The sequence below is a fragment of the Aulostomus chinensis genome, chromosome 1 (genome assembly GCF_037954235.1).
Source record: "Aulostomus chinensis isolate RoL2024-O1b breed Wild chromosome 1, RoL_Achi_v1.0, whole genome shotgun sequence".
NCBI lineage: Eukaryota > Metazoa > Chordata > Actinopteri > Syngnathiformes > Aulostomidae > Aulostomus > Aulostomus chinensis.
Genome location: NC_141320.1, coordinates 46689327 through 46761415, shown reverse-complemented (window position 1 = coordinate 46761415; position 72089 = coordinate 46689327). Strand labels below are relative to the sequence as shown.

The 72089-nt window shown below is 40.2% G+C and overlaps 4 non-coding genes across 4 annotated transcripts; 1 reads left to right on the top strand and 3 right to left on the bottom strand.

The window, feature by feature from the left end:
• Positions 1-38624: 38624 nt before the first annotated feature.
• Positions 38625-38696, bottom strand: trnah-gug (transfer RNA histidin (anticodon GUG)). The gene has a single exon. It is a non-coding gene; the product is annotated as a tRNA-His (tRNA).
• An 8886-nt stretch (positions 38697-47582) lies between these two features.
• On the top strand, positions 47583-47655 carry trnak-cuu (transfer RNA lysine (anticodon CUU)). The gene has a single exon. It is a non-coding gene; the product is annotated as a tRNA-Lys (tRNA).
• An 11484-nt stretch (positions 47656-59139) lies between these two features.
• Positions 59140-59303, bottom strand: LOC147271916 (U1 spliceosomal RNA). Its single transcript, XR_015116641.1, has one exon. It is a non-coding gene; the product is annotated as a U1 spliceosomal RNA (small nuclear RNA).
• A 775-nt stretch (positions 59304-60078) lies between these two features.
• Positions 60079-60269, bottom strand: LOC147271915 (U2 spliceosomal RNA). The gene has a single exon (XR_015117048.1). It is a non-coding gene; the product is annotated as a U2 spliceosomal RNA (small nuclear RNA).
• Positions 60270-72089: the final 11820 nt, after the last annotated feature.

Here is a 72089-nt window from a genome sequence, read left to right as displayed (position 1 = left end):
TTTGAGGTTCGTAGCAACTCTCACTACATCACTGTCGGATCATTTTGAGGTTTTAAGCAACTCTCAATACATCACTGTAGTTTCATTATGAGCTTCATCGCAATTATCACATCAGTGTAGCATCATTTCTTCGGTTAGTAGCAACTCTCATTACATCACTGTAGCATCATTTTGAGGTTTGTAGCAACTCTCACTACATTACTGGAAGCATCAGTTTGAGCATCGTAGCAACTCTGCCTACATCACTGTAGCATCATTTCTTCGGTTTGAAGCAACTCTCATGACATCACTTCAGCATCATTTTGAGGATAGTCGCAACTCTCGCGACATTACTGCGGCATCATTTTGAGATTCGTAGGAACTCTCATTACATCACTGTAGCATCATTTTGAGGTTCGTAGCAACTCTCACCACATCACTGTCGCATCATTTCTCAGGTAAGTAGCAACTCTCATTACATCACTTTAGCATGATTTTGAAATTACTGTCAACTCTCAGCACATGTCTGTAGCATCATTTCTTAGGTTTGTAGCCACTCTCATTACATCACTTAAGCATCATTTGGACATTTGTAGCAACTCTCATTACATCACTTAAGCATCATTTTGAGATTCCTAGCAACTGTCATTACATCACTGCACCATCATTTTGAGGTTCGTAGCAACTCTCACCACATCACTGTAGCATCACTTCTTAGGTTTGTCGCAACTCTCATTACATCACTTAACATCATTTTGAGGAGCGTAGCAACTCTCACTACATCACTGTCGCATCATTTTGAGGATAGTCGCAACTCTCACGACATGACTGTAGCATTATTTTGAGGTTTTAAGCAACTCTCACAACATTACTGGAAGCATCATTTTGAGCATCGTAGCAACTCTCACTACATCACTGTCGCATCATTTCTTAGGTTAGTAGCAACTCTCACTACATCACTGTCGCATGATTTCTTAGGTTAGTAGCAACGCTCACCACATCACTGTAGCATCATTTCTTAGGTAAATAGCAACCCTCATTACATCACTGTAGCATCATTTCTTAGGTAAATAGCAATCCTCATTACATCACTGTAGCATCATTTCTTAGGTAAATAGCAATCCTCACCACATCACTGTAGCATCATTTCTTAGGTACGTAGCAACTCTCATTACATCACTGTAGCATCATTTTGCGGTTCGTAGCAACTCTCACGACATGACTGTAGCATTATTTTGAAATTAGTATCAACTCTCACCACATCACTGTAGCATCACTTCTTAGGTTTGTCGCAACTCTCATTACATCACTTAACATCATTTTGAGGAGCGTTGCAACTCTCACTACATCACTGTCGCATCATTTTGAGGATAGTCGCAACTCTCACGACATGACTGTAGCATTATTTTGAGGTTTTAAGCAACTCTCACAACATTACTGTAGCATCATTTTGAGGTTCGTAGCAACTCTCACTACATCACTGTCGCATCATTTCTTAGGTTAGTAGCAACTCTCACTACATCACTGTCGCATCATTTCTTAGGTTAGTAGCAACGCTCACCACATCACTGTAGCATCATTTCTTAGGTAAATAGCAATCCTCATTACATCACTGTAGCATCATTTCTTAGGTAAATAGCAATCCTCACCACATCACTGTAGCATCATTTCTTAGGTAAATAGCAATCCTCACTACATCACTGTAGCATCATTTCTTAGGGAAGAATCAACTCTCATTACACCGCTTTAGCTTTATTTTGAAATTACTATCAACTCTCACTGCATCACTGTAGCTTCATTTCTTAGGTTAGTAGCATCTCCCATGACATCACTGTAGCATCATTTTGAGGTTAGTAGCAACTCTCACAACATTACTGGAAGCATCAGTTTGAGCATCGTACCAACTCTGCCTACATCACTGTAGCATCATTTCTTCGGTTATAAGCAACTCTCATGACATCACTTTAGCATGATTTTGAAATTACTATCAACTCTCACCACAACACTGTCAGTATAATTTCTTAGGTTAGTAGCAACTGTCATAACATCACTGTAGCATCATTTTGAGGATTGTAGCAACTCTCACCACATCACTGTAGCATCATTTTGAGGATCGTAGCAACTCTCAATACATCATTGTCGCATCATTTTCAGGATAGTCGCAACTCTCATTACATCACTGTAGCATCATTTTGAGGATCGTAGCAACTCTCAATACATCATTGTCGCATCATTTTGAGGATAGTCGCAACTCTCATTACATCACTGTAGCATCATTTCTTAGGTTTGCAGCAAATCTCGTTACATCACTCTAGCATCATTTTGAGATTCGTAGCAACTCTCATTACATCACTGTAGCATCATTTTGCGGTTCGTAGCAAACCTCACTACATCACTGTAGCATAATTTCTTAGGGAAGTAGCAACTCTCATTACACCGCTTTAGCATTATTTTGAAATTACTATCAACTCTCACCACATCACTGTAGCATCACTTCTTAGGTTTGTAGCTACTCTCATTACATCATTTTAGCATCATTTTGAGATTAGTGTCAATTGTCACTACATCACTGCCACCTCATTTTGAGGATCGTAGCAGCTCTCACCACATCACTGTCGCATCATTTTGAGGATCGTAGCAACTCTCACTACATCACTGTCGTATCATTTTGAGGATAGTCGCAACTCTCGGGACATAATTGTAGCATCATTTTGAGATTCGTGGCAATTCTCATTACATCACTGTAGCATCATTTTGAGGTTCGTAGCAACTCTCACCACATCACTGTACCATCATTTCCAAGGTAAGTAGCAACTCTCATTACATCACTTTAGCATGATTTTGAAATTACTATCAACTCTCACCACATCACTGTAGCATCATTTCTTAGGTTTGTAGCAACTCTCATTACATCACTCTAGCATCATTTGGACATTTGTAGCAACTCTCATTACATCACTGTAGCATCATTTTGAGGTTCGTAGCAACTCTCACCACATCACTGTAGCATCATTTCTTAGGTAAGTAGCAACTCTCATTACATCACTGTAGCATCATTTTGAGGTTCGTAGCAACTCTCACCACATCACTGTCGCATCATTTCTCAGGTAAGTAGCAACTCTCATTACATCACTTTAGCATGATTTTGAAATTACTATCAACTCTCACCACATCACTGTAGCATAATTTCTTAGGTTTGTAGCAACTCTCATTACATCACTCTAGCATCATTTGGTCATTTGTAGCAACTCTCATTACATCACTGTCGCATCATTTCTTAGGTTTGTAGCCACTCTCATGACATCACTTAAGCATCATTTGGACATTTGTAGCAACTCTCATTACATCATTGTCGCATCATTTTGAGGATAGTCGCAACTCTCAAGACATCACTGTAGCATCATTTTGCAGTTCGTAGCAACTCTCACTACACCACTTTGGCATTATTTTGAAATTAGTATGAACTCTCACCACATCACTGTAGCATCACTTCTTAGGTTATTCGCAACTGTCATTACATCACTGTAGCATCATTTTGAGGATCGTAGCAACTCTCACCACATCACTGTAGCATCATTTTGAGGATCGTAGCAACTCTCATTATATCACTGTAGCATCATTTTGAGGATAGTCGCAACTCTCGCGACATTACTGCGGCATCATTTTGAGATTCGTAGGAACTCTCATTACATCACTGTAGCATCATTTTGAGGTTCGTAGCAACTCTCACCACATCACTGTCGCATCAATTCTCAGGTAAGTAGCAACTCTCATTACATCACTTTAGCATGATTTTGAAATTACTGTCAACTCTCAGCACATGTCTGTAGCATCATTTCTTAGGTTTGTAGCCACTCTCATTACATCACTTAAGCATCATTTGGACATTTGTAGCAACTCTCATTACATCAATGTCGCATCATTTTGAGGATAGTCGCAACTCTCACGACATTACTGGAGCATCATTTTGAGATTCCTAGCAACTGTCATTACATCACTGTACCATCATTTTGAGGTTCGTAGCAACTCTCACCACATCACTGTAGCATCATTTCTTAGGTAAGTAGCAACTCTCATTACATCACTGTAGCATCATTTTGCGGTTCGTAGCAACTCTCACGACACCACTTTAGCATTATTTTGAAATTAGTATCAACTCTCACCACATCACTGTAGCATCACTTCTTAGGTATGTAGTAACTCTTATTACATCACTTTAGCGTGATTTTGAGGATTGTAGCAACTCTCACCACATCACTGTAGCATCATTTTGAGGATCGTAGCAACTCTCAATACATCATTGTCGCATCATTTTGAGGATAGTTGCAACTCTCATTTCATCACTGTAGCATCAGTAAGTAGCAATTCTTACTACATCACTGTCGCATCCTTTTGAGATCATTAGCAATTCTTCCGACACCACTGTCGAAACTTTCACTCCATTACTATTAGCATCATTTTGAGATCATTACCAATTCTTCTGACATCACTGTCGCATCATTTTGACATCTTTAGCAATTCTTCTGACATCACTGTCGCATTATTTTGAGGTTCGTAGCAACTCTTACTACATGACTGTCAGCATCACTTTGAGGCTATTCGAAACACTTACTACATTACTGTAAGCATCACTGACTTGATTAGCAACTATCACTACATTACTGTTAGCATCATTTTGAGTTCATTAGCAATTCTTCCGACATCACTGTCGCAATATTTTGAGGTTCGTAGCAACTTTTACTACATTACCGTCGCATTATTTTGAGGTTCGTAGCAACACTTACGACATGACTGTAAGCATCACTTTGAGGTTATTCGAAAGTTTCACTCCATTACTGTTAGAATCATTTTGAGTTCATTAGCAATTCTTACTACATCACTGTCGCATCATTTTGAGATCATTAGCAATTCTTCCAACATCACTGTCGCAATGTTTTTAGGTTCGTAGCAACTCTTACTACATAACTGTCAGCATCACTTTGAGTTTATTAGCAACTATCACTACATTACTGTAAGCATCATTTTGAGTTGTTGAGCAATTCTCACAACATCACTGTAGCATTAAATTGAGTTCATTCGCAACTCTTACTAAATGACTGTCAGCATCACTTTGAGGTTGTTCGAAACTCTTTCTACATTACTTTAAGCATCACTGAATTTCTTAGCAACTATCACACCATTACTGTTAGCATCATCTTGAGATCATTAGCAATTCTTCCGACATCACTGTCGCAATATTTTGAGGTTCGTAGCAACTTTTACTACATTACTGTCGCATTATTTTGAGGTTCGTAGCAACTCTTACTAAATGACTGTCAGCATCACTTTGAGGTTGTTCGAATCTCTTACTACATTACTGTAAGCATCACTGAGTTTATTAGCAACTATCACTACATTACTGTTAGCATCATCTTGAGTTCATTAGCAATTCTTCCGACCTCACTGTCGCAATATTTTGAGGTTCGTCGCAACTTTTACTACATTACTGTCGCCTTGTTTTGAGGTTCGTAGCAACTCTTACTACATGACTGTCAGCATCACTTTGAGGTTATTGGAAACTTTCACTCCATTACTGTTAGCATCATTTTGAGTTCATTAGCAATTCTAACTACATCACTGTCGCATAATTTTGAGATCATGAGCAATTCTTCCGACATCACTGTCGCAATATTTTGAGGTTCGTAGCAACTCTTACTACATTACTGTCAGCATCACTTTGAGTTTATTAGCAGCTATCACTACATTACTGTTAGCATCATTTTGAGTTGTTGAGATATTCCCATGACATCACTGTAGCATTAAATTCAGTTCATTAGCAACTCTAACTACGTGACTGTCAGCATCACTTTGAGGTTTTTCGAAACTCTTACTACATTACTGTAAGCATTACTGAGATTCTTAGCAACTATCACTACATTACTGTTAGCATCATTTTAAGTTCATTAGCAATTCTTCCGACATCACTGTCGCAATATTTTGAGGTTCGTAGCAACTTTTACTACATTACTGTCGCATTATTTTGAGGTTCGTAGCAACTCTCACTACATGACTGTCAGCATCACTTTGAGGTTATTGGAAACTTTCACTCCATTACTATTAGCATCATTTTGAGTTCATTAGCAATTCTTACTACATCACTGTCGCATCATTTTGAGATCATTAGCAATTCTTACTAAATCACTGTCGCATCATTTTAAGATCTTTAGCAATTCTTCTGACATCACTGTCGCATTATTTTGAGGTTCGTAGCAACTCTTACTACATGAATGTCAGCATCACTTTGAGGTTATTCGAAACACTTACTACATTACTGTAAGCATCACTGACTTGATTAGCAACTATCACTACATTACTGTTAGCATCATTTTGAGTTCATTCGCAATTCTTACGACATCACTGTCGCATTATTTTGAGGTTCGTAGCAACTCTTAGTACAAGACTGTCAGCATCACTTTGAGGTTATTCGAAACATTCACTCCATTACTGTTAGCATCATTTTGAGTTCATGAGCAATTCTTACTAAATCACTGTCGCATCATTTTAAGATCTTTCGCAATTCTTCTGACATCACTGTCGCATTATTTTGAGGTTCGTAGCAACTCTTACTACATGACTGTCAGCATCACTTTGAGGTTATTCGAAACACTTACTACATTACTGTAAGCATCACTGAGTTGAATAGCAACTGTAACTACATTACTGTTGCTTTTTTTAAAGGTTCGTAGCAACTCTTACTACATGACTGTCAGCATCACTTTGAGGTTATTGGAAACTTTCACTCCATTACTATTAGCATCATTTTGAGTTCATTAGCAATTCTTACTACATCACTGTCGCATCATTTTGAGATCATTAGCAATTCTTACAACATCACTGTCGCATCATTTTGAGATCATTACCAATTCTTCTGACATCACTGTCGCATCATTTTGACATCTTTAGCAATTCTTCTGACATCACTGTCGCATTGTTTTGAGGTTCGTAGCAACTCTTACTACATGACTGTCAGCATCACTTTGAGGCTATTCGAAACACTTACTACATTACTGTAAGCATCACTGACTTGATTAGCAACTATCACTACATTACTGTTAGCATCATTTTGATTTCATTAGCAATTCTTCCGACATCACTGTCGCAATATTTTGAGGTTCGTAGCAACTTTTACTACATTACCGTCGCATTATTTTGAGGTTCGTAGCAACACTTACTACATGACTGTTAGCATCACTTTGAGGTTATTCGAAAGTTTCACTCCATTACTGTTAGAATCATTTTGAGTTCATTAGCAATTCTTACTACATCACTGTCGCATCATTTGGAGATCATTAGCAATTCTTCCGACATCACTGTCGCAATGTTTTTAGGTTCGTAGCAACTCTTACTACATGATTGTCAGAATCACTTTGAGTTTATTAGCAACTATCACTACATTACTGTTAGCATCATTTTGAGTTGTTGAGCAACTCTCACGACATCATTGTTGCATTAAATTGAGTTCATTCGCAACTCTTACTAAATGACTGTCAGCATCACTTTGAGGTTGTTCGAAACTCTTTCTACATTACTTTAAGCATCACTGAATTTCTTAGCAACTATCACTCCATTATTGTTAGCATCATCTTGAGATCATTAGCAATTCTTCCGACATCACTGTCGCAATATTTTGAGGTTCGTAGCAACTTTTACTACATTACTGTCGCATTATTTTGAGGTTCGTAGCAACTCTTATTACATGACTGTCAGCATCACTTTGAGGTTATTGGAAACTTTCACTCCATTACTGTTAGCATCATTTTGAGTTCATTAGCAATTCTTACTACATCACTGTCGCATCATTTTGAGATCATTAGCAATTCTTACGACATCACTGTCGCATCATTTTGAGATCATTACCAATTCTTCTGACATCACTGTCGCATCATTTTTACATCTTTAGCAATTCTTCTGACATCACTGTCGCATTATTTTGAGATTCGTAGCAACTCTTACTACATGACTGTCAGCATCACTTTGAGGCTATTCGAAACACTTACTACATTACTGTAAGCATCACTGAGTTGATTAGCAACTATCACTACATTACTGTTAGCATCATTTTGAGTTCATGAGCAATTCTTACCACATCACTGTCGCATCATTTTGAGATCATTAGCAATTCTTCTTACATCACTGTCACATTATTTTGAGGTTCGTAGCAACTCTTACTACATTATTGTTGCATTATTTTAAAGTTCATAGCAACTCTTACTACATTACTTTCAGCATCACTTTGAGTTTTTAGCATCTATCACTACATTACTTTTAGCATCATTTTGAGTTTATGAGCAATTCTCACGACATCACTGTAGTATTAAATATAGTTTATTCGCAACTCTTACTAAATGACTGTCAGCATCACTTTGAGGTTGTTCGAAACACTTACGACATTACTGTTAGCATCATTTTTAGTTCATTAGCATTTCTTACTACATCACTGTCGCATCATTTTGAGATCATTTGCAATTCTTCTGACATCACTTTCACATTATTTTGAGGTTCGAAGCAATTCTTACTCCATTACTGTCAGCATCACTGAGTTGATTAGCAACTATCACTACGTTACTTTTAGCATCATTTTGAGTGTATTAGCAACTATCACTACATTACTGTTAGCGTCATTTTGAGTTTATTAGCAATTCATAGACATCACTGTAGCATTAAATTGAGGTTAGTAGCAACTCTTACTACATGACTGTCAGCATCACTTTGAGGTTGTTTGTAACACTTACTACATTACTGTAAGCATCACTGAGTTTATTAGCAACTATCACTACATTACTGTTAGCATCATTTTGAGGTTAGAAGCAACTGTTACTACATGACTGAAAGCATCACTTTTTGGTTTTTTCGAAACACTTACTACATTACTGTAAGCATCACTGAGTTAATTAGCAACTATCACTACATTGCTGTTAGCATCATTTTGAGTTCTTTAGCAATTCTTCCGACATCACTGTCGCATCATTTTGAGGTTCGTAGCAACACTTACTACATGACTGTCAGCATCACTTTGAGGTTATTCTAAACTTTCACTCCATTACTGTTAGCATAATTTTGAGTTCATTCGCAATTCTTCTAACATCACTGTCGCATCAGTTTGAGATCATTAACAATTCTTTTGACATCACTGTCGCATTACTTTGAGGATCGAAGCAACTCTTACTGCATTATTGTCAGCATCACTTTGAGTTCATTAGCAACTATCACTACATTACTTTTAGCATCATTTTGAGGTTAGAAGCAACTCTTACTACATGACTGTCAGCGTCACTTTGAGGTTGTTTGAAACACTTACTACATTACTGTAAGCATCACTGAGTTGATTAGCAACTATCACTACATTACTTTTAACATTATTTTGAGTTTATTAGCAACTATCACTACATTACTGTTAGCTTCATTTTGAGTTCATTAGCAATTCATGGACATCACTGTAGCATTAAATTGAGGTTAGTAGCAACTGTTACGACATGACTGTCAGCATCACTTTGTGGTTGTTTGAAACACTTACTACATTACTGTAAGCATCACTTAGTTTATTAGCAACTATCACTACATTACTGTTAGCATCATTTTGAGGTTAGAAGCAACTGTTACTACATGACTGACAGCATCACTTTTAGGTTGTGCGAAACACTTACTACATTACTGTAAGCATCACTGAGTTAATTAGCAACTATCACTACATTACTGTTAGCATCATTTTGAGTTCATTAGCAATTCTTACTACATCACTGTCGCATCATTTTGAGATCATTAGCAATTCTTCCTAAATGACCTTAAGCATCACTTTGAGGTTGTTCGAAACACTTACTACATTACTGTAAGCATCACTGAGTTGATTAGCAACTATCACTACATTAATGTTAGCATCATCTTGAGTTCATTAGCAATTCTTCCGACATCACTGTCGCAATATTTTGAGGTTCATAGCAACTTTTACATTACTGTCGCATTGTTTTGAGGTTTGTAGCAACCCTTCCTACATGACTGTCAGCATCACTTTGAGGTTATTCGATACTTTCACTCCATTACTGTGAGCATCATTTTGAGTTCATTAGCAATTCTTCTGACATCACTTTCACATTATTTTGATGTTCGAAGCAACTCTTACTACATTACTGTAAGCATCACTGAGTTGATTAGCAACTATCACTACATTACTTTTAGCATCATTTTGAGTGAATTAGCAACTATCACTACATTACTGTTAGCGTCATTTTGAGTTTATTAGCAATTCATAGACATCACTGTAGCATTAAATTGAGGTTAGTAGCAACTCTTACTACATGACTGTCAGCATCACTTTGAGGTTGTTTGAAACACTTACTACATTACTGTAAGCCTCACTGAGTTTATTAGCAACTATCACTACATTACTGTTAGCATCATTTTGAGGTTAGAAGCAACTGTTACTACATGACTGACAGCATCACTTTTTGGTTTTTTCGAAACACTTACTACATTACTGTAAGCATCACTGAGTTAATTAGCAACTATCACTACATTACTGTTAGCATCATTTTGAGTTCATTAGCAATTCTTCCGACATCACTGTCGCAATATTTTGAGGTTCGTAGCAACACTTACTACATGACTGTCAGCATCACTTTGAGGTTATTCTAAACTTTCACTCCATTACTGTTAGCATCATTTTGAGTTCATTAGCAATTCTTCCGACATCACTGTCGCAATATTTTGAGGTTCGTAGCAACACTTACTTCATGACTGACAGCATCACTTTGAGGTTGTTTGAAACGTTTACTACAATACTGTAAGCATCTCTGACATGATTAGCAACTATCACTACATTACTGTGGCATCATTTTGAGATCATTAGCAATTCTTCTGACATCACTGTCGCAATATTTTGAGGTTTGTAGCAACTCTTACTACATTATTGTTGCATTATTTTAAGGTTCGTAGCAAGTCTTACTACATTACTGTCAGCATCACTTTGAGTTTAGTAGCAACTATCACTACATTACTGTTCGCATCATTTTGAGTTCATGAGCAATTCTCACGACATCACTGTAGCATTAAATTGAGTTCATTAGCAACTCTTACAACATGACTGCCAGCATCACTTTGAGGTTATTCGAAAGTTTCACTCCATTACTGTGAGCATCATCTTGAGTTCATTAGCAATTCTTCCGACATCACTGTCGCAATATTTTGAGGTTCGTAGCAACTCTTAGTACATGACTGTCAGCATCACTTTGAGGTTATTCGAAACATTCACTCCATTACTTTTAGCATCACTTTGAGTTCATTAACAATTCTTACTACATCACTGTCGCATCATTTTGAGATCATTAGCAATACTTCCGACATCACTGTCGCATTATTTTGAGGTTCGTAACAACTCTTACTACATGACTGTCAGCATCACTTTGAGGTTATTCGAAACACTCACTACATTACTGTAAGCATCACTGAGTTCATTAGCAACTATCACTACATTACTGTTAGCATCATTTTGAGTTCATTAGCAATTCTTACTACATCACTGTCTCATCATTTTGAGATCATTAGCAATTCTTCCGACATCACTGTCGCAATATTTTGAGGTTCGTTGCAACTCTTACTACATTATTGTTGCATTATTTTAAGGTTCGTAGCAACTCTTACTACATTACTGTCAGCATCACTTTGAGTTTATTAGCAACTATCACTACATTACTGTTAGCATCATTTTGAGTTCATTAGCAATTCTTCAGAAATCACTGTCGCAATATTTTGACGTTCATAGCAACTTTTACATTACTGTCGCATTATTTTGAGGTTTGTAGCAACTCTGTCAGCATCACTTTGAGGTTATTCGAAACACTCACTACATTACTGTAAGCATCACTGAGTTGATTAGCAACTATCACTACATTACTTTTAGCATCATTTTGAGTGTATTAGCAACTATCACTACATTACTGTTAGCGTCATTTTGAGTTTATTAGCAATTCATTGACATCACTGGAGCATTAAATTGAGGTTAGTAGCAACTCTTCCTACATGAAAGTCAGCATCACTTTGAGGTTGTTTGAAACACTTTCTACATTACTGTAAGCATCACTGAGTTAATTAGCAACTATCACTACATTACTGTTAGCATCATTTTGAGTTCATTAGCAATTCTTCCGACATCACTGTCGCAATATTTTTAGGTTCGTAGCAACACTTACTACATGAAAGTCAGCATCACTTTGAGGTTGTTTGAAACACTTTCTACATTACTGTAAGCATCACTGAGTTAATTAGCAACTATCACTACATTACTGTTAGCATCATTTTGAGTTCATTAGCAATTCTTCCGACATCACTGTCGCAATATTTTGAGGTTCGTAGCAACACTTACTACATGACTGTCAGCATCACTTTGAGGTTGTTTGAAACGTTTACTACAATACTGTAAGCATCACTGACATGATTAGCAACTATCACTACATTACTGTGGCATCATTTTGAGATCATTAGCAATTCTTCTGACATCACTGTCTCAATATTTTGAGGTTTGTAGCAACTCTTACGACATTATTGTTGCATTTTTTTAAGGTTCGTAGCAACTCTTACTACATTACTGTCAGTATCACTTTGAGTTTAGCAGCAACTATCACTACATTACTGTTCGCATCATTTTGAGTTCATGAGCAATTCTCACGACATCACTGTAGCATTAAATTGAGTGCATTGGCAACTCTTCCTACATGAAAGTCAGCATCACTTTGAGGTTGTTTGAAACACTTTCTACATTACTGTAAGCATCACTGAGTTAATTAGCAACTATCACTACATTACTGTTAGCATCATTTTGAGTTCATTAGCAATTCTTCCGACATCACTGTCGCAATATTTTTAGGTTCGTAGCAACACTTACTACATGACTGTCAGCATCACTTTGAGGTTATTCTAAACTTTCACTCCATTACTGTTAGCATCATTTTGAGTTCATTAGCAATTCTTCCGACATCACTGTCGCAATATTTTGAGGTTCGTAGCAACACTTACTACATGACTGTCAGCATCACTTTGAGGTTGTTTGAAACGTTTACTACAATACTGTAAGCATCACTGACATGATTAGCAACTATCACTACATTACTGTGGCATCATTTTGAGATCATTGGCAATTCTTCTGACATCACTGTCTCAATATTTTGAGGTTTGTAGCAACTCTTACGACATTATTGTTGCATTATTTTAAGGTTCGTAGCAACTCTTACTACATTACTGTCAGTATCACTTTGAGTTTAGCAGCAACTATCACTACATTACTGTTCGCATCATTTTGAGTTCATGAGCAATTCTCACGACATCACTGTAGCATTAAATTGAGTGCATTGGCAACTCTTACTACATGACTGCCAGCATCACTTTGAGGTTATTCGAAACACTTACTACATTACTGTATGCATCACTGAGTTGATTCGCAACTATCACTACATTACTGTTAGCATCATTTTGAGTTCATGAGCAATTCTTCCGACATCACTGTCGCAATATTTTGAGGTTCGTAGCAATTTTTACTACATTACTGTCGCATTATTTTGAGGTTCGTGGCAACTCTTACTACATTACTGTTGCATTATTTTAAGGTTCGTAGCAACTCTTACTACATTACTGTCAGCATCACTTTGATTTTATTAGCAACTATCACTACATTACTGTAAGCATCATTTTGAGTTGTTGAGCAATTCTCACGACATCACTGTAGCATTAAATTGAGTTCATTAGCAACTCTTACTAAATGACTGTCAGCATCACTTTGAGGTTATTCGAAAGTTTCACTCCATTACTGTGAGCATCATCTTGAGTTCATTAGCAATTCTTCCGACATCACTGTGGCAATATTTTGAGGTTCGTAGCAACTCTTAGTACATGACTGTCAGCATCACTTTGAGGTTATTCGAAACATTCACTCCATTACTTTTAGCATCATTTTGAGTTCATTAGCAATTCTTACTACATCACTGTCGCATCATTTTGAGATCATTAGCAATTCTTCCGACATCACTGTCGCAATATTTTGAGGTTCGTTGCAACTCTTACTACATTATTGTTGCATTATTTTAAGGTTCGTAGCAACTCTTCCTACATTACTGTCAGCATCACTTTGAGTTTATTTGCAACTATCACTACATTACTGTTAGCATCATTTTGAGTTGTTGAGCAATTCTTACTAAATCACTGTCGCATCTTTTTGAGATCTTTAGCAATTCTACTGACATCACTGTCGCATTATTTTGAGGTTCGTAGCAACTCTTACTATATGACTATCAACATCACTTTGAGGTTGTTTGAAACATTTACTACATTACTGTAAGCATCACTGAGTTGATTAGCAACTATCACTACATTACTTTTAGCATCATTTTGAGTTCATTAGCAGTTCTTCAGAAATCACTGTCGCAATATTTTGAGGTTCATAGCAACTTTTACATTACTGTCGCATTATTTTGAGGTTTGTAGCAACTCTTACAACATGACTGTCAGCATCACTTTGAGGTTATTCGATACTTTCACTCCATTACTGTGAGCATCACTTTGAGGTTGTTCGAAACACTTACTACATTACTGTAAGCATCACTGAGTTGATTAGCAACTATCACTACATTACTTTTAGCATCATTTTGAGTGTATTAGCAACTATCACTACATTACTGTTAGCGTCATTTTGAGTTTATTAGCAATTCATAGACATCACTGGAGCATTAAATTGAGGTTAGTAGCAACTCTTACTACATGACTGTCAGCATCACTTTGAGGTTGTTTGAAACACTTACTACATTACTGTAAGCATCACTGAGTTTATTAGCAACTATCACGACATTACTGTTAGCATCATTTTAAGGTTAGAAGCAACTGTTACTACATGACTGACAGCATCACTTTGAGGTTGTTCGAAACGTTTACTACATTACTGTAAGCATCACTGACTTGATTAGCAACTATCACTACATTACTGTGGCATCATTTTGAGATCATTTGCAATTCTTCTGACATCACTGTCGCAATATTTCTAGGTTTGTAGCAACTTTTACTACATTACTGTCGCATTATTTTGAGGTTCGTAGCAACACTTACTACATGACTGTTCGCATCACTTTGAGGTTATTCGAAAGTTTCACTCCATTACTGTTATCATCATTTTGAGTTCATTAGCAATCCTTACTACATCACTGTCGCATCATTTTTACATCATTAGCAATTCTTCCGACATCACTGTCACATTATTTTGAGGTTCGTAGCAACTCTTTCTACATTACTGTCAGCATCACTTTGAGTTTATTAGCAACTATCACTACATTACTGTTAGCATCATCTTGAGTTCATTAGCAATTCTTCCGACATCACTGTCGCAATATTTTGAGGTTCGTAGCAACTTTTACTACATTACTGTCGCATTATTTTGAGGTTCGTGGCAAAACTTACTACATGACTGTCAGCATCACTTTGAGGTTATTCGAAAGTTTCACTCCATTACTGTTAGCATCATCTTGAGTTCATTAGCAATTCTTCTGACATCACTATCGCAATATTTTGGGGTTCGTAGCAACTCTTACTAAATTATTGTTGCATTATTTTAAGGTTCGTAGCAACTCTTACTACATTACTGTCAGCATCACTTTGAGTTTATTAGCAATTATCACTGCATTACTGTTAGCATCATTTTGAGTTGTTGAGCAATTCCCACGACATCACTGTAGCATTAAATTGAGTTCATTAGCAACTCTTACTAAATGACTTTCAGCATCACTTTGAGGTTGTTCGAAACTCTTACTACATTACTGTAAGCATCACTGAGTTTCTGAGCAACTATCACTACATTACTGTTAACATCATCTTGAGTTCATTAGCAATTCTTCCGACATCACTGTCGCAATATTTTGAGGTTCGTAGCAACACTTACTACATGACTGTAAGCATCACTTTGAGGTGATTCGAAACACTTACTACATTGCTGTAAGCATCACTGAGTTGATTAGCAACTATCATTACATTACTGTTAGCATCATTTTGAGTTCATTAGCATTTCTTCCGACATCACAGTCGCAATATTTTGAGGTTCGTAGCAACTTTTACTACATTACTGTCGCATTATTTTGAGGTTCGTAGCAACTTTTACTACATTACTGTCGCATTATTTTGAGGTTCGTAGCAACACTTACTACATGACTGTTAGCATCACTTTGAGGTTATTCGAAAGTTTCACTCCATTACTGTTATCATCATTTTGAGTTCATTAGCAATTCTTTCTACATCACTGTCGCATCATTTTGACATCATTAGCAATTCTTCAGACATCACTGTCACATTATTTTGAGGTTCGTAGCAACTCTTACTACATTATTGTTGCATTATTTTAAGGTTCCTAGCAACTCTTACGACATTACTGTCAGCATCACTTTGAGTTTATTAGCAACTATCACAACATTACTGTTTGCATCATTTTGAGTTGTTGAGCAATTCTCAGGAAATCACTGTCGCATTGAACTGAGTTCATTAGCAACTCTTACTAAATGACTGTCAGCATCACTTTGAGGTTGTTCAAAACTCTTACGACATTACTGTAAGCATCACTGAGTTTCTTAGCAACTATCACTACATTACTGTTAGCATCATCTTGAGTTCATTAGCAATTCTTCCGACATCACTGTCGCAATATTTTGAGGTTCGTAGCAACTCTTAGTACATGACTGTCAGCATCACTTTGAGGTTATTCGAAACGTTCACTCCATTACTGTTAGCATCATTTTGAGTTCATGACAATTCGTACTAATTCACTGTCGAATCATTTTGAGATCTTGAGCAATTCTTCTGACATCACTGTCGCATTATTTTGAGGTTCGTAGCAACTCTTCCTAATGACTGTCACCATCACTTTGAGGTTATTCAAAACACTTACTACATTACTGTAAGCATCACTGAGTTGTTTAGCAACTATCACTACATTACCATTAGCATCATTTTAAGTTCATTAGCAATTCTTCCTACATCACTGTCGCAATATTTTGAGGTTCGGAGCAACTCTTACTACATTACTTTCAGCATCACTTTGAGTTTATTAGCAACTATCACTACATTACTGTTAGCATCATTTTGAGTTGTTGAGCAATTCTCACGACATCACTGTAGCATTAAATTGAGTTCATTTGCAACTCTTACTAAATGACTGTCAGCATCACTTTGAGGTTGTTCGAAACTCTTACTACATTACTGTAAGCATCACTGAGTTTCTTAGCAACTATCACTACATTACTGTTAGCATCATCTTGAGTTCATTTGCAATTCTTCCGACATCACTGTCGCAATATTTTTAGGTTCGTAGCAACTTTTACTACATCACTGTCGCATTATTTTGAGGTTCGTAGCAACTCTTACTACATTATTGTTGCATTATTTTAAGGTACGTAGCAACTCTTACGACATTACTGTCAGCTTCACTTTGAGTTTATTAGCAACTATCACTACATTACTGTTAGCATCATTTTGAGTTGTTGGGCAATTCTCACGACATCACTGTAGCATTGAACTGAGTTCATTAGCAACTCTTACTAAATGACTGCCAGCATCACTTTGAGGTTATTCGAAACTCTTACTACATTACTGTAAGCATCACTGAGTTTCTTAGCAACTATCACTACATTGCTGTTAGCATCATCTTGAGTTCATTAGCAATTCTTCGACATCACTGTCGCAATATTTTCAGGTTTGTAGCAACCTTTACTACATTACTTTCGCATTATTTTGAGGTTTGTAGCAACACGTACTACATGACTGTCAGCATCACTTTGAGGTTATTCGAAAGTTTCACTCCATTACTTTTAGCATCATTTTGAGTTCATTAGCAATTCTTACTACATCACTGTCGCATCATTTTGAGATCATTGGCAATTCTTCCGACATCACTGTCGCAATATTTTGAGGTTCGTAGCAACTCTTACTACATTATTGTTGCATTATTTTAAGGTTCGTAGCAACTCTTACTACATTACTGTCAGCATCACTTTTAGTTTATTAGCAACTATAACTACATTACTGTTTGCATCCATTGTAGTTTATCAGCAATTCTCACGACATCACTGTAGCATTGAATTGAGTTCATTCGCAACTCTTACTAAATGACTGTCAGCATCACTTTGAGATTGTTCGAAACACTTACTACATTACTGTAAGCATCACTGAGTTTCTTAGCAACTATCACTACATTACTGTTAGCATCATCTTGAGTTCATTAGCAATTCTTCTGACATCACTGTCGCAATATTTTGAGGTTCGTATCAACTTTTACTACATTACTGTCGCATTATTTTGAGGTTCGTAGCAACTCTTACTACATGACTGTCAGCATCACTTTGAGGTTATTCGAAACGTTCACTCCATTACTGTTAGCATCATTTTGAGTTAATTAGCAATTCTTACTAAATCACTGTCGCATCATTTTGAGATCATTAGCAATTCTTGTGACATCACTGTCAAATTATTTTGAGGTTCGTAGCAACTCTTTGGACATTTTTGTTGCATTATTTTAAGGTTCGTAGCAACTCTTACGACATTACTGTCAGCATCACTTTATTTTTTATAGCAACTATCACTACATTACTGTTAGCATCATTTTGAGTTTATCAGCAATTCTCACGACATCACTGTAGCATTGAATTGAGTTCATTAGCAACTCTTACTAAATGACTGTCAGCATCACTTTGAGGTTGTTCGAAACTCTTACTACATTACTGTAAGCATCACTGAGTTTCTTAGCAACTATCACTACATTACTGTTGGCATCATCTTGAGTTCATTAGCAATTCTTCCGACATCACTGTCGCAATATTTTGAGGTTCGTAGCAACTTTTACTACATTACTGTGGCATTATTTTGAGGTTCGTAGCAACTCTTAGTACATGACTGTCAGCATCACTTTGAGGTTATTCGAAACGTTCACTCCATTACTGTTAGCATCATTTTGAGTTCATGACAATTCGTACTAATTCACTGTCGAATCATTTTGAGATCTTGAGCAATTCTTCGGACATCACTGTCGCATTATTTTGAGGTTCGTAGCAACTCTTCCGAATGACTGTCACCATCACTTTGAGGTTATTCAAAACACTTACTACATTACTGTAAGCATCACTGAGTTGATTAGCAACTATCACTACATTACCATTAGCATCATTTTAAGTTCATTAGCAATTCTTCCTACATCACTGTCGCAATATTTTGAGGTTCGTAGCAACTCTTACTACATTACTTTCAGCATCACTTTGAGTTTATTAGCAACTATCACTACATTACTGTTAGCATCATTTTGAGTTGTTGAGCAGTTCTCACGACATCACTTTAGCATTAAATTGAGTTCATTTGCAACTCTTAATAAATGACTGTCAGCATCACTTTGAGGTTGTTCGAAACTCTTACTACGTTACTGTAAGCATCCCTGAGTTTCTTAGCAACTATCACTACATTACTGTTAGCATCATCTTGAGTTCATTAGCAATTCTTCCGACATCACTGTCGCAATATTTTTAGGTTCGTAGCAACTTTTACTACATTACTGTCGCATTATTTTGAGGTTCGTAGCAACACTTAATACATGACTGTCAGCATCACTTTGAGGTTATTCGAAAGTTTCACTCCATTACTGTTAACATCATGTTGTGTTCATTAGCAATTCTTCCGACATCACTGTCGCAATATTTTGAGGTTCGTAGCAACTCTTACTACATTGTTGTTGCATTATTTTAAGGTTCGTAGCAACTCTTACTACATTACTGTCAGCATCACTTTGAGTTTATTAGCAACTATCACTACATTACTGTTAGCATCATTTTGAGTTGTTGAGCAATTCTCACGACATCACTGTAGCATTAAATTGAGTTCATTAGCAACTCTTACTACATGACTGTCAGCATCACTTTTAGGTTGTTCGAAACTCTTACTACATTACTTTAAGCATCACTGAGTTTCTTAGCAACTATCACTACATTACTGTTAGCATCATCTTGAGTTCATTAGCAATTCTTACTACATCACTGTCGCATCATTTTTAGATCATTAGCAATTCTTCCGACATCACTGTCGCATTATTTTGAGGTTCGTAGCAACACTTACTACATGACTGTCAGCATCACTTTGAGGTTATTCGAAAGTTTCACTCCATTACTGTTAGCATCATCTTGAGTTCATTAGCAATTCTTCCGACATCACTGTCGCATTATATTGAGGTTCGTAGCAACTCTTACTACATGACTTTCGCATTATTTTGAGGTTCGTAGCAACACTTACTACATGACTGTCAGCATCACTCTGAGGTTATTCGAAAGTTTCACTCCATTACTGTTAGCATCATTTTGAGTTCATTAGCAATTCTTCCGACATCATTGTCGCAATATTTTGAGGTTCGTAGCAACTCTTACTACATTACTGTCGCATTATATAGAGGTTCGTAGCAACTCTTACTACATGACTGTCAGCATCACTTTGAGGTTATTCGAAAGTTTCACTCCATTACTGTTAGCATCATTTTGAGTTCATTAGCAATTCTGACTACATCACTATCGCATCGTTTTGAGATCATTAGCAAATCTTCCGACATCACTGTCGCAATATTTTGAGGTTCGTAGCAACTTTTACGACATTACTGTCGCATTATTTTGAGGTTCGTAGCAACACTTACTACATGACTGTCAGCATCACTTTGAGTTTATTAGCAACTCTCACTACATTACTGTTAGCATTATTTTGAGTAATTGAGCAATTCTCAAGACATCACTCTAGCATTAAATTGAGTTCATTAGCAACTCTTACTAAATGACTGTCAGCATCACTTTGAGGTTGTTCGAATCTCTTACTACATTACTTTAAGCATCACTGAGTTTCTTAGCAACTATCACCACATTACTGTCAGCATCATTTTTAGTTCATTAGCAATTCTTCCGACATCACTGTCGCAATATTTTGAGGTTCGTAGCAACATTTACGACATTACTGTCGCATTATTTTGAGGTTCGTAGCAACACTTACTACATGACTGTCAGCATCACTTTGAGGTTATTCGAAAGTTTCACTCCATTACTGTTAGCATCATCTTGACTTCATTAGCAATTCTTCCGACATCACTGTCGCATTATATTGAGGTTCGTAGCAACTCTTACTACATGACTGTCAGCATCACTTTGAGGTTGTTCGAAACACTTACTACATTACTGTAAGCATCACTGAGTTGATTAGCAACTATCACTACATTACTGTTTCCATCATTTTAAGTTCATTAGCAATTCTTACTACATTACTGTTAGCATCATTTTGAGATCATTAGCAGTTCTTCCGACATCACTGTCGCAATATTTTGAGGTTCGTAGCAACTTTTACTACATTACTGTCGCATTATTTTGAGGTTCGTAGCAACACTTACTACATGACTGTCAGCATCACTTTGAGGTTATTCGAAAGTTTCACTCCATTACTGTTAGCATCATCTTGACTTCATTAGCAATTCTTCCGACATCACTGTCGCATTATATTGAGGTTCGTAGCAACTCTTACTACATGACTGTCAGCATCACTTTGAGGTTGTTCGAAACACTTACTACATTACTGTAAGCATCACTGAGTTGATTAGCAACTATCACTACATTACTGTTTCCATCATTTTAAGTTCATTAGCAATTCTTACTACATTACTGTTAGCATCATTTTGAGATCATTAGCAGTTCTTCCGACATCACTGTCGCAATATTTTGAGGTTCGCAGCAACTTTTACTACATTACTGTCGCATTATTTTGAGGTTCGTAGCAACACTTACTGCATGACTGTCAGCATCACTTTGAGGTTATTCGAAAGTTTCACTCCATTACTGTTAGCATCATCTTGAGTTCATTCGCAATTCTTCCGACATCACTGTCGCAATATTTTGAGGTTCGTAGCAACTCTTACTACATTATTGTTGCATCATTTTAAGGTTCATAGCAACTCTTACTACATTACTGTCAGCATCACTTTGAGTTTATTAGCAACTATCACTACATTACTGTTAGCATCATTTTGAGTTTTTGAGCAATTCTCACGACATCACTGTAGCATTAAATTGAGTTCATTAGCAACTCTTCCTAAATGACTGTCAGCATCACTTTGAGGTTGTTCGAAACTCTTACTACATTACTGTAAGCATCACTGAGTTTCTTAGCAACTATCACTACATTACTGTTAGCATCATCTTGAGTTCATTAGCAATTCTTCCGACATCACTGTCGCAATATTTTCAGGTTGTAACAACTCTTACTACATTACTGTCGCATTATATTGAGGTTCGTAGCAACTCTTACTACATGACTGTCAGCATCACTTTGAGGTTGTTCGAAACACTTACTACATGACTGTCAGCATCACTTTGAGGTTATTCGAAAGTTTCACTCCATTACTGTTAGCATCATTTTCAGTTCATTAGCAATTCTTACTAAATCACTGTCGCATCATTTTGAGATCATTAGCAATTCTTCTGACATCACTGTCGCAATATTTTGAGGTTCGTAGCAACTTTTACTGCATTACTGTCGCATTATTTTGAGGTTCGTAGCAACACTTACTACATGACTGTCAGCATCACTTTGAGGTTATTCGAAAGTTTCACTCCATTACTGTTAGCATCATGTTGTGTTCATTAGCAATTCTTCCGACATCACTGTCGCAATATTTTGAGGTTCGTAGCAACTCTTACTACATTACTGTCAGCATCACTTTGAGTTTATTAGCAACTATCACTACATTACTGTTAGCATCATTTTGAGTTGTTGAGCAATTCTCACGACATCACTGTAGCATTAAATTGAGTTCATTAGCAACTCTTACTACATGACTGTCAGCATCACTTTTAGGTTGTTCGAAACTCTTACTACATTACTTTAAGCATCACTGAGTTTCTTAGCAACTATCCCTACATTACTGTTAGCATCATCTTGAGTTCATTAGCAATTCTTACTACATCACTGTCGCATCATTTTTAGATCATTAGCAATTCTTCCGACATCACTGTCGCATTATTTTGAGGTTCGTAGCAACACTTACTACATGACTGTCAGCATCACTTTGAGGTTATTCGAAAGTTTCACTCCATTACTGTTAGCATCATCTTGAGTTCATTAGCAATTCTTCCGACATCACTGTCGCATTATATTGAGGTTCGTAGCAACTCTTACTACATGACTGTCGCATTATTTTGAGGTTCGTAGCAACACTTACTACATGACTGTCAGCATCACTCTGAGGTTATTCGAAAGTTTCACTCCATTACTGTTAGCATCATTTTGAGTTCATTAGCAATTCTTCCGACATCATTGTCGCAATATTTTGAGGTTCGTAGCAACTCTTACTACATTATTGTTGCATTATTTTAAGGTTCGGAGCAACTCTTACTACATTACATTCAGCATCACTTTGAGTTTCTTAGCAACTATCACTCCATTACTGTTAGCATCATTTTGAGTTGTAGAGCAATTCTTACTACATCACTGTCGCATCATTTTGAGATCATTAGCAATTCTTCTGACATCACTGTCGCATTATTTTGATGTTCGTAGCAACTCTTAGTACAAGACTGTCAGCATCACTTTGAGGTCATTCGAAACGTTCACTCCATTACTGTTAGCATCATTTTAAGTTCATGAGCAATTCTTTCTGAAACACTGTCGCATCATTTTGAGATCTTTAGCAATTCTTCTGACATCACTGTCGCAATATTTTAAGGTTCGTAGCGACTTTTACTACATTACTGTCGCATTATATAGAGGTTCGTAGCAACTCTTACTACATGACTGTCAGCATCACTTTGAGGTTATTCGAAAGTTTCACTCCATTACTGTTAGCATCATTTTGAGTTCATTAGCAATTCTGACTACATCACTATCGCATCGTTTTGAGATCATTAGCAATTCTTACGACATCACTGTCGCAATATTTTGAGGTTCGTAGCAACTTTTACTACATTACTGTCGCATTATTTTGAGGTTCGTAGCAACACTTACTACATGACTGTCAGCATCACTTTGAGTTTATTAGCAACTCTCACTACATTACTGTTAGCATTATTTTGAGTAATTGAGCAATTCTCAAGACATCACTCTAGCATTAAATTGAGTTCATTAGCAACTCTTACTAAATTACTGTCAGCATCACTTTGAGGTTGTTCGAATCTCTTACTACATTACTTTAAGCATCACTGAGTTTCTTAGCAACTATCACCACATTACTGTTAGCATCATTTTTAGTTCATTAGCAATTCTTCCGACATCACTGTCGCAATATTTTGAGGTTCGTAGCAACATTTACTACATTACTGTCGCATTATTTTGAGGTTCGTAGCAACACTTACTACATGACTGTCAGCATCACTTTGAGGTTATTCGAAAGTTTCACTCCATTACTGTTAGCATCATCTTGACTTCATTTGCAATTCTTCCGACATCACTGTCGCATTATATTGAGGTTCGTAGCAACTCTTACTACATGACTGTCAGCATCACTTTGAGGTTGTTCGAAACACTTACTACATTACTGTAAGCATCACTGAGTTGATTAGCAACTATCACTACATTACTGTTTCCATCATTTTAAGTTCATTAGCAATTCTTACTACATTTCTGTTAGCATCATTTTGAGATCATTAGCAGTTCTTCCGACATCACTGTCGCAATATTTTGAGGTTCGTAGCAACTTTTACTACATTACTGTCGCATTATTTTGAGGTTCGTAGCAACACTTACTACATGACTGTCAGCATCACTTTGAGGTTATTCGAAAGTTTCACTCCATTACTGTTAGCATCATCTTGACTTCATTAGCAATTCTTCCGACATCACTGTCGCATTATATTGAGGTTCGTAGCAACTCTTACTACATGACTGTCAGCATCACTTTGAGGTTGTTCGAAACACTTACTACATTACTGTAAGCATCACTGAGTTGATTAGCAACTATCACTACATTACTGTTTCCATCATTTTGAGTTCATTAGCAATTCATACTACATTACTTTTAGCATCATTTTGAGATCATTAGCAGTTCTTCCGACATCACTGTCGCAATATTTTGAGGTTCGTAGCAACTTTTACTACATTACTGTCGCATTATTTTGAGGTTCGTAGCAACACTTACTGCATGACTGTCAGCATCACTTTGAGGTTATTCGAAAGTTTCACTCCATTACTGTTAGCATCATCTTGAGTTCATTCGCAATTCTTCCGACATCACTGTCGCAATATTTTGAGGTTCGTAGCAACTCTTACTACATTATTGTTGCATCATTTTAAGGTTCATAGCAACTCTTACTACATTACTGTCAGCATCACTTTGAGTTTATTAGCAACTATCACTACATTACTGTTAGCATCATTTTGAGTTTTTGAGCAATTCTCACGACATCACTGTAGCATTAAATTGAGTTCATTAGCAACTCTTCCTAAATGACTGTCAGCATCACTTTGAGGTTGTTCGAAATTCTTACTACATTACTGTAAGCATCACTGAGTTTCTTAGCAACTATCACTACATTACTGTTAGCATCATCTTGAGTTCATTAGCAATTCTTCCGACATCACTGTCGCAATATTTTCAGGTTGTAACAACTCTTACTACATTACTGTCGCATTATATTGAGGTTCGTAGCAACTCTTACTACATGACTGTCAGCATCACTTTGAGGTTGTTCGAAAGACTTACTACATGACTGTCAGCATCACTTTGAGGTTATTCGAAAGTTTCACTCCATTACTGTTAGCATCATTTTCAGTTCATTAGCAATTCTTACTAAATCACTGTCGCATCATTTTGAGATCATTAGCAATTCTTCTGACATCACTGTCGCAATATTTTGAGGTTCGTAGCAACTTTTACTACATTACTGTCGCATTATTTTGAGGTTCGTAGCAACACTTACTACATGACTGTCAGCATCACTTTGAGGTTATTCGAAAGTTTCACTCCATTACTGTTAGCATCATGTTGTGTTCATTAGCAATTCTTCCGACATCACTGTCGCAATATTTTGAGGTTCGTAGCAACTCTTACTACATTACTGTCAGCATCACTTTGAGTTTATTAGCAACTATCACTACATTACTGTTAGCATCATTTTGAGTTGTTGAGCAATTCTCACGACATCACTGTAGCATTAAATTGAGTTCATTAGCAACTCTTACTACATGACTGTCAGCATCACTTTTAGGTTGTTCGAAACTCTTACTACATTACTTTAAGCATCACTGAGTTTCTTAGCAACTATCCCTACATTACTGTTAGCATCATCTTGAGTTCATTAGCAATTCTTACTACATCACTGTCGCATCATTTTTAGATCATTAGCAATTCTTCCGACATCACTGTCGCATTATATTGAGGTTCGTAGCAACTCTTACTACATGACTGTCAGCATCACTTTGAGGTTGTTCGAAACACTTACTACATTACTGTAAGCATCACTGAGTTGATTAGCAACTATCACTACATTACTGTTTCCATCATTTTAAGTTCATTAGCAATTCTTACTACATTACTGTTAGCATCATTTTGAGATCATTAGCAGTTCTTCCGACATCACTGTCGCAATATTTTGAGGTTCGTAGCAACTTTTACTACATTACTGTCGCATTATTTTGAGGTTCGTAGCAACACTTACTACATGACTGTCAGCATCACTTTGAGGTTATTCGAAAGTTTCACTCCATTACTGTTAGCATCATCTTGACTTCATTAGCAATTCTTCCGACATCACTGTCGCATTATATTGAGGTTCGTAGCAACTCTTACTACATGACTGTCAGCATCACTTTGAGGTTGTTCGAAACACTTACTACATTACTGTAAGCATCACTGAGTTGATTAGCAACTATCACTACATTACTGTTTCCATCATTTTAAGTTCATTAGCAATTCTTACTACATTACTGTTAGCATCATTTTGAGATCATTAGCAGTTCTTCCGACATCACTGTCGCAATATTTTGAGGTTCGCAGCAACTTTTACTACATTACTGTCGCATTATTTTGAGGTTCGTAGCAACACTTACTGCATGACTGTCAGCATCACTTTGAGGTTATTCGAAAGTTTCACTCCATTACTGTTAGCATCATCTTGAGTTCATTCGCAATTCTTCCGACATCACTGTCGCAATATTTTGAGGTTCGTAGCAACTCTTACTACATTATTGTTGCATCATTTTAAGGTTCATAGCAACTCTTACTACATTACTGTCAGCATCACTTTGAGTTTATTAGCAACTATCACTACATTACTGTTAGCATCATTTTGAGTTTTTGAGCAATTCTCACGACATCACTGTAGCATTAAATTGAGTTCATTAGCAACTCTTCCTAAATGACTGTCAGCATCACTTTGAGGTTGTTCGAAACTCTTACTACATTACTGTAAGCATCACTGAGTTTCTTAGCAACTATCACTACATTACTGTTAGCATCATCTTGAGTTCATTAGCAATTCTTCCGACATCACTGTCGCAATATTTTCAGGTTGTAACAACTCTTACTACATTACTGTCGCATTATATTGAGGTTCGTAGCAACTCTTACTACATGACTGTCAGCATCACTTTGAGGTTGTTCGAAACACTTACTACATGACTGTCAGCATCACTTTGAGGTTATTCGAAAGTTTCACTCCATTACTGTTAGCATCATTTTCAGTTCATTAGCAATTCTTACTAAATCACTGTCGCATCATTTTGAGATCATTAGCAATTCTTCTGACATCACTGTCGCAATATTTTGAGGTTCGTAGCAACTTTTACTACATTACTGTCGCATTATTTTGAGGTTCGTAGCAACACTTACTACATGACTGTCAGCATCACTTTGAGGTTATTCGAAAGTTTCACTCCATTACTGTTAGCATCATGTTGTGTTCATTAGCAATTCTTCCGACATCACTGTCGCAATATTTTGAGGTTCGTAGCAACTCTTACTACATTACTGTCAGCATCACTTTGAGTTTATTAGCAACTATCACTACATTACTGTTAGCATCATTTTGAGTTGTTGAGCAATTCTCACGACATCACTGTAGCATTAAATTGAGTTCATTAGCAACTCTTACTACATGACTGTCAGCATCACTTTTAGGTTGTTCGAAACTCTTACTACATTACTTTAAGCATCACTGAGTTTCTTAGCAACTATCACTACATTACTGTTAGCATCATCTTGAGTTCATTAGCAATTCTTACTACATCACTGTCGCATCATTTTTAGATCATTAGCAATTCTTCCGACATCACTGTCGCATTATATTGAGGTTCGTAGCAACTCTTACTACATGACTGTCAGCATCACTTTGAGGTTGTTCGAAACACTTACTACATTACTGTAAGCATCACTGAGTTGATTAGCAACTATCACTACATTACTGTTTCCATCATTTTAAGTTCATTAGCAATTCTTACTACATTACTGTTAGCATCATTTTGAGATCATTAGCAGTTCTTCCGACATCACTGTCGCAATATTTTGAGGTTCGTAGCAACTTTTACTACATTACTGTCGCATTATTTTGAGGTTCGTAGCAACACTTACTACATGACTGTCAGCATCACTTTGAGGTTATTCGAAAGTTTCACTCCATTACTGTTAGCATCATCTTGACTTCATTAGCAATTCTTCCGACATCACTGTCGCATTATATTGAGGTTCGTAGCAACTCTTACTACATGACTGTCAGCATCACTTTGAGGTTGTTCGAAACACTTACTACATTACTGTAAGCATCACTGAGTTGATTAGCAACTATCACTACATTACTGTTTCCATCATTTTAAGTTCATTAGCAATTCTTACTACATTACTGTTAGCATCATTTTGAGATCATTAGCAGTTCTTCCGACATCACTGTCGCAATATTTTGAGGTTCGCAGCAACTTTTACTACATTACTGTCGCATTATTTTGAGGTTCGTAGCAACACTTACTGCATGACTGTCAGCATCACTTTGAGGTTATTCGAAAGTTTCACTCCATTACTGTTAGCATCATCTTGAGTTCATTCGCAATTCTTCCGACATCACTGTCGCAATATTTTGAGGTTCGTAGCAACTCTTACTACATTATTGTTGCATCATTTTAAGGTTCATAGCAACTCTTACTACATTACTGTCAGCATCACTTTGAGTTTATTAGCAACTATCACTACATTACTGTTAGCATCATTTTGAGTTTTTGAGCAATTCTCACGACATCACTGTAGCATTAAATTGAGTTCATTAGCAACTCTTCCTAAATGACTGTCAGCATCACTTTGAGGTTGTTCGAAACTCTTACTACATTACTGTAAGCATCACTGAGTTTCTTAGCAACTATCACTACATTACGGTTAGCATCATCTTGAGTTCATTAGCAATTCTTCCGACATCACTGTCGCAATATTTTCAGGTTGTAACAACTCTTACTACATTACTGTCGCATTATATTGAGGTTCGTAGCAACTCTTACTACATGACTGTCAGCATCACTTTGAGGTTGTTCGAAAGACTTACTACATGACTGTCAGCATCACTTTGAGGTTATTCGAAAGTTTCACTCCATTACTGTTAGCATCATTTTCAGTTCATTAGCAATTCTTACTAAATCACTGTCGCATCATTTTGAGATCATTAGCAATTCTTCTGACATCACTGTCGCAATATTTTGAGGTTCGTAGCAACTTTTACTACATTACTGTCGCATTATTTTGAGGTTCGTAGCAACACTTACTACATGACTGTCAGCATCACTTTGAGGTTATTCGAAAGTTTCACTCCATTACTGTTAGCATCATGTTGTGTTCATTAGCAATTCTTCCGACATCACTGTCGCAATATTTTGAGGTTCGTAGCAACTCTTACTACATTACTGTCAGCATCACTTTGAGTTTATTAGCAACTATCACTACATTACTGTTAGCATCATTTTGAGTTGTTGAGCAATTCTCACGACATCACTGTAGCATTAAATTGAGTTCATTAGCAACTCTTACTACATGACTGTCAGCATCACTTTTAGGTTGTTCGAAACTCTTACTACATTACTTTAAGCATCACTGAGTTTCTTAGCAACTATCTCTACATTACTGTTAGCATCATCTTGAGTTCATTAGCAATTCTTACTACATCACTGTCGCATCATTTTTAGATCATTAGCAATTCTTCCGACATCACTGTCGCATTATTTTGAGGTTCGTAGCAACACTTACTACATGACTGTCAGCATCACTTTGAGGTTATTCGAAAGTTTCACTCCATTACTGTTAGCATCATCTTGAGTTCATTAGCAATTCTTCCGACATCACTGTCGCATTATATTGAGGTTCGTAGCAACTCTTACTACATGACTGTCGCATTATTTTGAGGTTCGTAGCAACACTTACTACATGACTGTCAGCATCACTCTGAGGTTATTCGAAAGTTTCACTCCATTACTGTTAGCATCATTTTGAGTTCATTAGCAATTCTTCCGACATCATTGTCGCAATATTTTGAGGTTCGTAGCAACTCTTACTACATTATTGTTGCATTATTTTAAGGTTCGGAGAAACTCTTACTACATTACATTCAGCATCACTTTGAGTTTCTTAGCAACTATCACTCCATTACTGTTAGCATCATTTTGAGTTGTAGAGCAATTCTTACTACATCACTGTCGCATCATTTTGAGATCATTAGCAATTCTTCTGACATCACTGTCGCATTATTTTGATGTTCGAAGCAACTCTTAGTACAAGACTGTCAGCATCACTTTGAGGTCATTCGAAACGTTCACTCCATTACTGTTAGCATCATTTTAAGTTCATGAGCAATTCTTTCTGAAACACTGTCGCATCATTTTGAGATCTTTAGCAATTCTTCTGACATCACTGTCGCAATATTTTCAGGTTCGTAGCGACTTTTACTACATTACTGTCGCATTATATAGAGGTTCGTAGCAACTCTTACTACATGACTGTCAGCATCACTTTGAGGTTATTCGAAAGTTTCACTCCATTACTGTTAGCATCATTTTGAGTTCATTAGCAATTCTGACTACATCACTATCGCATCGTTTTGAGATCATTAGCAATTCTTACGACATCACTGTCGCAATATTTTGAGGTTCGTAGCAACTTTTACTACATTACTGTCGCATTATTTTGAGGTTCGTAGCAACACTTACTACATGACTGTCAGCATCACTTTGAGTTTATTAGCAACTCTCACTACATTACTGTTAGCATTATTTTGAGTAATTGAGCAATTCTCAAGACATCACTCTAGCATTAAATTGAGTTCATTAGCAACTCTTACTAAATTACTGTCAGCATCACTTTGAGGTTGTTCGAATCTCTTTCTACATTACTTTAAGCATCACTGAGTTTCTTAGCAACTATCACCACATTACTGTTAGCATCATTTTTAGTTCATTAGCAATTCTTCCGACATCACTGTCGCAATATTTTGAGGTTCGTAGCAACATTTACTACATTACTGTCGCATTATTTTGAGGTTCGTAGCAACACTTACTACATGACTGTCAGCATCACTTTGAGGTTATTCGAAAGTTTCACTCCATTACTGTTAGCATCATCTTGACTTCATTAGCAATTCTTCCGACATCACTGTCGCATTATATTGAGGTTCGTAGCAACTCTTACTACATGACTGTCAGCATCACTTTGAGGTTGTTCGAAACACTTACTACATTACTGTAAGCATCACTGAGTTGATTAGCAACTATCACTACATTACTGTTTCCATCATTTTAAGTTCATTAGCAATTCTTACTACATTACTGTTAGCATCATTTTGAGATCATTAGCAGTTCTTCCGACATCACTGTCGCAATATTTTGAGGTTCGTAGCAACTTTTACTACATTACTGTCGCATTATTTTGAGGTTCGTAGCAACACTTACTACATGACTGTCAGCATCACTTTGAGGTTATTCGAAAGTTTCACTCCATTACTGTTAGCATCATCTTGACTTCATTAGCAATTCTTCCGACATCACTGTCGCATTATATTGAGGTTCGTAGCAACTCTTACTACATGACTGTCAGCATCACTTTGAGGTTGTTCGAAACACTTACTACATTACTGTAAGCATCACTGAGTTGATTAGCAACTATCACTACATTACTGTTTCCATCATTTTGAGTTCATTAGCAATTCTTACTACATTACTTTTAGCATCATTTTGAGATCATTAGCAGTTCTTCCGACATCACTGTCGCAATATTTTGAGGTTCGTAGCAACTTTTACTACATTACTGTCGCATTATTTTGAGGTTCGTAGCAACACTTACTGCATGACTGTCAGCATCACTTTGAGGTTATTCGAAAGTTTCACTCCATTACTGTTAGCATCATCTTGAGTTCATTCGCAATTCTTCCGACATCACTGTCGCAATATTTTGAGGTTCGTAGCAACTCTTACTACATTATTGTTGCATCATTTTAAGGTTCATAGCAACTCTTACTACATTACTGTCAGCATCACTTTGAGTTTATTAGCAACTATCACTACATTACTGTTAGCATCATTTTGAGTTTTTGAGCAATTCTCACGACATCACTGTAGCATTAAATTGAGTTCATTAGCAACTCTTCCTAAATGACTGTCAGCATCACTTTGAGGTTGTTCGAAATTCTTACTACATTACTGTAAGCATCACTGAGTTTCTTAGCAACTATCACTACATTACTGTTAGCATCATCTTGAGTTCATTAGCAATTCTTCCGACATCACTGTCGCAATATTTTCAGGTTGTAACAACTCTTACTACATTACTGTCGCATTATATTGAGGTTCGTAGCAACTCTTACTACATGACTGTCAGCATCACTTTGAGGTTGTTCGAAACACTTACTACATGACTTTCAGCATCACTTTGAGGTTATTCGAAAGTTTCACTCCATTACTGTTAGCATCATTTTCAGTTCATTAGCAATTCTTACTAAATCACTGTCGCATCATTTTGAGATCATTAGCAATTCTTCTGACATCACTGTCGCAATATTTTGAGGTTCGTAGCAACTTTTACTACATTACTGTCGCATTATTTTGAGGTTCGTAGCAACACTTACTACATGACTGTCAGCATCACTTTGAGGTTATTCGAAAGTTTCACTCCATTACTGTTAGCATCATGTTGTGTTCATTAGCAATTCTTCCGACATCACTGTCGCAATATTTTGAGGTTCGTAGCAACTCGTACTACATTATTGTTGCATTATTTTAAGGTTCGTAGCAACTCTTACTACATTACTGTCAGCATCACTTTGAGTTTATTAGCAACTATCACTACATTACTGTTAGCATCATTTTGAGTTGTTGAGCAATTCTCACGACATCACTGTAGCATTAAATTGAGTTCATTAGCAACTCTTACTACATGACTGTCAGCATCACTTTGAGGTTGTTCGAAACTCTTACTACATTACTTTAAGCATCACTGAGTTTCTTAGCAACTATCACTACATTACTGTTAGCATCATCTTGAGTTCATTAGCAATTCTTACTACATCACTGTCGCATCATTTTGAGATCATTAGCAATTCTTCCAACATCACTGTCGCAATATTTTGAGGTTCGTAGCAACTCTTACTACATTACTGTCAGCATCACTTTGAGTTTATTAGAAACTTTCACTCCATTACTGTTAGCATCATTTTGAGTTCATTTGCAATTCTTACCAGATCACTGTCGCATTATTTTGAGGTTCATAGCAACTCTTACTACATGACTGTCACCATCACTTTGCGGTTATTCGAAACACTTACTACATTACTGTTAGCATCATTTTAAGTTCATTAGCAATTCTTCCGACATCACTGTCGCAATATTTTGAGGTTCGTAGCAACTCTTACTACATTACTGTCAGCATCACTGAGTTTCTTAGCAACTATCACTACATTACTGTTAGCATCATCTTGAGTTCATTAGCAGTTCTTCCGACATCACTGTCGCAATATTTTTAGGTTCGTAGCAACTTTTATTACATTACTGTCGCATTATTTTGAGGTTCGTAGCAACTCTTAGTACATGACTGTCAGCATCACTTTGAGGTTATTCGAAACGTTCACTCCATTACTGTTCGCATCATTTTGAGTTCATTAGCAATTCTTCCGACATCACTGTCGCAATATTTTGAGGTTCATAGCAACTCTTACTACATGACTGTCAGCATCACTTTGAGGTTATTCGAAACTTTCACTCCAATACTGTTAGCATAATTTTGAGTTCATTAGCAATTCTTACTACATCACTGTCGCATCATTTTGAGATCATTAGCAATTCTTCTGACATCACTGTCACATTATTTTGAGGTTCGTAGCAACTCTTACTACATTATTGTTGCATTATTTTAAGGTTCGTAGCAACTCTTACTCCATGACTGTCAGCATCACTTTGAGGTTGTTCGAAACAGTTACTACATTACTGTAAGCATCACCGAGTTAATGAGCTACTATCACTACATTACTGTGAGCATCATTTTGAGTTCATTAGCAATTCTTCCGACATCACTGTCGCATTATTTTGAGGTTCATAGCAACTCCTACTACATGACTTTCAGCATGAAGTCATCACCTGAGGAGGTCTGCTGCTGGAATGAAGCTCCAGATATTCACAAGATATTCTAGATCTTAAGATAAAGCATTTTTATATTTGATTTCTTATTCATTCAGGTCATCCAGTCATGTGACTGAAGTCATCCAGTCACGTGACTGAAGTCATCCAGTCACGTGACTGAAGTCATCCAGTCATGTCAGTGATGTCACTTGGCAGGACTGTCATTGCCGTCTCATTCTTGAAAAGAATCCAGACTCCACATACAAGATGGTTGATGTTTTCTTGACTTGATGCTCTGACTGTCAGGGTAGATGACAGCTTCTTCTGCTGCTGCATCTGAGTGGCTAGGATTGGAGATTTTACCTCCCAAGGTTGTTTGGTTCCAGGGGAAACTTCAAAATTCCAGTCCCCAACCTTGGCTGTTCTGAAACTCTTCTCCTGAATCACTCCTGAGTTCTTGTTAAGAGCTGGAAATGAGCTGCAGCAAGAAAAAATACCAGTGCCAACCAGATCAACTTCATGGCTGTTTTTGTAGTGATTTGATGCCTCATGAGGAGAAAATTTGGGCACAAATGTTGGACAAGAGTGTTTGTGGAGGGGTGTTTTTTTGTTGTTGTTGCAGTGTTGTAAGTCACTGGACCTGCAGCTGAATGATTGAACTTTCTCCAAATGTCCTCAAGATGGTTTCCAATGACATCAGTTGTCACAAGAGGAAGTCTGCATGTAAACACACTCAGGTGTGCCCAGCTATTCTTATGAGAACATTCGATCAACTTCATTCTATGTGCAGCCTAACCTTAATCTTAATCTTAATCTTAACCAACTGAATCTTAATCTTTATTTGAAACTAAACTCAATCCAGACCTTCACTCTGAAAGAGCTCACAAACTGCATTGCGCTGCATCAGGGCCGGTCTTTGGTCCCCATGAGGACGAGGACTCCTGATCAGTGTTGATGATGGAAATGGTCTCCAACACCATAAAACAAGAAATACACACACGTGTAAACACACACAGTGACCCCGCATGTCATTTTTGCCCAACTTAAATTTTCATTCATTACCCAGAACCTCTCAAAAGCCCTGAAGAAAAATTGAATATTTGGTGTTTGAAAGCCATAAATCACATCCATATCATCTCGTCCATCTCAGTCTGATCTCATCTTTGTTTGTTGTTTTTTTAAAGAGGGACAAATTGGTACTTGGTTAAAAAAGCACTGTGGGAAAATGATCCTGCTTTCAGGGAGGTCTTTGGTGAGTTTGCTAACAATGCAGAGAACCATGACGGAACCAAGCACAAGGCTGCTGCCCTCTGCATCACAGCTACACTTTGGAGTCTGTTTGAACTGAATGTGAAGGGTCTGACATCATCACACCAGTACAACAACAAGTGACCATGAACCAAAAGAAAACCTTCACTGATGAGTCCATGGATCTCATTGATCTGTGCCATTTCCTGATCTTCAGGTTCTGTCTTTGATTTCTTTCTTTGATCTCTAAATTCTGTGCTTTGGTTTCCTTGGTCAGTCTTTGAATTCTGGTTCATAATAAAAAAGAACACCCAGCATATTTCTGCAGACCATAGATAGGGATTTTACCAACTGCACCATAGCAACCCTCTTGCTGTCTGCTGTTGTGCCATTGAAAAGTAAGACAGCCTGGCAGTCAACAAACTGGGCTCAACAGAAAAATGTCAACTAAAGATGGATTAAAGACCAGGAGGAAATGTAACCAACCTACAAAGATGGAGGGGAATTGAGACCCACATGTTTGCCATCCTTGATGAACTGTCCACTGGTGCAGGGGATGAGGTCATGGCCATGATCTGGGAGCCAGTCCTGGATGTTAAATGCCCTGATGATGGACAGTGCAGTGGCAAAATGTCTGGTCCACTGACTGAACTCTGCCACAAATGAGGAACAACAGTCAGCAAGGAGTAGAAACGAAGAGGAGAAATGGAGAGAACAGAAAGAATGAGAGATCATGGAGGAAAGAGGCTGATATTTGCAAGTGTCCTGACTACAACACAGCAATCTAGAGAAACCATGACCTGGATTACTGAGGACCTCCACTGGCAGTTCATTTCTGTTGATCATAGGGCCATGCTGGGTGAAGCAGGAATGAATCCTGGGACTGAGGTTGTGGAGCAATGGTCACCTTTCCTGCTGAAACTGTCAATTCTTCTGCTTGGTTCTCTCCACAAAACCAGTCCCTTAACGGAGCTCAAACCCCAGTTACAGCTGTGAGAGCCAAGAATCGGACACACTGGACCATCAGGAACAGCTTTGTGCTTTCAAACAACAGAGACGACACTGAAGGACTCAGGGAACGCAGGAATCTCTGGCCTCAGCTGACATGTTGAATTTCAGCAACACTTCATGATGCTGAGTTTCGCAAACCAATGAGAAGATGAAGGAGGCCGTCAACTCCTTCAAGCTCAACATCTCCACTGCTTTACCCAGGAGGTCAGGAGGTCAAAGCAGAAACTGCACCCCCCACCTCTGATGTTTACTCCACACAGAGATGAGGGGTCTGTTCAGAAGAGTGAGCTGGAGTCTGGGAAAGTCTTTTCATTCAGTCCCTGGTTGAAACAATTGTCTCCACCAACTTCAGTATGGGTCTGGACCTGCACAGGTTCCAATTCCTGTCTTGGTCCCAAGGGTTTGTTGAACCAGAGAAGCTCCAACTGGTGACACTCATTAAACCATGCATGAAGGTCAACCTGCATTATCTGCTGTGCTCATTAGCAGGGACTTAGCTCCAATGGTAGAGTGCTAGCTTAGCATGTGAGAGGTAGAGGGATCCATGCCGTCCTTCTGAGAATACTTGAACTTGTTCTGTTGATCAGAGGAGCTGCTGGGTGATGAATGCTGATGTTTGTCCACTGGTGTGATAAAGTGTCCCCTGTTACTGAGATGTGAATGAACACCTGCTCAGGTCAAAGCTGCAATCAAACCAGGGACTTTGAACCACACAGTGAAGGAGTTTGTCATCAAGATTTATGGCAGCTTTGAAACTTCCCACCATCTCCTGAATGTGGAGCAACTTGTCCTGCCAAAACTGTCCCCTCTTCCATTCTTAATAACACCTGTCCTGACTGGCAATCACGCTGGGCTGCAGCGGTGAAAGCACTGAATGCAGCCAGGATACACAATGACTCAGGATACACAGGAATCTGTTGACTCAGCTGGAGAAGCAGAGTGTCCACCAAGACCAGCAGACACCTTCATTCTTGATTCTTGATTTCAAGGGAAGCCCCTTGAGATGCACCATCTCATTTTGGAGGGGGTCCTGACGAATAATGACCAACAATACAACAATAATAAAAGTAGATTCTATTTTCAACACAAGGACACACACATCATACACCCAGGTACAGGCCAACAATGTTCCCCAAAGGGCTACCCCAAACAAATAAAAATGATTTGACTTGATTTGGTGCCTCAGGAGGAGAAAATTTGGGCACAAAAGTTGGACAAGAGTGTTTGTGGAGGTTGTGGATCAAAGTTCTATTTATATACAACACATAGAATCAAACAATGTGAAGCAGGCTAATGAACAATAAATCAAATATAAAAATGCTTTATTTTAAGATCTAGAATATCTTGTGAATATCTGGAGCTTCATTCCAGCAGCAGACCTCCTCAGGTGATGACTTCATATTTGACATGTTTACCATTCAATGAGACTCATTGTCAGTCCATTGAAATCTACTGGTGTTCCTGGTGAGTTGATTTTACAACATGAGCTGACAGAATCTACATTCAGGTAGGAACCACCACATCCAGGGGTCTGGACCTTTGAGCAGGCAGAGCCATCAAAGTAGCAGACTAAGCTAGCAGACGTTAGCATTGAGAAGAAACTGATACCTGAGCCTACTTTTGGGTCTGGTCAAGTGATGACACAATAATATGACATTGTTGTCAGACTGAAGCCTGCTCAGCACTTACTGAACACTGCCCTATTGCATCGTGGGAAATTTCTGCTTGGCTTGTGTCCATCAATACACATAAAGAAATTTATCTCATGCTGCCGTGACCCGGATTCGAACCGGGGTTGCTGCGGCCACAACACAGAGTACTAACCACTATACGATCACAGCTTCTGCAACAGCAGCTTGAGCTTCTATGTCTTTGACTCATTGAGTGTTGCGGCGAACAGCTGTTGAACAGCTGATGTGCGACTGCGGCGGCCCCTGATGCAGGAGACGGGCCAGGCCCCGTTCAGAAGGTGGTGGATATTATTCTTGGTGTTTTTAGGGCATGTTCCCACCCATCTTCACGTGGGTGACAAAAATGATTTTTTTGTAAAGATTTCGGCGCGAGTTCTGCCTGTCAAATTCTGATCGGGGCCAGTTTGGTTGTGTTGTCTGCAGCGCCTGGCACGCTCAGCGGGAGCGAGTCCGATCATTATAAAGGTGGGTCAAACAATTTAGGTTGAGACGAAGGACGGCACGGGCAGAGCAGACGCAGGTCTTCATTCCACCCGCAGAGCTGTAGAGCATGGATCATGTCAAGGACTACATGAGGGGAAAGAGAGCAGGAGAGCAGGGCAGAGACAAACACAGAGAATGCTCTCCTAAAACAAGGACTGTTCAGTCAACGGTAGCGCAGAGGAAGCGTGCTGGGCCCAGAACCCAGATGTCGATGGATCGAAACCATCCTCTGCTAGAAGAAGAAAAATAAAATGAACCAGTGTCTTTAGAAATGTGTGTCTGTTAAAAAGAGGTTCTGAAGGATTTTGTCTTCCTCCACAATCACCAATGATGGTGAGAGTTAACAGCAGTCCACTTTCTGACTGAAGCAAAAGTAGACTTCAAAAGGTTCTTCTGATTCAACATAGCAGCTAAATTTCCATTTCCATTTTCTGAACAGGACAGGTTAAAAAAAAGGGAATGTCATGACTTCCTCTGTATGTTAGAATATGAACGACTAAAAATGTTCATCCCCAGTTTTAAGTTAGAATTAAACTGGAAATACAAAAACCTTCCCTCTTCAATCCTGTCACTCAGTGTTGTAAACTGTTTCAAACAAATTCTACTGTTGAACAGTTCAAGTGTTTCTAATGAAGCTGAATGTTCTCCTCTGCTTTCCTCAATTGGGTTTCTTTCATGTCCTCCTGAGATCAAAGACAGAATTCTAGGTACAAATAAATACACTATCAAAGCCCTGATGACATCATCATCAATTCTGACTTTGATCTGGAGGCTCTTGCTTTAATCTTGGCTTTGATCTGGCTAATGTTTCCTGACAGGTTGCTGTTTCCACTCCAGAGCAACCAGTAGTTGATCCTATCAGACCAGTATGGTGAACAAAGCTTTTCACTTTACCAGTGGAATCACTGGGAAAAGAAACTCCTCCTGTCAGATGAAGGCTTCACTGTGTTGAGGAGGGTTTGTTCAGATGATTCTAGAAGAATAAATCAAAACCTCATCATTGAACATGAACATTAATCACTGATGACTGTTTTAACTAAACCTACTGGATACTGTGGTGCCTGATGAGGAGACAACTTGGGTACAAAGTTGCAGAAGAGGGTTTTTGGAGAGGAGATTTAGATGAGATGGTTTCCAAATCAAATCGGTTGTCACAAGGGAAAATCTGCATGGAAACACACAAACACACACACACAAACACACACACACACACACACACACACACAGAGTCCGACTGACTAACCCATGTTTTTCTTCACTTAAACCACCACTGGAGTATTGAAAGAGATTGCATGAGACACCATCAACTTACATTAAAAACCCCTGACTGCCTTTTATCCCCTCCTGGCTGCAGGAAATTAGACAGACTAGCCCATAGCGGGGCTGCACGGTGGTGCAGTGGTCAGCACTGTGCCCTCACAGCAAGAAGGTCCCGGCTCGGGCGTGGGATCTTTCTGTGTGGAGTTTGCATGTTCTCCCTGTTCCTGCGTTGGTTCTCTCCAGGTACTCCAGCTTCCTCCCACTGTCCAAAGACATGGACATTAGGAGACGAGGCTGATTGATACTCTAAATTGACCGTAGGTGTGAGTGTGAATGGTTGTTCGTCTCTTTATGTTGGCCCTGCGATGGACTGGCGACCTGTCCAGGGTGTACACCGCCTCTCGCCCGTAGATGCTGGGATAGGCTCCAGCCCCCCCCCCCCCGTGACCCTTACTAGTAAGGAATAAGCAGAAGATGACGATGGATGGCCCATAGAGTGGAGGTGAGACCACAACCATGCTCTACAATCAATATTTACATCAAACCAGCACCATCTCAACAACTTAACCTGACTAAATATATACATGATTCCAGACTACTACACCAACTCAATAACACATCCACATGCATAATCATTCAATGAACCTTGCCTGTGATTGTACCCCCTCCCCCATCTGGGAGCAAAGGTTTGCACCTACAGCTCCTAAGGAGCTTCCTTGGGCCACTCTCCCCTTTTGGCTCCACCCCCTTTAAGGAAACCACCAGGAAGAGGTGAGGACTGACCGTGACGACTGAAACTGCCACATTTACATGAGACAAACTAGATCAACACTAAATACCAGGCCTTGCACAGTGATTACCACTGACTGACACTGGGGTCTTCATTTTCCACAGGCAGGATGGCCGGTCCCCCTGTGCTTCCCAGGTCCCTCCCTGGAACACATGGCATTGAAAATGTTTCACATGTTTTCCGATTCAATAAACCTGACCATTAACATGTGTGTGTGCCTCTAATTTACATAAACTGTTCATACCAAGACAAATGCTACCTTCAATTAATCACTGATGTCATGGAACCCTTGGTCTCCATTACATTGGTCAACCAGAGAAGCTTCAACTGGTGACGCTCATTCAATCATTCATGAAGGTCAACCTCCATCATCTGCTGTGCTCCTGAACAGGGGAATTAGCTCAAATGGTAGAGCGCTCGCTTAGCATGTGAGAGGTAGAGGGATCGATGCCCTCATTCTCCAGAATACTTTAGCTTGTTCTGTTGATCAGAGGAGCTGCTGGGTCATGAATGCTGATGTTTGTCCACTGGTGTGATAAAGTGTCACCCTGTTACTGAGATGTGGATCAACACCTGCTCAGGTCAAAGCTGCAATGAAGTCAAGTCATCACCCTGTAAAGCACCAAATAACAACAAAAGTTACACTTTACAAGTAGAACAGGTCCAGTTCAACACTCCTTAAATGAATTTACACCCAACAATTCTTCATGAGCAAGCACATCCTAGCTTAGGCCCAACTTTTCTTGGCGCTCTCCCAGATGCATGGGAGCTGCTGGGGAAGCGCTACTTAGGCCTAAGCTAGGAGCTAAGCTAAGTTGGTCTGCACCAGCTAGTGAGGGTTGGCTAGCTCTCGCAGCTTTTGGTGCAGAGCCGCTGCAGGTCCAATTCAACCTCGCTAAGCCTCACCTCCAACACAACAAGAAAACTACATTTAACACACTTATCAGTATCACTAAAGGAGGCAGAGGAGGAAGAAAACATGTGGCACTCTGAGCAGGAGAGAGGAGAACAAGAGGGAGAAGCCATGGTTAGCTTAGCGTGTTTACAAGGCAGAAAGACTGTTGCTACCAGAATGATGGTCTTTTAAACTTCAGCCAAATAAAGCAAGTAGGTATTAATTTTTGGTGGGTAATTAGTCAAGGAAATAAGGAATTAGCAGGGAGGATCACACTTTAGCGAGCACAATGAAGCAAGGCTCTACGTGCAGCAACACAGAAAAAGGAGTTGAGGTCACACGCTTCCTGCAACCAAGGTCAAAAATCCAGGACGGACGAAGGGGAGGACAACAAAGACAAAGACACAAGAAACAGAGATAATAACCATAAACTCCATAACAACCATAACACATATTGCCCACACACACACACACACACACACACACACACACATTTTGTGAAACAACTCAGGAGTCATCAGGTGTTTTACTCAGAGGGATTCATTCATGATAAATGAGCATGGAGGAGACCCAGTAATCATCAACACAAGCGTCACATGAGCAGGTCACCACCCACTTTTATTGATTGGTTCTTGTAAGAATCACTCCTAACGCCATCAGGAGGTCATTTTTTGTCCTGCCCTGTCTCAACTGTTGGAGCACAACTACAGCCTGAACTCTGTCACTACCTTATCCCTCCCTAATAACCTCATACAGACCCACTATCTGGACTAGCCTGACCCCCCTGACCCTCATCAGTCACTCCTAGTGCCTCACACTGGAGGGAATAGCAGCATCGGTGAGCTCTGACTGTTGGGATGCACATCCATGTGATGAAGAGCTGTTTTAAACAGGGAATCATTTGACCTCTTGACCTGTGTGGGCAGGTACAGAGGGACGATTCCATCATGAACAATAATATTAATAAACAAATGGGTCTTTAGCTTCTTTCTAAAGGTGTCCACAGCGTCCTCATGTCCAGTGGGAGAGCGTTCCAGAGTCTAGGAGCTGCAACCTGGAAGGTTCACTCTCCTTCAGTGAGGCTGAATCCCTGTGGTCAGTGTGGATAAGGGACCCCACAGATATCACTAAAGTGCTTTAGACTGCAAAGCACTCAGCTAATCAAGCTGGGATCAACTGCTGTGGTGATCAAGGTATCATCATATATAACAAACAAAGAAAACAAAGTTGAGGAAAAGCACACAAAGAAGAAACTATGAACATAAACAGAGCATCTTCCACACCAGATGTCACACGGCTCAGTAGACCTCTGGTTTGACCCGTAGCAGGTCCAGTCTCCAGGGTGCCCCCATCATTCTGCTCTTCAGTCACAGGATATGCAGCAGAATCCCATAGCTCCTCTGCAGAAGAACATATGAGAGTGTCTGCTTGCTCTCCTCTGGCTGGACGTAGGGGAGAGTCTGTTTGCTCTTCTCTGGCTGGACGTAGGGGAGAGTCTGTTTGCTCTTCCCTGGCTGGACGTAGAGGAGAGTCTGTTTGCTCTCCTCTGGCTGGACGTAGGGGAGAGTCTGCTTGCTCTTCTCTGGCTGGACGTAGGGGAGAGTCTGCTTGCTCTTCTCTGGCTGGACGTAGGGGAGAGTCTGTTTGCTCTCCTCTGGCTGGAGGTAGGGGAGAGTCTGCTTGCTCTTCAGAAGTTTGCTGGACCGTCACTTGAAGGTCATGATTTTCCTCTTTCAAACAGCTTTTTAAATCATGAAGATTTCCCAGGATTTCCCACTGAGCACTGCTCCTTTTCTTCTTTTGTGTTCTCACTGCACATAGAAGACTCTGAACTTCACCGTTCAGACTGCCAGTCTTTGTGGGGTCCTGGTCCTTCCTTGATTCAAGGTGGGCCAACTCAGCAGTGAAGGTCTCTGTCTCCTGAGATGCAGTAGAAACTTGTCTCCTCAAACATCCATTTTCTGCCTCTCTCTCCTCACTCTGGGACCTCAGCTGTTCAAGAGTCGTCTTCTTCTCAGTTCGTTCTTCTCTCATTTTGTTCTTCTCTGCCTGGATGGAGTTGAGCTCACACTTGAGGTCACACTTCTCCTTGTAAACCATCTTCACCTGAAGCTGAAGATTGTGGACTTGTGTGTTCAGGTCTCTGATCTGAGTCTGGTTCTCCTCCCTCACAGATTCAAGGTTGCCCACCATGGCAGACATGTTCTCTACCAGCTGATATGCAATGATCTTCTCTTGTCCAAGACTAGAAACCTGTCCCCACAAATTCTGGTTTTCTGTCCATCTCTTGTCACACAGAGACTGAAGCTGATCAAGAGCACTTTTCTTCTCAGTCAGGTCTTCCTCAAGACATTTCATCTCCACCTGTTCACTCTCCCTCAGAGACTGAACCTGGGTCAGCTCTTTTCTGAGCTCATTGTTCTCTCCATCAACCTTCCTCCCCCCACACTGAAGACTGTGGACTGTTGCGTTCAGGTCTTCTATCTGAGTCTGGTTCTTGTCCTGGACCGTTTGGAGGTTGGCCACCACAGCAGTGAGGTTCTGTCGCTCCTGGATTGCTCTTTTATTCTCACGTTCAAGAGTAGAAACTTGTTCCCTCAAATTCTGGTTTTCTGCCTGTGTTGTCACTCAGAGACTGAAGCTGCTCAAGTGCAGCTTTCTTCTCAGTCAGGTCCTCCTGCTCTGTCAGCCTGAGAGATGGAGGAGCAGGATCACATTGACCAGGATCATTCAGTGGATAAATACAGCTCCTACTGAGATCCACCAGATCTCTGAATGCTCCAACTACACAATCCAATGGAGTCATAGCCGTCTGTCCTGGGTTGATCTGAAGATCTTGAGCCAGACTAAATCTCCTGGAACTGTCAAGTGTTTAAAGACCAAAACTGCCCCAGAAATGTGGAGTCTGGATTCTTTTCTAGAATGTGACGGCAGTGACAGTCCTGTAGAGTGACATCACTGACATGACTGATGACTTCAGTCACGTGACTGGATGACTTCAGTCACGTGACTGGATGACAGTGTAGATTCCAATGTAGAGGTTGGGGAAATAGTCTTTGAGAATCCAGCTTGAACCCACGCCCTCCTTGTCCTTCTAAAACCCAAACAGCGACCATCAGTCTCCCTCCAATCCTGTACTTGGGTTCAATGTTGCTGTTCCATTTTGCAGCAGTAGGTGTCGCTGTGATACCAGGTTCAGTTCAAGATTCCCAACTCCAGCTCATGTTGGTGACCTCAGTGGCAGGTAAAATGGTGCTTCAGTGGATCATGTGATCAACTCATGTGTGTCCTCACTGCTCCACAGGTCTGTCAAATGTTCTGTAAAATAGTTGGACCCAGCAGAGCTGCTAGATTAGGAGTTGATGGAGTCGTTGCAGATACCAGGGTCCAAAGTCCAGCTTGAACCTGGTTTGTGCAGTTCTTTGTCAAGCTAGCAGCCGTTCTTTTCATTGCCAAGCTAAAGTGACTTCTGTCAACAAAGGTCAACATACAAAAGGATATTTCTACTGGCAGTTCAAGATTTTGATCAAACTCCTTTTTCAGAGCTGGAACCTTCCTCTTGTGTCAGCTTCCTGTTCCCATCTCTATGGTAACGGTCAGTTTTGACCCACGTCTTCAATCAGCTGTCAAATAAACTAAAACAATTTTCTATCCTCCAAGTTGTTTCCATCTCTTGGTGACCTTGTTAGGCCTCCTTATCCATGGAAATATTAGTTTGAAGATTTAGTTGTGGGCCTCTGGACCTTTTTTTAGTCACTAAACCCTGGATTTATTTTTTCAGCAACAGAACTTTAATACAAACCCAAAATGAAAAGCAGAACAAGCCAGAATCCAAAATATGGATTTGCAAGGTCAACAAACAACAACCAGTCTAGCAAATCAAACCAACAGAAACCAACTACAAATTGTTTGAGTCATTCCAAAGTCCAGGACCCACTTTTCATCCTACAATGTAAACCAATGGGAGGCTTTCTCCTCAGACACACATAGCCTCAAACTGACGCTTCTCTCGTCTACACTGTAACTCTCTCCACTTCACAAATAACTTCACTACATTCCTGACAAAAATGCCTACTAAAATATGTTACATTCAACTTTTGACCACAATCTGGGGATTGATGAGCCTTTTTCAAACAACAAACTCTCCAAAAATCCTCTCTCCTCTCCACTCTGACAGAGAGCAGCGGGGGAGGGGCTCTTATAGGCTCAGCGCTCAGCGCTGATTCTCACTTGGTGTCACACTGAGGCTTCTACCTCCTAAACTACAAGTCCCACCGCTCTCATAAAATACATCCTTGGATTCAGGACGACTCCTGCTACTGGGCTGCAGTGGACAGGAGGCTCAGGCCCAAACAACACTGCCTCCAGCTTTAATTAAGACCTCAGTTTTGTTCTCTGCCTCCATGACAGGTTAATGGACATCAACTGGTCCTGAGTCACCAGGAGACACAGACATGTCCAGCTGAGTGACATCAGCAGGACTGTGGAGGTTTATACTGAGTCTCCTGACGACAAGTGGCAGTACAGAGATATTAAAGAGGGTCTGAGCTAAAACTGAACCTTGAGGAACTTCAACCTTTGATCTCAGAGTTCTGTTTTTAATCTTAGAATTCTTTCTTTGATCTCTCCTTGATTTCTCAATGATTTCTTTGTGGACTCCAATTGTCTCTGATCTCTCAGTGAGACAAAGACATAGCAGCTCCAACCTCAGCCTCCAGGAGGCCCTGATCCTCTAGTGGTCAGTCCTCTGTGTTGTGGCTGCAGCAACCCTGGTTTGAATCAGGGTCCCAGCAGCAACATTCCTACTGACTGGGGATTGATGAGCCTTTTTCAAACAACAAACTCTCCAAAAATCCTCTCTCCTCTCCACTCAACCCAACTGTTTGTTGTTCAACTGGACAGTTGGTCTGGTGAAGCTCTCTCAGACACTCCTTTCTTCATCCTCCCTTCAGGCTCAGCAGCATCAGAGTCAATGTGTCTGACTAGGACCAGAACCCTCAACCTGGAGGCTGTGGTGCAATGAGAACACATCTGACAACCAATCAGAGGAGGGTCTGTTTGACTCCTGGAAACTCCATGAAAGCTGAGAGGAACTTGTTCTTCATCTCCAAATTCCCTCCCTGCACGTTGTCTCTCCAGAGATCATTCAAGTCCAAGTTGAACCTTAGACTAAAAGCTCCCAGTAGGTGATGCAGGCTCCACCTCACTCCTGGTTCTGGAACCTCACCAGTTCTTGCTCTCTCACCACTTGGATCTCATGTTCCTGACATCTCTGAGCTTGTTTCCTATCCACCTGTCTCATGTTGATGAGGTCATCCAGCCTGATGATCTCTAGGTTCTCCTTTGAGTGGTTCCCTTTGGGAGAGTTCTCTCTCTGTAACTTGTGTGTGTGTTTGCTCGTATCCTGTTTCTCCTTGACAGCACTTTAGTGTTTTTACCACTGGTGTCTCATCTGTGGTTCACCTTTTATTTGACTTCTTTGTCAAAGATGAAGGTGTTTGTGGTCATTCATCAATCATGTGATGGCTCATGTGACTGTGAGTCTGATGGAGAGCTTGTAGCATCTCTCACTCTGAACACTTCAGTCTATTGAAGATACTCTGATGTAGCCTGACTAGCTCAGTCGGTAGAGCATGAGACTCTTAATCTCAGGGTCGTGGGTTCAAGCCCCACGTTGGGCGTTCATCTTGAACATCCCTGCTTGTCCTCTCACTTTCTGCAGCTGTGATTGGGAATTGTAAGAAAAATCACTGAATGAACAACACAAACACAGGCTGTGTCTGAAGTTCCACACCTGCACCCGACTCAGAATGAAAAACCAGTGTGGAATCAATTGTACCCACTGTCAATACTGATTCTGGACAAATTTCTTTGTGTGTATTGATGGACGTGAGCCAAGCAGAAATTTCCCACAATGCAATAGGGCGGCGTTTGGTCAGTGTTGAGCAGGCGTCAGTCTGACAATGATGTCATATTATTGTGTCATCACCTGACCAGACCCAAAAGTAGGCTCAGGTATCAGTTTCTTCTCAATGCTAATGTCTGCTAGCTTAGTCTGCTACTTTGATGGCTCTGCCTGCTCAAAGGTCCAGACCCCTGGATGTGGTGGTTCCTACCTGAACGTAGATTCTGTCAGCTCATGTTGTTAAATCAACTCACCAGGAACACCAGTAGATTTCAATGGACTGACAATGAGTCTCATTGAATGGGTGTTTCGTCCAACGAGAAACAATCAGTCTCAGGTTGAAGCTCATCAATGAGGTCTTGTGGATCAGTGGCTTGCATGAATGAATGAGTTGGAAGACTTCTTGGAAATTAAAGAGGATTTAATACAATTAAGAAAACACTTAAGACAGAGTGATAATTCCAGCAGAGTAATTAAGGCCCATATTGAGTAGCAGGTATGAATTAGCCTGGATTTATCTGAGCTTCAAGTAGACGGCTAAGAGGCAGGTGGAAAGGTGTGTAGGATGAACGATGGTGACCTCCAACCAAATAAAGAGGACTGAGTGGAGGCTGACCAGCTCTACGGAGTCAGGCGGAGTTTGGCAGCGAGACAGGAGTCCAGGCCTGAATCGGTGAAAACCAACGTAACCGGCTTACGTTCTCAGCTGGATTCTCCCATCGATGTACGACGCCTCTCCAACGAACTGGTGGGAGGACGGCCTCCAAAGCCTCCACCTCGTCGACCGTGGCTCCCGCTGAGATTCGCTCGATGAAGAAGGGAAGCGCGTTGATGGGCTACCCTCTGGTCTCAGGCTGCTGGCTGCCTGGACTAAGCTGCTCTTCTCCGACACAAAGGTGGCTTCTCTCTCTTCAAGGCTCACAGGAGGTCAAGAGTGTAGCGACCGTGAGCCGAGATCGATGATGAATTACAAAAATAGAAAATCAAAAAATAAATTAGAGGAATAGAAAAGAAAAGGGGGGGGGGGCGGACCAACTGCTCTAGGAGCTCACACACAAAGGGAAGAAACAATAAGGACTGAAGAGAGCGCCAGCAGTGGATGGTGCCACCACTGTTACAGTAAACTGGTCCGCCTCAGAGCAGTGACCTTTGACCTGTGAGGGGTTGTTGGCCAATCAGCACACTTTGCTGTCTTCAGTCCTTCTCAGATATCAACAAATGAAGCTGGTTGAACAGACAGCAATCATCATCACTCAGAGACATCACCTGGAGAGGAAGACTGCTCAGAGTTCTGACAATGACAGTGAAGAGGCAAGGAGAGCTGGACAACCACAGACAGTGAAACATTCGGAACATCATGTTGATACACGTGTGTGTGTGTGTGTGTGTGTGTGTGTGTGTGTGTGTGTGTGTGTTTACATGTAGACTTTCTCTTGTGACAGCTGATTTGGTTTGGAATCCATCTTAGTCAGGAAATTTGGAGAAAATTCTATCATGTCGTTGTCGTTATTTTGATTTACAACACTGCAAATAAAATCATCTCCCCTCCAAAAACCCTCCTCTTCAACTTTGTACTCAAGTTGTCTCCTCATCAGGCACCACAGGATCCAGCAGGTTCAGTTAAAACAGTCATTAGAGATTGAAAAAATGTCCATCAAACACAAAATAAGGCTTCAAATAGGTTTCCAATTTTATTTGATGTTGACACATTTTGTCCATTTAATATCAAGACTGCTCCCAGATCAGCTCCATGACCTCATCCCTGCACCAGAGTACCGCCCAAGTTCATCAAGGATGGCCAACATGAGCAGGTCTAGATTCACCTCCATCTTTGGAGGCTGTTGAATTTCCTCCTGAGGACCGTCAGGCTGTTTCCTTACTTTGCTGTGACCCAACAGCAGACAGCAACAAGGACTGTGGTGCACTTGGTCATTGGATGCACTGAAGTCACGTGACTGAAGTCATCCAGTCATGTCAGTGATGTCACTCTGCAGGACTGTCACTGCCGTCTCATTCTAGAAAAGAATCCAGACTCCACCTGTGGCTCCATGATAACTGAGGGACCTCTGGTTGGAGGCTGGACGATGATGTTTGGTCTGGGGGATTAAGATGGTGGGGGCTGTTTCAGTTCTAGTGCTGAAGGCTTTCACCATGACAGTCAGACTCTCCTCTGTCCTTCATGGTCCCTCAAATGTGCAGTGTGGACCTCACACACTGAATTTAGCCTGAAAACTCTTCGTGAACAGCAGGAGACGCAGAGTCTCTGTGGCGCTCGGCTGTTAACAGAGAGGCTGGTGGTTGGAGCCCCCCAGGGACCAGGACCAGGCTCTACTGGTGCTGAAGACTCTGTTGATCAGCTGCTGAGTTGCTACTTGATGTCAACATTGGTCTGTTTCATCCTGAGTAGTTTGATCCTAGCAGAGTGGCTGCATCAATGATCTGAATGTGGACGGACAGATTGACCCTCCACAGCAGACGCCTGTCACAGATCTCTGGATGAGACACTTTGAGGTAAAGCCAGGTTCTGCCAGTCCCACTCACATGTTTCAATCACATGTTCAGAGATGGGTTTGTTGTTCCTGAATCCATTTCTTATTTTCTGATCACCTTGTGGATTGTTCATCATTCTCCTCATCACCATACTTTAGGTTGCAGTACGAACACTGAGTTAGTCTGGGGTTGCAGGAATCATCCAGCATCCAAATAATAGCAGGTTGAAACATTTATTTAAAAGAGTTTAACATGGTTACACACACACACACACACACGTTTCCAGTCATGTCATTGTGGGTTCATTTCATCAAGGCTCACAAACGGGGGAGGGTAACTTCACACACTCGTACGTTTCAGGTCTGACCTGAGTGGGGTCCTTCCACGTGGTTCTGACTCAAGGTGTTTCTATGACACTGTGCAACACCTGGCATCAGCTCAACTTTGACTTTTACACTTCTAACTGTACGCTGTGTGAGCTGTTCCATGTTTTAAAGCCATATTTCCAGTGTGGCCCACTGCAAATCTTTGGAATGGCTCAGCAGTTGCTGACGCCTCAGAACGACTGTGCTGTGATCTCAGTTTGAAGTTCTGTGCCATTGGAGAACCTGTCTTACCACGAGGTCACCTTGTTAGCCTGTGAATGTCTCCACCTACAGCGATGACTTCTGTCAGCTCCAAGGTGTCTTCTTGTCTGGCATCTGAATTTCAGGTGAGAGACCCTCTGACTCCTGCAGCAGCAGTAGAGACAGAGGAGCCCTGAAGCTCAGAGGTTCCATGAGGGATCAAAGCCAGACGAGACGGCCGCAAAGGTAGCAGGACATTGTGGACTCAGTCGTCACCACTAATCTGTGTTGACAGTATTTAATGACATTCTGCTGCCAAAAACAGATCATGATTCTATACATTTGAGAGGCCTCACAGTTCAAGTTTCAGGTCTGTATCCACTGGAGAGGCCAATGAGAGCAAAAGAGCAACAGGGTCAAAGGTCAAACAGGCCTCGTGTCTCAGCCAGGCCTCAAAGGGTTAAGTGAGCCTTTTGGAGCTCCTTTGAAAAAAGGCCTGACACCAATCTTGTTCAGGACCAACATGAAGAAGGATCTTTGGAACATTTTCACATCTTTAAGACCGCCTTGACTCCTTTTTATAGCAGGAGTCACTGAACAGCACAAAGCTGCTATTGCAGCCATCAGGCCTCATTTCTGATCAGTTATTATTGTTGAAACAAAGCTGAATATCAATTATTGATTTTTATTGTCATCATTGTGAACACCTGATGAGAGAAACACAATAAAAACATTTGAAAAGGAAGGATCAGAGTGTTGTTGTACTGCAATACTACAGTACAGCATCAGAGACACTCAGTTATTGATTGCCTGAATGATTGATTTACCCAGAAGAGGAACAGCTTTGTTGGAGCAGTAAAAATACACACATCAGAACGACAAAGTTACATTGGAAAAGAAACTACATGACATTACCAGCACAATATCTGAAGAACAGTTAGGATCAATTTAACTGGCCAGATAGTTAGGATTTCTTTAATGATATCCTTGATGAACCCAGACATCAGAGTGGTTTGTTCCCCTCAATCATAAATCTGTAAATATAGCGTGAAGTGATGGAACTAAAAGGCCACCTCTGAGTGCAGGAGTGAGCCTCTGAGACGGATGTGACGTCAGCAGACCGCCATTAGTTGAGTCATTGTTTTATATTCTTAATGCTGATTGGTCGATTTATAATGGTGACAAATGGACTTCGTAGGTAGAATAAACATCCAGAAATTAAATGAATTTGTAGATTTGTCTTATTAATCAAAGATGAAGTATTAAAAATATTTTGTTTTTTTTCCTCGGAGTGAGCGACAACTACCGGATTTTCTCACAGAAGAACGGGGGCGACTTCCACAGAAGCAGATGTTTGTAATTCCTGGGGCACTAAAATCCATTTCATATTATTCTTTATTGAACAGCGAATATTATGGAAATAAAATGTATATTTCTCGGCAGAAATGTCCTTAAAATGCTTTTAAAAATCAAACCTATCTTGAAATGACACTCGTCCGTAATAGCGTCCTTAGCAACCAACATAGCAACAGTAGAAATGTGACACTGTAACGACTCTCTTCCGAGAGGTGAAAGATTCACCGTAATAACGAACAAACCAAAGATTAAACACAAGAACTGAGCAAAGATTATGAAAACAAAATGCATATTTCTCTCTAGAAATGTCATCAGAATGCTTTATTAAATCAAAACTATCTTGGAAGAAGGCACTTTCCTCCGAAAATGACAGGAGCGGCGGCCATGTTTTTGTTTTGAGAGGCCCGCATGAAAGAGTCACATGAGGGAAGGGGGGTATGGGGTCATGGGGGGGGGGGGGGGGGGGGGGGGGGGCGATCCCAGGTGACGTTGTTCAAGAGGCAGGGTTCACCCTGGACAGGTCACCAGTCCATCAGGAGAAGATTGGTGGACGGTATCATGCAACCTAAACTAAAACATTAGTCAGATCAAATTTAGATTAAAGCAAGAGTCTCCAGATCAAAGTCAGAATTCCTGATGATGTCATCAGGGCTTTGACAGTAGCTAGAATTCTGTCTTTGATCTCAGGAGGACATGAAAGAAAGACAATTGAGGAAAGTAGAAGAGAGCATGGCTGCATGATGGTGCAGTGGTCAGCACTGTGGCCTCACAGCAAGAAGGTTCTGGGTTTGAGTCCAGGCTCGGGTGGGGAATCTTTCTGTGTAGAGCCTGCATGTTCTCCCCATGAATGCGTGGGTTCTCTCTGGTACTCCGGCTCCTTCCCACTGTCCAAAGACATGTAATTGGGGACGAGGCTGATTGGACACTCTAAATTGACCGTAGGTATGAATGTGAGTGTGAATGGTTGTTCGTCTCTGTATGCTGACCCTGTGATGGACTGGTGACCTGTCCAGGGTGAACCCCGCCTCTGGCCTGTAGATGCTGGGATAGGCTCCAGCCCCCCCCCCCCCCCCCCCCCTTGACCATCAATGTAGGTCTTTTGTTAATTGCATGCCACATGAAATTATTAGTGGTCACTTTCCTAGCAACAGTCTCACAGTGGCAAGACAAGAACACTTCTACTTTTGATGATGACAGTTTGTTCAACACTAAACTTCATCCAGTACCATGTTGTCAAACACTGGAACCTCCACAGCACCTGAACAGGGACTTGAACCCTGGACCCTCAGATTAAAAGTCTGATGCTCTACCGTCTGAGCTCCTCAGGCTCTTTCTACAGCATTGAGACAGGAAAAGAAACACCCGTGAAGGTCAAACTGATGCTTTCTTGACTTGTTCAGTCCTCCATGTTGAAGTCCACCATGCTTTTGATTGACTCTGATTCTCTGTGGCAAAATCCATCAAGAGGCTCCAAAAATGTCCTGAATGTCACAAGAATGCACAGGACAAGATGTTCGTTTCCTTCATGTCTGCAGTTCCTCCACTGGAAAGTAAAGTCAATGCTGCTCCTCTGCTGAAACCTGGGATCGGACCAGGGACCTTTAGATCTTCAGTCTAACGCTCTCCCAACTGAGCTGGTTCAGTTCTGAGTGAGGGCCCTGCTTCTCTCATTTATAATCTCTTCCACTCTCACTAGAACTGAGAGAGGATTGGAGCTTCTGAAGTCCTGACACATTGAACAGTTCTCCAGGACCATTTTTGATGAAGGTCTGGATCACACCAGCCTTTTTTGTTTGTCTTCTTGCACCACCGTGCCGCCCCTACTAGTCGTCTACATATCAGTGTTCTCAGTATTGCACGAACATTCACATCAGTATTGTGCTAATATTTTATTTCCTGGCTCTTCAATCCTCCTATTATGAAGTTGATTGCTTCAGCGACCAGGAGACGTTATCATTGGCAGCTAGTTTACTATTATTGCTGCTGCTGTTGTTGGTTGTGTGTCTGTCTTCCATCCCCCTGTCCCTCTGTCTTTCTCTCTGCTTGTCTTTCACCCTCATCTTGTTCCCATCTTTTTGTCATTCTCTCCCTCCTTTCTCTCTGTCTTTTGTCTTTCCTTCTCTATATTTGTCTTCTGCTGTCTGTCCTGTCCTGCTCTCTTTCAACAACCAACCAGTCAAAGCAGACGTCCGGTTAAAAAAATATGATAAAAGAACTCTTGGTTTGATTTGGCTTGAGACATGAAGAAGATAGGAATGTTTTCCTTTCATTTTAGAAGCTTTTCCAGATTCATGAAAAGATCATCAATCAGTGCAGTATTTCAGACAGACTTCTGGTCCGTGAGGACGAGGAATCCAGCACAGATCCACAGAACTCCAACTGCCATCTTTGATGGTTCCTTCACAGTCTGTCGGGTGGAGAGATCCTCCTGAGTCTGGCTTGGAATGTTTGTCTGTGGATGTGTTGGCCCTGTGATGGACTGGTGACCTGTCCAGGGTGAACACGGCCTGTCGCCCAAAAGCTGCTGGGATAGGCTCCACCCCCTCATGACCCTGAACAGGATAAGCAGAAGACAATGGACAGAAGTCCTGACACATTGAACAGTTCTCCAGGACCATTTTTGATGAAGGTCTGGATCACACCAGCCTTTTTTGTTTGTCTTCTTCCAGTTGCCTCAACATTGTGTGAGCCAATAATTCCACATCTGTACCAGACACACCTCTGGTTGGTGGGTTGATGGATCTTTCTGTTCTAACAGTGTCTTTTATCTTGCTTTTATCTTTTCTTTGTATCTGCATTCTGTGGTGCACGGTGGCTCTGGAAGAGCGCTCTAACTATTGTCACTGTACCCCCCCCCGATACAACGAAAATAAAAGATTCTGATTCCGATTCTGACACACACACACACACACACACACACACACACACACTCACACACACACTCACAAACGTGTATCAACATGATGTTCCGAATGTTTCACTGTCTGTGGTTGTCCAGCTCTCCTTGCCTCTTCACTGTCATTGTCAGAACTCGGAGCAGTCTTCCTCTCCAGGTGATGTCTCTGAGTGATGATGATTGCTGTCTGTTCAACCAGCTTCATTTGTTGATATCTGAGAAGGACTGAAGACAGCAAAGTGTGCTGATTGGCCAACAACCCCTCACAGGTCAAAGGTCACTGCTCTGAGGCGGACCAGTTTACTGTAACAGTGGTGGCACCATCCACTGCTGGCGCTCTCTTCAGTGCTTCTTGTTTCTGCCCTTTGTGTGTGAGCTCCTAGAGCAACTGGTCCGCCCCCCCCCCTTTTGTTTTCTATTCCTCTAATTTATTTTTTGATTTTCTATTTTTGTAATTCATCATCGATCTCGGCTCACGGTCGCTACACTCTTGACCTCCTGTGAGCCTTGAAGAGAGAGAAGCCACCTTTGTGTCGGAGAAGAGCAGCTTAGTCCAGGCAGCCAGCAGCCTGAGACCAGAGGGTAGCCCATCAACGCGCTTCCCTTCTTCATCGAGCGAATCTCAGCGGGAGCCACGGTCGACGAGGTGGAGGCTTTGGAGGCCGTCCTCCCACCAGTTCGTTGGAGAGGCGTCGTACATCGATGGGAGAATCCAGCTGAGAACGTAAGCCGGTTACGTTGGTTTTCACCGATTCAGGCCTGGACTCCTGTCTCGCTGCCACACTCCGCCTGACTCCGTAGAGCTGGTCAGCCTCCACTCAGTCCTCTTCATTTGGTTGGAGGTCACTAGTCACTATCGTTCATCCTACACACCTTTCCACCTGCCTCTTAGCCGTCTACTTGAAGCTCAGATAAATCCAGGCTAATTCATACCTGCTACTCAATATGGGCCTTAATTACTCTGCTGGAATTATCACTCTGTCTTAAGGATTTTCTTAATTGTATTAAATCCTCTTTAATTTCCAAGAAGTCTTCCAACTCATTCATTCATGCAAGCCACTGATCCACAAGACCTCATTGATGAGCTTCAACCTGAGACTGATTGTTTCTCATTGGACGAGACACCCATTCAATGAGACTCATTGTCAGTCCATTGACATCTACTGGTGTTCCTGGTGAGTTGATTTAACAACATGAGCTGACAGAATCTACGTTCAGGTAGGAACCACCACATCCAGGGGTCTGGACCTTTGAGCAGGCAGAGCCATCAAAGTAGCAGACTAAGCTAGCAGACGTTAGCATTGAGAAGAAACTGATACCTGAGCCTACATTTGGGTCTGGTCAGGTGATGACACAATAATATGACATCATTGTCAGACTGACGCCTGCTCAACACTGACCAAACGCCGCCCTATTGCATTGTGGGAAATTTCTGCTTGGCTCGCGTCCATCAAAACACACAAAGAAATTTCTCCAGAATCAGGATTGACAGTGGATACAATTGATTCCACACTGGTTTTTCATTCTGAGTTGGGTGCAGGTGTGGAATTTCAGACACAGTCTGTGTTTGTGTTGTTCATTCAGTGATTTTTCTTACAATTCCCAATCAAAGCCCCACATTGCTAATGAACTCAAAATGATGCTAACAGTAATGTAGTGATAGTTGCTAATAAACTAAGTGATGCTGACAGTCATGTGGTTAGAGTTTCGATTAACCTCAAAGTGATGCTGACAGTAATGTAGTAAGAGTTGCTTCGAACCTCAAAGTAATGCGACAGTGATTTCAGAAGAATTGCTAATGATCTCAAAATGATGCTAACAGTAACGTAGTGATAGTTGCTAATAAACTCAGTGATGCTTACAGTCATGTAGTAAGAGTTGCTAAAAACCACAAAGTAATGCGACTGTGATGTCGGAAGAATTGCTCATGATCTCAAAATGATGCGACGGTAATCTAGTAAGAGCTGCTAATGAATTCAAAATGATGCTAACAGTAATGTAGTGAAAGTTTCGAATAACCTCAAAGTGATGCTGACAGTCATGTGGTTAGAGTTTCGAGTAACCTAAAAATGATGCGGACAGTAATGTATTAAGAGTTGCTAATAACCTCAAAATAATGCGACAGTGATTTCAGAAGAATTTCTAATGAACTCAAAATGATGCTAACAGTAACGTAGTGATAGTTGCTAATAAACTCAGTGATACTTACAATAATGTAGTAAGAGTTTCAAACTCCCTCAAAATGATGCTGAGAGTCATGTAGTAAGAGTTGCTACTAAACTCAAAATAATGCGACAGTGATGTCGGAAGAGTTGCTAATGAACTCAAAATGATGCTACAGTGATGTAGTAAGAGATGCTAAAAAACTAAAAATGATGCTGACGGTAATGTAGGAAGAGTTGAAACTAACGTTAAAATGATGCCACACTGATGTCGGAAGAATTGCTAATAAACTCAAAATGATGCTAACAGTAATGTAGTAAGTGTTTCGAACTACCTCAAAGTGATGCTGACAGTCATGTAGTCAGAGTTGCTACGAACCTCAAAATAATGCGACAGTGATGTTGGAAGAATTGCTAATGGTCTCAAAATGATGCGACAGTGATGTAGCAAGAATTGCTAATGAACTCAAAATGATGCTAACTGTAATGGAATGAAAGTTTCGAATGGCCTCAAAGTGATGCTGACAGTCATATAGTAAGAGTTGCTACAAAACTCAAAATAATGCGACAGCGATGTCGGAAGAATTGCTAATAAACTCAAAATGATGCTGACGGAAATCTAGTAAGAGCTGCTAATGATCTCAAAATGATGCTACAGTGATGTTGTAAGAATTGCTAATGATATCAAAATGATGTGACGGTCATGTAGTAAGAATTGCTAATGAACTCAAAATAATGCCAACAGTAATGTAGCGATAGTTGCTAATAAACTCAGTGATGCTTACAGTAATGTCGTAAGTGTTTCGAACTACCTCAAAGTGATGCTGACAGTCATGTAGTAAGAGTTGCTACGAACCTCAAAATAATGCGACAGTGATGTCGGAAGAACTGCTAAGGAACTCAAAATGATGCTAACTGAGGTTATTCGAAACTTTCACTACATTACAAAGTGATGCTGACAGTCACCTGGTTAGAGTTGCGAGTAACCTAAAAATGATGCTGAGAGTAATGTAGTAAGAGTTGCTAATAACCTCAAAATAATGCTACAGTGATGTCGGAAGAATTGTTAATGAACTCAAAGTGATGCTGACAGTCATGTAGTAAGAGTTGCTACAAACCTCAAAATAATGCTACAGTGATGTCGTAAGAATTGCTCATGATATCAACATGATGTGACGGTGATGTAGTAAGAATTGCTAATGATCTCAAAATGATGCTACAGTGATGCCGGAAGAATTGTTAATGAATTCAAGAATGATGCTGACAGTAATGTAGTGATAGTTGCTAATAAACTCAAAGTGATGCTGACAGTAATTTATGAAGAGTTGCTAAAAACCTTAAAATAATGACACAGTAATGTAGTAAGAGTTGCTATGAAACTAAAAATAATGCGACAGTGATGTAAGAAGAATTGCTAATGATCTCAAAATGATGCGACAGTGATGTCGTCAGAATTGAGAGTCGGGGTTTTCCAAGTTTATCTCCTCCCACGCATGAATTCTCTGGTATCATTCCACTTACTGCGAAGACGAGCCGTGGATGTATTGTCCTGAGCCCAGGGCTTGTCAGATACCATGACCCTCAACTAAATGTGGCAGAAAACCTGCCCTCTTCATTTAGGGCTGGAAGGTGTGAGAGATACTGGGAGCTCATCGAGGCTACGTCCTCCACGGTCTCCTCAGGCTGGCCAGCACAAGAGGAGACCGCCAACTGGCCGGGACAGGCTGTCACCGTTGTTGTTGCCGCCGTGGTCGGCCTTTCTTTCTTTCTTTCCTTTTTTCACACGATCACAGGGGAGAGCGCGGACGCAGTCCCCCACTGTCAGAAATTATGCAGTTGAGATTCCCACATTTGGGGAATTCACCAGGGTCAGCACAGCCCCAGTGCAATGGCTGAGCCTCACCCGGGGAGAACCACCTTGCTGATCATGGTATCTCCCCTGCCAGGTAAGTATGACTCGCTGAGCTTAGGAACAGACATGAGCTCCAGGGACACAGCCTTCTGACTGACAGGCAGGGAGGCCGACACAGCGCCTGATCTTTCCTACCTTGTGCCAATCTGCCGCGTGCGCAGCCCCCTTTGTTTCTCACAACGATGCCGGATGTCGGATATCCCAAGCCCGGGAAGCTCGACCGATGCCGTTTTCAAGGCTCACCTTCTCGCTGGGGGCACCAGCGCGGCCTCTAACCGCACGCATCGTGCCCCGCAGTAAAAAAAACAATCTCCGTCCGCTTTCACCCTTGGTTGGAGCGTCGCGACCATGAGAGCTGTCAACGCAAGCGGCCACATTCCGAAAGACTGAAGGCAGCAAGCTGGGGTTTCACATTTCAACATCAAGTTCACAACCCATCTCTGGGCAAAACAGGCACATTGAAGGTTCAGGTCTTTCAGAGTGCATTCCAAAGCCTTTTGGGAAAGGCTCCGAGAGCAGTGCCGTCAGCGGACCTCCATCCTTATCTGGAGTGCAAACGGAGCCACAACTTGACGCCCAGCGGCAGCGCGGGCGGAAATCCAGCCCCGGCCTCATGTGCAGCACTCGAGAGTTGGCCTGAAGAGCACGGGATTTGCTCCTGACAAAAGGGGAGGGGCCCGCACTGTTCCTGGAAGGCCATTGCGGCCGCAGGCTGAGGAAAAGCTGCAGTGCAGGAGGAGAACCCTGCTCCGGCTTTGGGTGGAGCAGGTGAGCGAGTGCCTGGCGGAGGCTTGTTTTAATTCCGACAAGAAATGCGGGGCATTGCACCACTCCTGGAAACACTGCAATACCAGGTTGATGCGTGGAAAGGACGGAGCAAGCTCCCGTTCCATCTCCCTGTTCCAAAAAGCAATTTAATATATGGTTCCCAGATAGGGAACGTACCAGATATTAAACTGATAAGAACAGATACTACACTTGATCTTAGCCAAAAGGCCGAGAAGCGATGCTTGTCAGCCACCCGACGTGAGAGCCAGCACCCCCGGTACAGCCAATCCCGGCCGCGGCTGTGGGCAGGAACTGCAACATTTTGGGTGGCGACACAAAATGCAGTGCCATAAACACTACATCTGGCACACTGGTTGTCCCCACTGCTATCCAAAGCAAAGGCAATCGGTGCCTTCACCCTGCTATGCTAGTGGGGCGACTCAAAGTAAAACAAAGCGGTGTTCAAAGCCACAAGCCAGCGACTCATCCTGGAGTCGGGACTTTCCAAGTTGATCTCCTCCCACGCATGAATTCTCTGGTATCCTTCCACTTACTGCGAAGACGAGCCGTGGATGTATTGTCCTGAGCCCAGGGCTTGTCAGATACCATGACCCTCAACTAAATGTGGCAGAAACCCTGCCCTCTTCGTTTAGGGCTGGAAGGTGTGAGAGATACTGGGAGCTCATCGAGGCTACGTCCTCCGCGGTCTCCTCAGGCTGGCCAGCACAAGAGGAGACCGCCAACTGGCCGGGACAGGCGGTCACCGTTGTTGTTGCCGCCGTGGTCGGCCTTTCTTTCTTTCTTTCCTTTTTTCACACGATCACAGGGGAGAGCGCGGACGCAGTCCCCCACTGTCAGAAATTATGCAGTTGAGATTCCCACATTTGGGGAATTCACCAGGGTATCCAAAGCCCGGGAAGCTCGGCCGATGCCGTTTTCAAGGCTCACCTTCTCGCTCGGTGAACCAGCGTGGCCTCGAACCGCATTAGAATTGCTAATGAACTCAAAATGATGCTAAAAGTAATGTTGTGAAAGTTTCGAATAACCTCAAAGTAATGCTGACAGTCATGTAGTAAGAGTTTCTATGAACTTCAAAATAATGCGACAATGATGTCGGAAGAATTGCTAATAATCTCAAAATAATGCGACAGTGATGTCGGAAGAATTGCTCATAACCTCAAAATGATTCTGACAGTAATGTAGTAAGAGCTGCTAATAACGTCAAAATAATGCTACAGTGATGTCGTAAGAATTGCTAATAAACTCAAAACGATGCTAACAGTGATGTAGTGACAGTTGTTAATAAACTCAGTGAAGCTTAAAGTAATGTAGTAAGTGTTTTTAACAACCTCAAAGTGATTCTGACAGTCATGTAGTAAGAGTTAAAAACGAACCTTAAAATAATGCTAACAGTAATTTAGTAAGAGCTGCTAATAACCTCAAAATAATGCGACAGTAATGTAGGAAAAATTGTTAATGAAATCAAAAATTATGCTAACATTAATGTAGTGATAGTTGCTTATAAACTAAAAGTGATGCTTAAAGTAATGTAGTAAGTGTTTCGAACAACCTCAAAGTGATGCTGACAGTCAGTTAGAAAGAGTTGCTTAAAATAATGCAACAGTAATGTAGTAAGAGTTGCTAACAACCTCAAATTAATGCGACAGTGATGTCAGAAGAATTGGTAATAACCTCAAAATGATGCTGAAAGTGATGTCGTCAGAATTGCTCATGAACTCAAGATGATGCTAACAGTAATGTAGTGATAGTTGCTAATAAACTCACTGGTGCTTAAAGTAACGTAGTCAGTGTTTTTAACAACCTCAAAGTGATGCTGACAGTCATGTAGTGAGAGTTGCTGAAAACCTAAAAATTGACGCTAAAGTCATGGAGTGAGAGTTGCTACGAACCTCAAAATGATGCAGTGATGAAGTAAGAGTTGACACTATCCTCAAACTGATGCTTACAGTAATGTAGTGAGAGTTTCTTCTTAACTGAAAATAAAGCTACAGTAATGTAGTGAGAGTTTCTTCTTAACTGAAAATAAAGCTACAGTGATGTAGTGAGAGTTTCTTCTTAACTGAAAATAAAGCTACAGTGATGTAGTGAGAGTTTCTTCTCACATAAGAAATTATAATCAAGTGATGTAATGAGAGATGCTACGAACCTAAGAAATGATGCTACAGTGTTGTAGTGAGAGTTGCTACTAATGTCAAAATGATGCGGACAGTGATGTAATGAGAGTTGCTACAAACCTAAGAAATAATACTCCAGTGATATGGGGAGAGTTGCCAAAAACCTAAAAATGATGGTGACAGTGATGTAGTGAGATTTGCTACGAATCTCAAAATGATGCTAAAGTAATGTCGTGAGAGTTGCTACTGATCTCAAAATGATGCCACAGTGTTGTAAAGAGAGTTGAGACGAACCTCAAAATGATGCTTACAGTGATGTAGTGAAACTGTGACTAACCTCAAAATTATGCTTGCAGTGATGTCGTGAGAGTTGCTACGAACCTCAAAATGATGCGAACGTGATGTAATGAGAGTTGCTATTAACCTAAGAAATGATGCGACAGAGATGTAATGAGATTTGCTTAAAACCTCAAAATGATGCAACAGTGATGTAGTAAGAGTTACTACGAACCTCAAAATGAATCTGCAGTGATGAAGTAAGAGTTTCTGCTTCACTGAAAATAGAGCTACAGTGATGTAATAAGAGTTTCTTCTCAAATAAGAAATGATAATCAAGTGATGCAATGAGAGATGCTACTAACCTAAGAAATTATGCTACAGTGATGTCGTGAGAGTTGCTACTCATCTAAAAATTATGCTACAGTCATGTAATAAGAGTTTCTTCTCACATAAGAAATGATAATCAAGTCATGTAATGAGAGATGCTACTCACCTAAGAAATGATGCTACATTAATGTAGTGGGAGTTGCTACTCATTTCAAAATGATGCTGACAGTGATGGAGTGAGAGTTGCTCGTAACCTAAAAATGATACGACAGTGATGTAGTGAGAGTTGCTACTAAGCTAAGAAATGATGCTAAAATGATGTAATGAGAGTTGCTACAAACCTAAGAAGTGATGCTACAGTGATGTGGTGAGAGTTGATAGTAATTTCAAAATAATGCAAAAGCAGTGTAATGAGAGTTGCTACTTCCCTAAGAAATGATGCTACAGTGATGTAGTGAGAGTTGCTACGAACCGCAAAATGATGCTACAGTGATATAATGAGGATTGCTATTTACCTAAGAAATGATGCAACAGTGATGTGGTGAGAGTTGCTACTATCCTCAAAATCACGCTAAAGTGATGTAATGAGAGTTGCTACTTTCCCAAGAAATGATGCTACAGTGATGTGGTGAGAGTTGCTACGAACCTCAAAATGATGCTACAGTGATGTAATGAGAGTTGCTACGAATCTCAAAATGATGCTACAGTAATGTCGCGAGAGTTGCGACTATCCTCAAAATTATGCGACAGTGATGGACTGAGAGTTGCTACCAACCGCAAAATTATGCTAAAGCGATGTAATGAGGGTTGCTATTTACCTAAGAAATGATGCTACAGTGATGTGGTGAGAGTTGCTACAAATGTCCAAATGATGCTAGAGTGATGTAATGAGAGTTGCTACTAACCTAAGAAATGATGCTACAGTGATGTGGTGAGAGTTGCTACTTACCTAAGAAATGATGCTACAGTGATGTGGTGAGAGTTGCCACGAACCTCAAAATGATGCTACAGTGATGTAATGAGAGTTGCTACGAATCTCAAAATGATGCTACAGTAATGTCGCGAGAGTTGCGACTATCCTCAAAATGATGCGACAGTGATGTATTGAGAGTTGCTACGATCCTCAAAATGATGCGATAGTGATGTGGTGAGAGTTGCTACGATCCTTAAAATGAGGTGGCAGTGATGTAGTGAGAGTTGATACTCATCTCAAAATGAAGCTGACAGTGATGTGGTGAGAGTTGATAGTAATTTCAAAATCACGCTAAAGTGATGTCATAAGAGTTGCTACTTTCCTAAGAAATGATGCTACAGTGATGTAGTGAGAGTTGCTACTTACCTAAGAAATGATGCTACAGTGATGTGGTGAGAGTTGCTAAGATCCTCAAAATGATGCTACAGTAATGTAGTGAGAGTTGCTACGAATCTCAAAATGATGCTCCAGTGATGTAATGAGAGTTGCGACAAATGTCCAAATGATGCTAGAGTGATGTAATGAGAGTTGCTACAAACCTAAGAAATGATGCTACAGTGATGTGGTGAGAGTTGCTACTTACCTAAGAAATGATGCTACAGTGATGAGGTGAGATTTGCTACGAACCTCAAAATAATGCTACAGTGATGTCATGAGAGTTGCGACTATCCTCAAAATGATGCTACAGTGATGTAGTGAGAGTTGCTACGAAGCTCAAAATGATGCTACAGTAATGCAGTGAGAGTTGCTACGAAGCTCAAAATGATGCAACAGTAATGTGGTGAGAGTTGCTAAGAACCTCAAAATGAAGCTACAGTAATGTCATGAGAGTTTCTAGGATCCTAAAAATGATGCTCCAGTAATGTATTAAGTTGCTACGAACCTCAAAATGATGCTAAAGTTATCTAGTGGGAGTTGCTACTAATCTAAGAAATGATGCTAAAGTGATGTGGTGAGAGTTGCTTAAAATCTCAAAATGATGCGAAAGTGATGTGGTGAGAGTTGCTAAAAATCTCAAAATGATGCTGACAGTAATGTGGTGAGAGTTGCTAAAAATCTCAAAATGATGCTGACAGTAATGTGGTGAGAGTTGCTAAAAACCTCAAAATGATGCTACAGTAATGTAGTGAGAGTTGCTAAAAATCTCAAAATGATGCTGACAGTAATGTAGTGAGAGTTGCTAAAAACCTCAAAATGATGCTCCAGTGATGCAGTCAGAGTTGCTTAAAACCTTAAAATGATGCTGACAGTCATGTAGTGAGAGTTGCTTAAAATCTCAAAATGATGCGACAGTGATGTGGTGAGAGTTGCTACTATCCTCCAAATGATGCTACAGTGATGTAGTGAGAGTTGCTACGAACCTCAAAATGATGCTCCAGTGATGCAGTAAGAGTTGCTTAAAACCTCAAAATGAGTCTGACAGTCATGTAGTGAGAGTTGCTAAGAACCTAAAAATGATGCTACAGTGATGTAGTGAGAGTTGCTAAAATCCTAAAAATGATGCAACAGTAATGGAGTGAGAGTTGCTACGAACCTCAAAATGATGCTACAGTAATGTGGTGAGAGTTGCTTAAAACCTCAAAATGATGCTACAGTGATGTAGTGAGAGTTGCTACGGACCTGAAAATGATGCTCCAGTGATGCAGTAAGAGTTGCTTAAAACCTCAAAATGATGCTACAGTGATACAGTGAGAGTTGCTACTCATCGAAGAAATGATTCTAAAGTGATGTAGTGAGAGTTTCTTCAAATCTCAAAATGATGCTACAGTGATGTGGTGAGAGTTTCTCAAAATCTCAAAATGATGCTACAGTGATGTAGTGAGAGTTGCTAAAGACCTCAAAATGATGCTACAGTGATATCGTGAGAGTTGCTACGAACCTCAAAATGATGCTCCAGTGATGTGGTGAGAGTTGCTTCTATCCTCCAAATGATGCTACAGTGATGTAGTAAGAGTTGCTTAAAACCTAAAAATGATGCTGACAGTAATGTAGTGAGAGTTGTTAAGAACCTCAAAATGATGCTACAGTGATGTGGTGAGAGTTGATAGTAATTTCAAAATCATGCCAAAGTGATGTAATGAGAGTTGCTACTTACTTAAGAAATGATGCTACAGTGATGTGGTGAGAGTTGCTACGATCCTCAAAATGATGCTACAGTAATGTGGTGAGAGTTGCTACGAACCTCAAAATGATTCTACAGTGATGTAGTGAGAGTTGCTACGATCCTCAAAATGATGCTACAGTAATGTATTAGGTTGCTAAAAACCTCAAAATGATGCTACAGTGATGTAGTGAGAGTTGCTACGATCCTCAAAATGATGCTACAGTAATGTATTAGGTTGACTAAAAACCTCAAAATGATGCTCCAGTGATGCAGTAAGAGTTGCTTAAAACCTTAAAATGATGCCACAGTGATGTGGTGAGAGTTGCTACTAACCTAAAAAATGATGCTACAGTCATGTAGTGAGAGTTGCTAAAAACCTCAAAATGATGCTGACAGTGATGTAATGAGAGTTTCTTCGAACCTCAAAATGATGCTACAGTGATGTAATGACAGTTGCTACAAACCTAAGAAATGATGCTACAGTGATGTGGTGAGAGTTGCTACTTACCTAAGAAATGATGCTACAGTGATGAGGTGAGATTTGCTACGAACCTCAAAATAATGCTACAGTGATGTCATGAGAGTTGCGACTATCCTCAAAATGATGCTACAGTGATGTAGTGAGAGTTGCTACGAAGCTCAAAATGATGCTACAGTAATGCAGTGAGAGTTGCTACGAAGCTCAAAATGATGCAACAGTAATGTGGTGAGAGTTGCTAAGAACCTCAAAATGAAGCTACAGTAATGTCATGAGAGTTTCTAGGATCCTAAAAATGATGCTCCAGTAATGTATTAAGTTGCTACGAACCTCAAAATGATGCTAAAGTTATCTAGTGGGAGTTGCTACTAATCTAAGAAATGATGCTAAAGTGATGTGGTGAGAGTTGCTTAAAATCTCAAAATGATGCGAAAGTGATGTGGTGAGAGTTGCTAAAAATCTCAAAATGATGCTGACAGTAATGTGGTGAGAGTTGCTAAAAATCTCAAAATGATGCTGACAGTAATGTGGTGAGAGTTGCTAAAAACCTCAAAATGATGCTACAGTAATGTAGTGAGAGTTGCTAAAAATCTCAAAATGATGCTGACAGTAATGTAGTGAGAGTTGCTAAAAACCTCAAAATGATGCTCCAGTGATGCAGTCAGAGTTGCTTAAAACCTTAAAATGATGCTGACAGTCATGTAGTGAGAGTTGCTTAAAATCTCAAAATGATGCGACAGTGATGTGGTGAGAGTTGCTACTATCCTCCAAATGATGCTACAGTGATGTAGTGAGAGTTGCTACGAACCTCAAAATGATGCTCCAGTGATGCAGTAAGAGTTGCTTAAAACCTCAAAATGAGTCTGACAGTCATGTAGTGAGAGTTGCTAAGAACCTAAAAATGATGCTACAGTGATGTAGTGAGAGTTGCTAAAATCCTAAAAATGATGCAACAGTAATGGAGTGAGAGTTGCTACGAACCTCAAAATGATGCTACAGTAATGTGGTGAGAGTTGCTTAAAACCTCAAAATGATGCTACAGTGATGTAGTGAGAGTTGCTACGGACCTGAAAATGATGCTCCAGTGATGCAGTAAGAGTTGCTTAAAACCTCAAAATGATGCTACAGTGATACAGTGAGAGTTGCTACTCATCGAAGAAATGATTCTAAAGTGATGTAGTGAGAGTTTCTTCAAATCTCAAAATGATGCTACAGTGATGTGGTGAGAGTTTCTCAAAATCTCAAAATGATGCTACAGTGATGTAGTGAGAGTTGCTAAAGACCTCAAAATGATGCTACAGTGATATCGTGAGAGTTGCTACGAACCTCAAAATGATGCTCCAGTGATGTGGTGAGAGTTGCTTCTATCCTCCAAATGATGCTACAGTGATGTAGTAAGAGTTGCTTAAAACCTAAAAATGATGCTGACAGTAATGTAGTGAGAGTTGTTAAGAACCTCAAAATGATGCTACAGTGATGTGGTGAGAGTTGATAGTAATTTCAAAATCATGCCAAAGTGATGTAATGAGAGTTGCTACTTACTTAAGAAATGATGCTACAGTGATGTGGTGAGAGTTGCTACGATCCTCAAAATGATGCTACAGTAATGTGGTGAGAGTTGCTACGAACCTCAAAATGATTCTACAGTGATGTAGTGAGAGTTGCTACGATCCTCAAAATGATGCTACAGTAATGTATTAGGTTGCTAAAAACCTCAAAATGATGCTACAGTGATGTAGTGAGAGTTGCTACGATCCTCAAAATGATGCTACAGTAATGTATTAGGTTGACTAAAAACCTCAAAATGATGCTCCAGTGATGCAGTAAGAGTTGCTTAAAACCTTAAAATGATGCCACAGTGATGTGGTGAGAGTTGCTACTAACCTAAAAAATGATGCTACAGTCATGTAGTGAGAGTTGCTAAAAACCTCAAAATGATGCTGACAGTGATGTAATGAGAGTTTCTTCGAACCTCAAAATGATGCTACAGTGATGTAATGACAGTTGCTACAAACCTAAGAAATGATGCCACAGTGATGTAGTGATAGTTGCTACTAATCTCAAAATGATGCTAAAGTGATGTAATGAGAGTTGCTACTAACCGAACAAATGATGCGACAGTGATGTGGTGAGAGTTGCTACTAACCTCAAAATGATGGTGACAGTCATGTAGTGAGACTTGCTGCTAACCTTAAAATGATGCTGACAGTGATGTCGTGAGAGTTTCTTCGAACCTCAAAATGATGCTACAGTGATGTAATGACAGTTGCTAAAAACCTAAGAAATGATGCCACAGTGATGTAGTGATAGTTGCTACTAATCTCAAAATGATGCTAAAGTGATGTAATGAGAGTTGCTACTAACCGAACAAATGATGCTACAGTGATGTGGTGAGAGTTGCTACTAACCTCAAAATGATGGTGACAGTCATGTAGTGAGACTTGCTGCTAACCTTAAAATGATGCTGACAGTGATGTCGTGAGAGTTTCTTCGAACCTCAAAATGATGCTACAGTGATGTAATGAGAGTTGCTACAAACCGAAGAAATGATGCCACAGTGATGTAGTGATAGTTGCGAAAAACCTAAAAATGAGGCTCCAGTAATGTCGTGAGAGTTGCTACTATCCTCAAAATGATGCTAAAGTAATATGGTGAGAGTTGCTACTAATCTCAAAATGATGCTGAAAGTGATGTCGTGAGAGTTTCTACGAACCTCAAAATGATGCCACAGTGATGTAATGAGAGTTGCTACAAACCTAAGAAATGATGCCACTGTGATGTAGTGATAGTTGCTACTAATCTCAAAATGATGCGAAAGTGATGTTGTGAGAGTTGCTATGTACCTAAGAAATGATGCTACAGTGATGTGGTGAGAGTTGTTACCGACCTCAAAATGATGCTAGAGTGATGTGGTGAGAGTTGCTACGAATCTCAAAATGATATTGACAGTGATGTGGTGAGAGTTGTTACCAACCTCAAAATGATGCTAGAGTGATGTGGTGAGAGTTGCTACTAATCTCAAAATGATGCTAAAGTGATGTTGTGAAAGTTGCTATGTACCTAAGAAATTATGCTACAGTGATGTGGTGAGAGTTGTTACCGACCTCAAAATGATGCTAGAGTGATGTCGTGAGAGTTGCTACTAACCTAAAAATGATGCTTACAGTGATGTCGTGAGAGTTGCTACTATCCTCAAAATGATGCTGAAAGTGATGAAGTGAGAGTTGCTACAAACCTCAAAATGATGCAACAGTAATGGAGTGAGAGTTGCTACGAACCTCAAAATGATGCTACAGTGATGTATTAGGTTGCTAAAACCTCAAAATGATGCTACAGTGATGTAGTGAGAGTTGCTACGATCCTCAAAATGATGCTACAGTAATGTATTAGGTTGCTAAAACCTCAAAATGATGCTACAGTGATGTAGTGAGAGTTGCTACGGACCTGAAAATGATGCTCCAGTAATGCAGTAAGAGTTGCTTAAAACCTCAAAATGATGCTACAGTGATGTGGTGAGAGTTGCTTAAAATCTCAAATGATGCGACAGTGATGTGGTAAGAGTTGCGAAAGACCTCAAAATGATGCTGACAGTAATGTGGTGAGAGTTGCTAAAAATCTCAAAATGATGCTAAAGTGATATAGTGAGAGTTGCTACGAACCTCAAAATGATGCTCCAGTGATGTGGTGAGAGTTGCTACTATCCTCCAAATGATGCTACAGTGATGTAGTGAGAGTTGCTTAAAATCACAAATGATGCAACAGTGATGTAGTGAGAGTTGCTACGATCCTCAAAATGATGCTACAGTAATGTATTAGGTTGCTAAAACCTCAAAATGATGCTACAGTGATGTAGTGAGAGTTGCTACGAACGTCAAAATGATGCTCCAGTGATGTAGTAAGAGTTGCTTAAAACCTTAAAATGATGCTGACAGTCATGTAGTGAGAGTTGCTACTATCCTCAAAATGATGCTAAAGTGATGTGATGAGAGTTGCTACTAATCTCAAAATGATGCTAAAGTGATGTTGTGAGAGTTGCTATGTAACGAAGAAATGATGCTACAGTGATGTGGTGAGAGTTGTTACCGACCTCAAAATGATGCTAGAGTGATGTGGTGAGAGTTGCTACTAATCTCAAACTGATGCAAAAGTGATGTTGTGAAAGTTGCTATGTACCTAAGAAATGATGCTACAGTGATGTGGTGAGAGTTGTTACCGAACTCAAAATGATGCTCCAGTGATGTGGTGAGAGTTGCTACTATCCTCCAAATGATGCTACAGTGATGTAGTGAGAGTTGCTTAAAATCTCAAATGATGCAACAGTGATGTAGTGAGAGTTGCTACGATCCTCAAAATGATGCTACAGTAATGTATTAGGTTGCTAAAACCTCAAAATGATGCTACAGTGATGTAGTGAGAGTTGCTACGAACGTCAAAATGATGCTCCGGTGATGGAGTAAGAGTTGCTAAAAATCTCAAAATGATGCTGAAAGTAATGAAGTGAGACTTGCTACGAACCTCAATAATGCTACAGTAATGTTGTAAGTGTTGCTAAAAATCTCAAAATGATGCTAAAGTGATGTGGTGAGAGTTGCTAAAATCCTCAAAATGATGCTACAATGATGTAGTGAGAGTTGCTCCGAACCTCAAAATGATGCGACAGTAATGTGGTAAGAGTTGCAAAAAATCTCAAAATGATGCTAAAGTGATGTGGTGAGAGTTGCTACGAACCTCAAAATGATGCTCCAGTGATGTGGTGAGAGTTGCTACTATCCTCCAAATGATGCTACAGTGATGGAGTGAGAGTTGCTTAAAATCTCAAATGATGCAACAGTGATGTAGTGAGAGTTGCTACGATCCTCAAAATGATGCTAAAGTTATGTGATGAGAGTTGCTACTAATCTCAAAATGATGCTAAAGTGATGTTGTGAGAGTTGCTATGTACCGAAGAAATGATGCTACAGTGATGTGGTGAGAGTTGTTACCGACCTCAAAATGATGCTAGAGTGATGTGGTGAGAGTTGCTACTAATCTCAAAATGATGCAAAAGTGATGTTGTGAAAGTTGCTATGTACCTAAGAAATGATGCTACAGTGATGTGGTGAGAGTTGTTACCGAACTCAAAATGATGCTAGAGTGATGTCGTGAGAGTTGCTACTAACCTAAAAATGATGCTTACAGTGATGTCGTTAGAGTTGCTACTATCCTCCAAAATGATGCTTCAGTAATGTCGTGAGAGTTGCTACTATCTTTAAAATGATGCTGAAAGTGATGAAGTGAGAGTTGCTACAAACCTCAAAATGATGGTGACAGTCATGTAGTGAGAGTTGCTACGAACCTCAAAATGATGCTACAGTAATGTGGTGAGAGTTGCTTAAAACCTCAAAATGATGCTACAGTGATGTAGTGAGAGTTGCTACGGACCTGAAAATGATGCTCCAGTGATGCAGTAAGAGTTGCTTAAAACCTCAAAATGATGCTACAGTGATGTGGTGAGAGTTGCTTAAAATCTCAAAATGATGCGACAGTGATGTGGTAAGAGTTGCGAAAGACCTCAAAATGATGCTGACAGTAATGTAGTGAGAGTTGCTACGAACCTCAAAATGATGCTCCAGTGATGTGGTGAGAGTTGCTACTATCCTCCAAATGATGCTACAGTAATGTATTAGGTTGCTAAAACCTCAAAATGATGCTACAGTGATGTAGTGAGAGTTGCTTAAAATCTCAAATGATGCAACAGTGATGTAGTGAGAGTTGCTACGATCCT